We start from the raw sequence: 72,089 nt of genomic DNA, 5'->3' as shown, positions 1-72,089 counted from the left end.
GCCTTTAAATTTAAAAACCTAAATAGGGGTTTATAAACTTCAATCCCAAGTTTGAAAAACTGTATTCCTCTAGGGAATAAAATCAAACATGTATTTTATTTGCTCATGTAATTTCTCTCATGTTTTTTCTTATAGAAGAATGCAGACTTAAGGACTGTGTATCTGCACTCTAGAGAGAATGCCATCTATTGCTTTTCTAATATTTTTCTTTGTAATGTTGTTTAGTAGCATTTTGAAGGTTAGAATTAGAAACTTAGCCAGTTAGTGGCTAGCGCTGTACTGTAAGTTAAATTTATTGCAGCATTCTCTACGGGCGTCTGCTTGCACACTGCAGTCTAGTTTGGTACAAAGTTGTCTTTCTTAGAATGAAGTTTGAAATACTATTTGATAATACTATTTGAAATACTATGTGATTTGAAATAAATTTGATAGTGATGTCACAGGTAAGTGTAGCAAAGCTGTGCTACCATTGCCTATGTGCATGCATCAAAGGGAGGCTTGGGATTATGGTGAATTGTTGTTTAACAATTGAAGGAGCATCTTACTCTCCAGGAAGAACGTATTTCTTGATTTGTAATTAAACAATAAGAAAAACAGTGCTAATCCATACTGCACTGAACAAGGATCATACACATGCATTTAAATCACATAATCTAACTTTTAAAGGTATAATTCAGTATCATATTCTTTTTGTAGTTGCAATTAGAGGGTGGAACAGAAGCGGAAGGCCTGGTTTAAAATGAAATGTCCAATAAATAATCTTTGGTTTTAAGGTATTGCTTACCTGTAAAAGAGAGTTTATCCTCTGATTCAGATATTTATTCTATTTAAACATACTAAAGGTACACAGGACTATAAAGGATTTATTTTGGGAGCATGTGATTGTTCTAAAGTGATTTAATGAAATTTCCACTTGAAATTATTCTCATAAGAATGAATTTGAATTTTGTTGGTTAGTTCTAACATAGTTAATGTTCACAAATAATGGTAAAGAATTTTCATAGTTCTTACAGTTAGATCATACATGTGTTCAAGGGAAATCATGCCCATATTCTTGATAAAGTGTTTTTTCCCCAGCATACACCATAAAACTGCTTTTCCTATAATTGCATTGGTGCAGCTGAAGCCCTAAATATGCCTGAGATTTCTTAGCATTCATGGCAAGTAGGTAAAAGAGAAAAGAAGTGATACTTTTTAAGGGAATTGTTTCCGGAACTGTGAAGTAACTAGAGCTATTATTTTGGTTGTGAAGTGAGGAGAACTTATTGCTAGATATTATTCAAACTTAAAAGGAATTAGGTTGTGTTCAATGTATAAATATTTTCCATCAACTTATTTGGTGATAGAATATAAGTGCAATTTGCCTTTTTCTTAGATTATTATCAAAGGTTAAATACCAGGCCCACACATTCACTATTGCCCTATTGCTGTTTTTTTAATTGGTTCTTCATTGTTTTTCTTTCAAAAAATGTTATACTTGATCATTTGCACAAGTATTGTGTATGGATTGAACTGCAGGGAGGAATCATATATTCACCATATGTTGCGGAAATGTGCCCTTTTCTTTAAGATAAAAAGATGTTATACTTTATAATTCTTGAACACTGTCCATAGACTAAAGTCTGTAATAACTACAAATGCCAGAAAGAGAAGGCTGCAGTCTTTGCATGCAATATAAATGTAAATTTTCATCCCAAAGTTTACGCATATATATTCACATACATTTAAACAAACCTGCCCCTTTGAGGCTTTTGTCAACCTCAAATAACTGTCGTGACAAATAACAGAAGGTCACTAATCTTAACTTCAAACACTGGAGGATAACAAGTACAGTATTAGCTATGGAAAGTATTGAGCAAGAAGCAACTCTTACTGCTAATTGAGAAGTCCGGCTGTTGATGCAAGGCTATTGTGGTTAATACAGCCCCAGGCATAGTTTTATAATTGCAAGGAGTGAAAGCATCTTGCCACTGACAAAAACTGCCTTTAAAGATCCTCACTGGTATTTATAGATATTCTCTTGGATGTTGCCTCAGTTGAGCAGTAGTAAACTTATATTTAAATTGTCCTGATTTAAGGAGCAAGGAAGAAACTTGCCTAACTGAAAATTATTCTAATTTTACCTATGAAATCACACCTGCCAGGACTCGGATATGTTCACTAAGCAGTCTCTCTTTGCTTGTTAACATGTCTTTTGTTCAAACAATGTCTTCTCCCTGTTCATCAGTATTCCCCACGGCTTCTCACTGCTTAAGTGTCGTATGTGCACACAGTCCAAACGGGGGCTGGATTCTGCTGCTTTTATTCATTCTGAGCAATCCCTTGAAATAAAATAGAACTGAGGTAATCAGCTCTTACAAGGTCTCATCCTAAATCTAAGACATTTGGGTTGACTGGGATAGTAGCTGAACTTCGAGGCATTTATATGAATCCTTTGAAGTTTGCCCGGCATTATTAGCAGCATGTAAAATCCTTCAAAGCCAGATGCAGCCATTTTCCTGACATAGAGTTGGAACTTCTAGAGGGATGCTAAATTGGCATCAGTGAAAGTACTCTTACCAACACAGAAGCCTATGTGAATAACACTGTCAGAGTCCAGCCCCCTTTGAGTTTATAAATATAATGTCAAATGCATAAAGCCAGATGCAGGTCAAAATCTAGCTAAGCGAGAATGCAGGGATCAGATAAAGACAAGCTGGCACAGGAAAAGAGGGAATGCTATGCCAAATTAAGTAATTAAGAAACAATAGTGTCCTTCCCAATCAATGATATTTAGCAGCAAAAGAATGAATGAGAAATTTCTGCAGTATTAATCATGCTTTTTCCCCTCTAGGGAGCTTCTCATTCAAGGACTGACCCCTTGTCTGGCATTGTGTGAGGCGTGATTTTGTTAATTAAATACCAGCCTCTTGAATGTGCTGGGCTCTTCAAATTAGCCTATTAGCAGTTTAACACAATTAGATGACTTAAAAACAGCATCCCTGCTTAAATTAAGATGGCATTTGTTCCTTCTTTATAGCTTTTTTTTTTTTCTTCCCTGGAAATACCCATTTCCCGGCTGTTTTAAAATAATGTGTTGGCTTAACATTGCAAAGGCTGCCCTGGCTTCTCTGGCTGAATTCTGCTGTTCTCACTCAGGGTGAATAATCCTTCCCTGCCTGAACCAAGCCCTTTAACTAAAGAGAGCTGCTCATCTTGAGCCAAGTACTGCTTTATGGAGTTGAAGTGCCAGAATGGGATCCTTGCTGAAATTATGTTTTACGAATGTTCACAACATGGAGTTTTGGTGGGTGAGATTGATAAACTATTTCAGAGAGATTTTTGATTAACAAGGCTTCCTGCAGAAATCATTACCCACAGGGCCCCTAGCAGCCAGCACTCATTATTAGTGAAAGTAGTCTCCAAGAGAGAATATAGATGTTTGGAAGATTAAGGTTGAAAAAGGCAAGTTTTGTGTTCACATTTTGTCTTAAAAAACCCCAATCAAAATAAAAGCCTAAATAACCCTTCAGATATGATAGGTTAATGTTGCTCTGTCATCCTGCTATCTGAATTATTTGATTGTGTAGGCAGGATTTTGGGGGGGCGTGGGTGTTGCGTGTGATGTAACCCAAGGAAATATTCTTTGAAGAGGCTTTGAATATGCAGTAGCTAGCATTTAAAAACTGACAGATTTTGCACAGCAATTCTTGGCAGCTTGAGTGTGACAAATAAGCTGGCTAAGATTCGAAATGAGCTTTTTTTTTTTTTAAACTAAATTTTTATCAATACAGATACTGCCATTTTAGCCAATGAAAATACTCTTCTTTAAAAATGGGCAAGATTATAAAACTAAAGTCTTCTAAAATCCTGCAGTTGCTTGTATGGAAATTGATGAGAATGGCTTGCAGCTATTCTATTAACAGCCTAGAAGACAAGTAAACCATGAGTAAGGAGGGATGGTTATGAGGGAAGGAACATCCTCATGCCTTTCAACAAACACTGTACATAGGGATAACTTCGTAAAATTTTTACTGATGTTCCTCTTCACCATAGCATAGGCTTCCGCCAAAAAACGTTTAGTTTACCATACTATATCTCAGAGCTGTACCCTTTGTGTCAGTGTGAGTTCTGCCAATCATTACAGGCAAGATCAGGCTGTATTGGGATAAGTGCAGTTAAAAAACCAAGTCCAGTTAAGCTGTTTTGCAGAGACCAAGTAGAAAACCCCATTTGAATTTCTGGTGTGCAAGGTAAGACTGAGCTGCAGCACTCTTCACTGTTCATTGTGCCTTTCTCCCTCTAAACATGAAATGCTAAAATTGTCAATTACTCTAACATCTGATGATGGCATCTTCAAAGAACACATAGTTATAAGGACAAGTTATAAGGCCAAAGAAATGTACAGAAGTGCAGTCACAGAACTTTTTTCCTTAGATACTCACTCAAATTTTTTTTAATGTGTGGTGAATGCTGAGACGCACGTGGAACTACCAGAAAGACCTGAAGGCTTATGCACTATAATTTGTACATCTTTATTGTCTTCTGTCGTACTGCATCTGAGCCATGGGCATCTACAGAAAGTCTTGCAGTGACCATTTTTGGGAACTGGTGCTGCAGAAAACTGGGCTTTTTTTGTGGATTGCTGAAGTCATACGGAAATCTTACTACATTTTATCTTCAGAACTTCTGGAGTTATAACTGAACTAAGTTTAAATTCTGTAGTCAAGAGGTCTGTTATCTACTATGAAGTTATACCACAGGTAAATATATTGTATAATTTTAATTTTGTTTAATATTGTGTATTCTACTTGTGAGTTAACTCATTATAAAAATGCCTTCCCTGAATTTCGAAATATTGAAAATAAATGTTCTCCCTCCCTTCCTCTCCCTCCCCCCCATATATAGGTATATATTTATATAGCTATATTTATGTGAAAAAATACTTATTTTTTTAGTTTTATGATAGGAAATAATTATACTTTAGGGTTTATTTTGTTAATTTTTAGTTGCTCTATAAACAAATATCAGGGAACTGGTCAGCAGTAAGGACTGTATAATCTAACAGATAAAGTGAAAGAAATAACTGATTCTATCTGGGCTAATGTTCTCTTGGTTAGAAAAAGCTGACTTAATCATAAATTACACTATATTTAGTATTCTTAGTTAGGACAGTTGAGAAGTGGCCTACTCTTAGATAATTTTTATTTTCTTTAGAAGACTTTTTTAATTTATATGACTCAGCTACAAATCCTCATTCTTCAGCTCATGTGTCTCACTTTTATTCCTACAGGCCACAGTCTTCCATCAATTATCCTGATGGAATTATCCTAATACTTATATGAATTGAAAATGCATTGTAATACCTCAAAACTCAAGGTCAGAGGTAGTTCAAATTCTAGCCCACTCCTCCTTCTCCCCACAGAATATGGTCATGATATGCTCAAACTGTAATCCTATATATATTCTAGATATATTTCAGAAATTAAGATTACAAATTTTGCCTGAAAACTGATTCTCAGAAATTTTTAATTAAAAGAGGGAAGATTTTTGTTGAAACCTCAATTCTAATTCCATAGGCTTTCATAAAATGGTATCTTTGTATTAAGTCTTTTATTCCTTTGATTAACTGAGAGTTACTTCATAATTAGTCAAGTTTTATTATTATAGTGTATACTCCAAAGCCCTTTAAATCTAAGGCAAGTAAGCTAGGTTCTGTTATGCTGTCTTTGAACCATAGAAAAGATTTTGATGCTGTCCTGTGAGTAAAGGCTGAAGGTTGTTTCTTATCCTCAGGTTTATGCATAGATTTATTTATTTTCAGAGAGGGCTTCCAGAACATTGTCTGAAATTTGGCTTCACTTTGTAGTCCACTTTTTTACTTCCTTTCAAGTCATCTGCAATTTGATTTTCCTGTAGGACCCTCTACATACAATGTAATTCACTAGAGCTACAGCTGATCTTTTCTCAGAATATCTGATTCAGTCATGCTGGCAGTGCTTTTATTGTTAAATATTTTTGTCATCACCTGTAGAAATATCCTAATGGAAAATGCCATACCAAATATTGACAATAACAGGCGAGCAATATGTACAGACAAATGTATAATAACAATAGCTTCCCATACTGCAAACATTAAAAGCAAACACCTAGTTAGAAAACAAATATTAAAAATGTGGTAGGGCAGTAAAAATTGAATATGAGGATCACAAAGTCTGAGAAGGTGTGGGATGGGGGCTGAAAGGCTAGATTATTATTTAACATGCTAACAATTACTTTTTTTCTGTAGTAAACTAGTGAACATTTTCCATGCTTAAGGGAAGGTTAGGCATGAGCTGACAAAATGCTCAGTATTTGCATATGCTTTAACTGACTACAGATATGATACATGGTGGAATGTCATGCCCAGTAACTAAATTGGTCATGGTGCCAAAGCATAAGCACTCAATAGCAGCTCTCTGAGACAACAGCTCATTACATTGTTCTAAAACACTAAACTTTGGTCACTAAGCATGAGGTAAATGGGTAAGAACCAAAATACAGTAAAGCTGCTAAAGGCATATGGTTGTACATTAAACAATTTCCTTAGATCATAATTGAATGGTAAGTATCCATCCCCTATTGATATATTATAGAATCATAAAATCATAGAATGGTTTGGGTTGGAAGGGACCTTAAAGATCATTTAGTTCCAACCCCCTGCCATGGGCAGGGACACATCCCACTAGACCAGGCTGCTCAAAGCCTCATCCAGCCTGGGCATGAACACTTTCAGGGATGGGGCATCCACAAGCTCCCTTGACAACCTGTTCCAGTGTCTCACCACCCTCACAGTAAAGAATTTCTTCCTAATATTTAATCTAAATCTCCCCTCTTTCAGTTTGAGGCCGTTACCCCTCGTCCTATCATTACACTCCCTGATAAAGAGTCCCTCCCCATCTCTCCTGTAGGCCCCTTTAGGTACTGGAAGACTGCTGTAAGGTCCTCCCGGAGCTTTCTCTTCTCCAGGCTGAACAGCCCCAACTCTCTCAGCCTGTCTTCATAGGAGAGGTGCTCCAGCCCTCTGATCATCTTCATGGCCCTCTGCTGGAGCTGTTCCAACAGGTCCATGTCCTTCTTGTGCTGAGGGCTCCAGAGCTGGACACAGTACTCCATGTGGGGTCTCACCAGAGCAGAGTAGACTGGTAGAATCACCTCCTTCGACCTGCTGGCCATGCTTCTTTTAATGCAGCCCAGGATGCAGTTGGCTTTCTGGGCTGCAAGCACGCATTGCCGGCTCATGTTGAGCTTCTTGTCCACCAGCACACACAAGCGTTTCTCCTCTTATTGTGCTTTTATTATTTTTTATGCTATTTATTTATAATGCTATTATTATGCGATTATAAAAATTGTTAGCTTTAGATACCATAAGCAGGAAAGACCTGTTCCCAAAATGAAAGCTCTAATCTATATATTCTGTCCTACAGAAACAAGAAACAGGACCTCTCCCGTTTAGAAAGGCATTCTTAGTTGTCAAAAGCATCTTAAATACTAATTACGCAACTTGCTATATTTTGGCAAAATTGACAATCTCTATTGTGACACAATCGGCATGACAGGTTGAAGTAATCCTAGATTCTAGCAATGCTCTAAGATATTGACATAAATCAGGTTCAAAATTTAATAAGCATAATCAGTTACCTCACATGATAATGTCAGATCATCACCACAGACTCCATCAGCAGTACAAAGAAGAATCAAAGTCATTGCTTTAGCCCCTGTTATCAGGGTGATACCTTGCAGGGGGACATAGCTTGATTTACCACTTACAGCGTTTCTCGCCAAATCTTTTACGATGAATGTACAGTGCTTGTACTATACTGTCCAACAAGTACTGAATGCTTACATTTTTCTACAACCAACAATTGTGAACAGAGTATTGATGATGTTGGAAGTGAAAAATAATTCCTGAGTGAAAAACTATTAGTAAACAGCAAAAAGTAAAATTTTAAATATAATTTTCCCAAAATTGAAATGAGGCAGAGGATGTATGTCCCAAAGTTTTGTATGAAGGACAGGAAAATAATAACTCTTCATTCTTGCTTCTAATCTTAAAATAATAAAAATTGGTAGTGCTTTGCTATTCTGTCTGATTTATACCAGTTTGTGGCTCTGTTTCAAGGAAATTGTAAGTGTATATAGAGAAGTTAAGTCCATATTAAAATAACTTTATGCTTTGCTGTACACAATGACCTTACAGCTACTTCAGCAGAATTAAATCAACAATGTTAAAAGCATTTTGCAAATATTAAATTTGGTTTCAAATTCAAGTCAATTAAACATGGTTAAAAGATTGTTGTGTTCTTTTTTTCATGAACCTGTGCTGTGTACTTGTTTCAGAAATGAGAAACAAAAAAATTAGTTTGGAATAAATATTTCAGATATCGTTCTTGAAAACTACATGTTATTTACTAGTTACAAAAGTCTTGAAGTCAGTGAACAAAGACACTTAAAAAAATTGGACAAACATTCAGACGTGTTTCAAAAAGTCCCACAACCCTATTTAATTTGCCAATCTATAAAATAACCAGTATAAAACAAGTTAAGGTGAATAAATAATGACAACAATTTCACCATTTTGGAGGTCAGCTCTGAAGAAATTAATGAGACAAACAATTAGAATACACAATAATATTGAGAATGTTATGATTTTTTGCAAATGTTTAATGAACAGAAATAAAAAAAAATTAATATAATACACACAATGAGTATTATAAATACAAAATGTGAATTCTGTATTTGTCTCAAGGGTTTTCCAATACCTTGATGTGAATTCTAAACATGCGATAAGACTAATAAATATCAAAGGCTGTACGTATATAGAAATCTTTTCTGAAATGATCTTGCTATGTTTTGAAGCAAATATATTTTGTTCTGTGAATTATCTCTGATGTCCTCTTACCAGGACAGCATCACTGAGAGATATAATAATTTATGTCAGACCACTAAATACAAAAGATGAAGGTGTAGAAGGAAATCTGTATCTATTTTTTTTCCTTCCCCTTTTCTAAACACTTGATACATTTATGCTTGTTCAGGACTGGCCACAACTTGGAAGCACTTTTAATATTAAAATGAGCAGCTGTGATAACTTGCTAAGAAGTACTAGGAGCTGCCCTGTTCAGACCAGGACAGTTTTGTTTTGTTTTAAATTGAATAATCTGGTAGAGTTGGTATTACAATATAAAGAAATAAACCCCCAAACATTTAGAAAACCAATGCCTTGGTGACTCTGTGGTGTGCCTAGTCTACCTTGTTGCCAGAGAAGACATGATCCATATAGGATAACAGAGACAAGGGCAAGGGAAAATCACATTGAGATATGATGGACAGAAGTGTTTTGTTCATAAATAATGAGTAATTTTAACATAGTTATATTGCCACCGCCATACTTGTTCGACTCATGCTTGGTACATGCTGCTTTCTTTTTAAATGGGTTACAACTAGCAGTAAATCTTCAAATAACATACTCTAATGGTGAATAATGGCTTCTTAGTGATTCAGCTGTTGAAAACACATAAGCTAGTTTAAAAATCTATATCTAATGTGTATTATGCACGTTTTTGGTCCCTTCTTAGTATGGCCCAAAGTTCTAATACCGGAAGTATTTTTAAGGGCAACTATTGTGGATATTTTTAGAAATGCTCTGCTACCCATACGGCCTTCCATTTGGTCTTGTTTTGTTTCTTTGTGTTTGTGGGAGGAAAACGTCTGCTGGTGTAGTATATTCCTGAGAACTGTACTACCTGTTGGAATGGTTTCTTTTCATCATATATTAGACTTTTGTTAAGAGTTTAGAATTTTGGTAATATATAAAAAAAACCAACAACAAAACATGCTGTAGTAACTAAGATAAGCATTTCCCAGGAATGAGACTTACGGATTCAACAAATTAGTTATCCACAATAAATAGTATTAGTAGAAATATACTCATTTCATGACTGTTACCTGTTACATTTGTGTATCAGTATCAGTAACAGAAAGCCTACAACAGCTGAATGGTACTTTTCCTTTGCAATTCCTTGGGAAAGCATTAGGTTAGTCATCCTCATGACAGCACGCGTGAAGTAACCGTGAATTATTGTGCTATCTTGTTTTGCTTGTAGTAAAACTAAGATAGAAAGTCAAAAAGACATGCTTTTTAACTGCCAGCAAAACTGTGAGGATTGAAAGTAGAAATCCTGTCTTCCTGGCGGCATAGCTGATTGACTGCGTATACACCATCACTGAAGAAAAACAGAAGACAGGTCAGTGACATGGAAGAAAGTAAATTCAAACGAATTTCCATTTGAATCATGTGTGTCCAGACAGGTGTTCTGTTAGTTTTTCTCATTGTTGAGTAATGTTTTAAATGTTCAGACACCTAGCACACATGGGACTTGCCTTGTCTTTTGGATGACAAATGAGACTATCCTGAGTGTTGAGGATAATACCTGGTAAAACTACAACTCCCTATTTTCCCTCTGAGTCTCTAGGCAAGGAACGGTGTAGCACATTTCTGTAACCTGCAACACCAAACTGCTTGTGAAAGGTCATCCTTCCTGTTTCAGTCACAATTAAAGTGGACTGAGGGAAGACAACACAAGATTTCAGAGGTACAATGGCTCTGGTAGCTTCCTTGCCTTTCTGCTTCCCAATTTTGTTTATTATAGCCCTATCTCTCCTAGTTCACCATCTCCTAGAATTGTGTTGTTCACCTTGCTACAGATAGGATTTTAGCGAAGTGCTATCTACTGACTTTGTATATAGAAGCAAAGCCTTATGCTCGTTACATTAAAAAAAAGAAAGGTAAAAACTAAAGAAAATACTCAAAATAATGAAATTCAGAAGCTCAAAAGGTAGCTATCTCAAAAAATAAAAAAAAAGAAAATGTTCTTTACATTTTTAATGTCCGATTATTTTGAATGCAATTTCCTAATTCTAAAAAGCCCGGTTCCTCATTCTGAAGTGTTCAGGACTGACAGTCCACCATACCAATATTATCATTAAACCGTCTTTCTGGGTCATCTCATCCGTGGCAGTTACTTGTATGTTTCTACAATAAGATTAAAGATCTTATGTTTTTTCTGTTCTCTTTCATTTGCTTTCTTATTTTACCTACGCTTCTCATCCAGGCACACAGGAATGCTCATCCATTTGTTTTGGAATAATCAGGAAACTCAGAAAGTTTGCATTTAAGTGGCTTTCTTCACCCTGCCCCCCTCTCCCCCCCGCAATGCCTCTTTAAATGTAGAAAATAACTTTCCTACACTGATCTTTAATTTTTTTTTTATAGCATGGATTTCAAAAGCTGAGAAAATAAGATCAAAACAAATGAAAATCCTCATATATATTAGAACAATCAAAACACACTGTTATTCAGTCATTCTAGTAATCAAATCTTGCCTTACTAATATAGGTAAATACCTACAGTACATCTGACATTGTTTCCTTTCCTTTCTTCCTGAAAAATTCCTTTATTTTTATGCTCCCCCCTGTTCCCCTGCCCACCCTCACTTTTTTGGGAACTTTTCTACCATGGTTTGGTTCCATTACCTGCTTTATGATTGTCTAATTCTCTTCACCTCTTTTTTGTCCCTTTAGCAGATGTTTCTTTCCTATGCTCAAATTCTAGTTGCTTCTCCTTTCCATTTTTCATTTGTTTTCTCTCTCTCCTGCTGGTAGACAGATGGGGGACGGGCTGCTTGGCACTGAAAATGTTATGGAGAGGTTTAGTTCCCATCCCACTATGAGAACAGGCTGTTCCTGTGATATTTCTTTGCAAATAGAAGGAGAATGCTCTGGAGTACCAAATGGCACCTTCCTAGGACTGCTCTATTTTCATGACATTCTGAAGAGTCCTCGAAGATGTTTGTGGAAAAATTTGATACAGGGCTGACAGCCTGGATTTGAGTCCTTTTGTCTTCCACACATTTACTGGTGTCACGTACCAAGTACTTCATCTGTTCAACATTTTTCATTTTGGGTTATGCATTGAAAGACAAATGTGAAAGAATAGCTGGCTTGTACTCTTCTAGAGTTCTCAAAACACAAAATGTTCTTTCTAGTGAGAAAGAATACTTACTGTATATGTTGAACTGGAACACTAAGCATACATCAGAGGCTCATCTCATATGTTGCTTTTATCTGAGCAGCCTGGTGCTACAGCCATAGTATTAACGTGCATCATTGCACTCAGAAACATACTATGGAAAACTTCTGCCACTATTTAGATGGTAGATAAAACAAGTTGTGGGTTTGAATTTTTATGGGTTTTTTTGGGTTTGTTTGTTCGGGGTTTTTTTAAGTTTGTATGAGCTTGATTTGAGAAGTAAAATAACACTCTGTTCCAAAATATTTGTTCACAGTTACAATTGATTTCTCCATCTGAAAAGATACTGGTAGAATAGCCTTCACCTAGGAGGATTGCGCTACCTGCAGCTACTTGTTTTTGAGCGCTTACCCTATTCTAACCTTCTGTGTTTTGGAAATAAGGTTTTAGCTCCCTCATTAAAATCTAGGTTGAGAAATTTTGCCAAAAATATCCTTCCCTGAAGGAAAAAAAGCGGAAGAAGGAATCTACAAACAGTATTACATTGACTCTGTTTTTTTATGAGCAGTTTAAACCTTCTTGCTGAGATTGAAACACTGCCTTCGTATGACTTCCAAAAAGTTGAAGTTCAATAAGTTAAAAGCCTTTATAGTTCTAATGGGCTAGAGTACTCTTAAGCAAAGGATCACTTTATTATTTGTATTTCCTTTAATCATTTAGTGGTACTTTTCTGTTCAGAATGGGGTTTGAAATGCTGAGGTCTGAATTTACTTTGTCAAAATAATTGGTTGAATTAGGAAGTAAGGAAGGCAAATTTGTCATCTTGTGTCTTATGACTCATTTAACTTGTCCTATTTGCAATTTTCATATGTGTAATTGTAATCATTTTGAAAGCAGCATTGTAAGATGGCACTTTGAGGCAGATCTGTAGTTAGCTAAGAAGGTCAAAACAGACTCCTTGCTTCTGTCTTCTGCAGCAAATGAGTTTGGACAGGCCTTATAGATGTAAGATACAGAGAGCTGGCATCCAGAGTCTGAAACATCTTTTGTTCTCTTTGCAAACACTGCCAATCATCTTAAATTTCTCTGTAATTTTGGACACAAAAAGTTGACTGGAAAACAGGGTCCTAAATCACTTAGGAAATCTGTTTGTTCTCCTGAGGAAATTTAAGTTTGAAGTTTGTGTCTCTATTTGATAAAGAGTAAATATATTTTGTCACAGTCTTTCAGGGGCTTAGTGTTTATGCTTGGTTTTTTTTTTTTTGGAGGGGGTGGGTGAAGAGGTGGAAAGGTTGTTTTTGCAAAGAAAAGTTCCTTTGAAATTCTAAGCCTTCAGAATCTAAGCATGTGTAGGGCTAATTACTATGTGCTATGCAAAAAACTCATGCCTGTATTTTTCTTCTCTAGTCAATATGAATCTATTCTATTTTTTGGTAAGGTGGATGCCAGGACTACGAAATCTTGTACATGATGTTGTAACTTATGTAGAGCGTCTTACCTAATTGCATTTTAGTATAGAGAGTACTAGAGGGTGGGACATCATGTTTATTTTGGTAGAGTATCCTACAGAGGATGCTGTATGATGTTTCTCTATTTGTGATATGTCCTTTTAAACAGTTCAACCAATCAGTGAAAAGCATGAAAGACGCAATCTGCTATGGGAACAGTCCAAGATGAGGAAAGAAAGAATATTTGTGTTGAATGGATGAGACAAAGATAGAGCAAAAGTAATGTTTTATTAAATTTTTAGTTAGTTATGCAAATATAACACATACCCTAAAAATTGTATGTGCTGTTTCAATAGTTGACTTTCTGCATTGATTTAAAGTACGGTGATACAAAGAGATAAAAAGTGTTTGCAGTATCAAGGACCTCTTTTTTCCTCTTTGTGTTTGAAAAGAGTTTGAGACTGGTCTCAAACTGGTTTGAACCAGTATTCAATTACCGAAACAATTTTTTAAGGTTGTTAACCATGTCAGAGTTCTAAATGACTACCGTATTGAGTAATTTTAAATATCAAGATGACTGCTAATGTTTTCATGTCTAGGGTATTGATACCCTAGATTTCAACTTTACAGGGAATAGAAATGAATATAGCTGAAAAAAGGTTTGCATAAAATTTCTACTCTTGACTGTTCTAGTCTAAGTCTCCCCCAAAACAACAACCACTCTCCCTCCTATTGGCTGATATATCTAAACTAACAGTTCCTTGTTTGAAAATAGAAAGGGCTTATACTATCTCATTTTTCATTATATGTTTCTTAATACTAGTATGTGTCTTAAGGAATTTGCATTGTTTAGTATTTATGGCCTTTGCATTTTTCAGGGCTTGTGAATAAATCAAAGAGGGGAGATAGATTATTCATTTTGCTGGTCTATAAGAGAGGCTGAAATTTTTCCTGGCTATTAATTTTACTATAATTTCAATGCATTTTCTGTTAAAAGTAATATGTTACAGTCAGCTAAAGCCAAAATAAAAACATATATTTAAGTACCCTTTGGCATAATTTTGAGAACTAAAGATGTCATTTGCAAATTGAAGTCCTTTACTGTGAACCTTATGAACTGTGGCATTATGTTGAGTCTAGTGGCCTTTGTACAAGTGTTTAAACAGATTGTTACTTTAAAAAATTGTAATAGAAAGCAATAGTTAAGTGCTGGTTATTCATTCTTTTGTATATATTGCCTCTGAATGAGATAAGGCATCAAAATTCTGCAGTTTAATTTATTGCTTTGACTACCTGATAATGCAGATTGCAGTCTTTAGTTGGAAGGCTTTAGTCTTGAAACACGGGGGTCATACGTGCTGACTGATATAACTTTCTATGGGACATCGGTGCTGCCTGTGAGAACATACCATAATTCACTTTGCAGAATTGTATGCTGAAGAATACATAATATGAGGTGCTCCGCAGTCAGTACAAATAGCTGCTCCCAAAGTCAATGTGAAGTTAATGTTAAAACAGAAGCTGCTTAGGTGTATGATTTGTATTCTTTGCTGTGCAATGATAGCCAAGGACATTGCTGTTATTTAAGCTCAAACAACGAGGTCAAGTCATATCTTCCTTTCCTACTTCTGCTCTAAACTCCCTGTAGAGACCCTTGTGTTCACTTGGTTTGCATTTAGAAGGCTATTATTTTCAATTCTGCTAGCTAAACATCAAACTTGCACGTAAGTGTGTCATAAAAAACCAAACCTAGTGGCTCCCACCCCCCGCCCTGCCGAACACTGAATAGGCACTGTGCCACACAAGTAGACCCAATGACTTTATATTCCCAAGCTAACTCCTGATTTATTTTTTTTTCTTCTGCCTACCGTCTCTGAACTTTCCTAATTTAGATCCATCACCATTAAAACAAGAGCTGTAGCTCCCCCTTTAACTTGTTCAGGAACAAGAGTTGTTTCTTCACAGAGATCCTTGCAGATGGAATCTAATCCGATCTACAGGATCAATCCAGAACTAATAAAACCTGTCCATATAGCTTATAGGTCAGACTTTATCAAATCTGAGGCTTGCCTGCCCTGACAAGAATATACTGTGCAGACATATTAAAACACAGTTACTGCTTCCCTAAGTAATGTCTTCTTCCATGGAAAAAAGTAAGAAACAATGTATCACCTCCTGAGGGGCATTATTTCTGACTAGCAAACTATAACACAAGCACATATAAAACATTATCACTCAAAATCCCTGAAACACCTAAAAATTTCAACAGTGTTTCACTGGACAGAAGGTCAAAAAGACCTCAGGGCCCAATTCTAACCAATCCTTCAGCCTTTACACTCCTAGAATCCTAGGGATTTAGGGAATAAAAGAAATTAGACCCCGAAGGGTAAGGAGATGATAGACTTAACCAGCTAGCTTGGAGCTGGTGAACAATATTATACAGAATTTAAAATCAAGAAATCTTTCAGACCTAAGCAACTTCCTCTTGATGTGGTTGAATTTAATACAGCGTGCATCTATGTTACACAGGAATAATTTCTGTGCTTTTAAATATTTCTAGACTACATTTAGAAAAACAACATAGTTCCCAATTGCTTATCCTTTATTATTGTTTTATTGTTGTAATGCACTAGACAGACAATAAACGAGTAAGTTTCTGACATCATAGGGCCTTAGGATAGATAGTTTTTCACCTCAGTCTGCAAGGTCTGGGGTATGATCATCACTAGAAGTTTGCTGTTCTGTTTTATATTTTGTGGGGATTAAAGGGAAATTATCTCTGTTTTTATTTTATTATAGCTGCTTGAAAAGCAAGTACTGCTTGTGCTGGGTCATCTCTGGTACTTCAAAATGATCCAGTTCCATATCCTTCTGAAGTCTATGAAATGCATGTTCAAGCAATTATGCATGTACTTTCCAAAAAAGAAAACTTATTCCGGAGCAGTGTACCAGTAAGCATAATGAAATTACTATAGAACAATTAGAATCTTAGCAATGCTTTTTGATGCTCAGGGCAATCCTTTTACCTCTTCAACAGCCTCTCACCACCCTTTGTCAGCTTGGCTGTAAGCTTCCAGGCTACCAACATCCTGAGATGGAGATATTTAGGGAACAGTCACCAGACTGTTGGGCAGCTGTGTTGATGGGCAGCTACCCACCTCTGTCAGGGGGACTGCCTGCCCGATTACTACTTTTGCCACTTCTGCACTGCCAGAAGTCTGACAGGCACAAAGCTATCCTCCTACCTTTCTCTATTACCTGTGCTATCAATGTCTTAGGCACTTTCCCTAATTGCACTGATTTTAACTTAGAAGCGGCTTGGCTGTTGCTCAGCCATGTCATTTAACTGAGGAGAAGTGGCCGGAGTGCTCTCCTCTTCATGAGGTGTCTTTCATGCGGACATGCACACTGTCTTCTGAGGATCTCTCTCTCTCTCTCATCGTTTCAGGCTATGGTGTGGAGGAAAATTAATTAAATAAATAATTCCATGCAAGACAATAGGCTCATGCTGTCTGGAGTACAGCCACGTAAGAACAAAGCCTCGATTCTAGTACAGGAGACTAAGTTTCCCTTCTCAGCTGGAAAAGCACACGTTTGCCATTTCCAGCATGTGGACAGTTTACATCTTTTACCATAACTCCATTCCAATTTGTTCCATAAGCAAGAATGCATTCATAGAATCATTTAGGTTGGAAAAGACCTCTAAGGTCATCGAGTTCAACTGTTAACCTAACACTACCAAGTCTACCACTAAACCATGTCCCTAACCACCACATTCACTGCCACCAGGCAAGCCAGATCTGACCAAGTGCCAAATAACTAGCAGGGAACCCCTGGCACCATCCAATGTGGTCTGCTAAGACAAGAGATTAAACTCCTGCCACCCTTTCTCCTCTAGGACCTGACATAAAGAGATAGAGCTGTACTCTGCTACATAGGCTTTCCACTGGTTTGCCGTTCAGCTTTCATGTCACCATGATATTTAACGGACAGACTCAAGCCTGCCTTGCCTGTGCTCTAGCAGACACTGCCTGCCTCTGCCCATGCCCTGTGCTGCCCAGGAGCACATGACCTCATTACTGTGGTGCCATAACCTATCTAATGTATTCTGCTACTGAACAGGGCTTATTAACTTGGCCTCAGTCAAAACTAGCAGAAGCCACGCAGTTTCCAGCTGGCTTGGAGTACGGAGTAAGTACACAATCGTCTGTGAAACAGCTTAAGTCCATAGCCCAACTTAATGATGCTTTTAGAAGTCATTTTAAGGTGCATATAACATAAGTTGGGGATGTCTTGTGGAGACAAAAACTATCTTTCATCTCCCCCTCTCATTAAGCACTCAGCGGTTTTGAATATAGATTTATAAAAGGCTATTTAAGAAGTTTGTATTCATCGACTATTTTACGACAAAAAACAGGTTATGCTCCTGAGTAGCACTGTTAGAAATAGGAGATAACTGTGATTCTAATACATACTAATTATTAAATGGTCCCTTTTTACATACCATTCAGTCTTCAGTATGATTTTGCAGTAACGCCTTTAAAAGCAAAAGTGTTATCCTTTTCACTTCAAATTGTTATACATTATTAGAAATACTTCCTATTATTTTCTGAAGACATACCAACAAAACAGTTATAGAATCCAAGCCAAAGTGCAAGTTTTCTGGAGTCACTGCTCAAAAACCTCCCGGAGTGCATTATCCTAAACAATTCATCATACATTTCTAAATTATTAATTAACTGAAGTATCAGTCCAGTATTAATTACTGAAGTATCAAAAGAAACGTATCTCATGCCTATTCTGGTAGTAGTCATCTCTTACATTAAGAGTAGAATAAAAGCTTACTTTTTTCCAAATAACCATACTGCCATTTAACAAATCATTAAATGTAATAGATCAGCTTCCTCTATTTTCTGCAGTGGTCCTGAAAAGTGGAAACTATGTCCTATTCTTATATACTATTCTTATACAGGGATGTTCAAACATAAATTGATGCATAAGTTTAAGTGGCAGTTAATAGTGAAAAAGCTTATAAAAAACATACATAAAAAGGCTTCTGGAAGTTGTGTACTCGTTCTTGAGATAATAGTACTTGAGATGATGCAATTCAAGTAGAATAATATTTTAAAAAGAATTATGTAACAGCTTTTCAATTAGTTTTTTCATTAACCCGGACTCATTTTTCAAAAATCATTTCAGTACTCAGGTGTCTAAATCACAAAATCTTTTGAGATCCAAGGCGAATTTGGGTGAATTTGTCTCCATATTTTAAGCATTTCTTACATTTCCTTAGTTTTCAAATACAAAATTAAAAGTTACTTTTAACCCACGACCTAGTTGATTTCTAGAAGACATATCTAAGTTTTTTACAGATTATAGGAATATTTCTGAAAAAAACGTAAGAGTAGGCTTGGGTACTGAAAGATGTTCAGGGAACAAAAGTGTATGATTTCCTCATTAATTAAATGTAAAGCTACAATAAGTTCTTGTTAGGTTGCCCGTGCAGAAGAAAGAATTGCATCAGAAGTAAAATGGCAAGTATTGATTTAGATACATTAAAAATGCTATTTACTCCATTTCAAGCCGGGGACAAGAATTTTTCAGTTAAATTTAAAGCGAAATATCAATGGAATTATAGCCTGTGGAATAGCTCTGCATATCTTTCTACAATAGGAAATTTTGATATACAGCAGTCTTGAAATAGCTAAAACCCAGAAATTCCCCATAAATATTACTATTGATTAATAACTGAAGGAAACATAGAAATAGGAACTACTCTTATAATACTCTTATCTGGTGCTTATGACAGAGCGTTGATCCCAAAAGCACTTCTCCTATCTACGCTTAACTATCACAAAAAGGCATATTGATGTGTTAGTAGAATAACCAGTAACAGTAATGATAAACAAATGGAGAACTGATCACTAAATTGGGACATAAAGTCCCATATTAATTAAATGGGGTTTGGGGTTTTTTTCTCTCCTTTTCCTTATTTTAAGTTTCTCAACTAACAGTCTTTTGCCATGTGTTATACATAGGAGAGGGATATTGAAGAAGTTTTCACCTTGTTATTTCCTTAGGAAACATAGCTTGCCTTATAACGCCTAGTATGACTGAGAAAGGCCTCAACTAGAAACAGTTAGTCTCTATTACAGCGTGAAAAACCCCCAAACTTCATAACAATAAAGAATCTCACCAAAGTGGATACTAAAAAAAAGCTTTCCCAGAAAAAGCAACATAACTAGACACCACAAGGCAGTAGCAATAACTAGAGAGAAACTTGCTTGCAACAGGAATTCACTCCCTTTATCCAGAGAAAGGTTTTTGCAATTGCAGATCTCTCTCCTTCCTCCCTCCCTCCACTCCATATGGGGCAATCAGGATAACTGCTCAAACAAGATAATTAACTGAGACTGCTGACACATGGAATCATACTGACAAAAACCCCACCACCTCAGGTGACTGCTATCTCAAGTTTTTGACTTCTCAGGTGGATTTGATCTCTGTGATGAAACAAAACTGGCCTCCAAGTAAGCTGCAGAAAGAACTCTAAGTTTGGTTGTGAAGGTGTACATAAGCTATTGTTTTAAATGAAGAATTTTCAGAAAATATAAGTACCCAGAAAAAGGAAGCTAGGAGTGACATTGAGGGCATAAAAAGGAAGATGAATTTTTGTGTGACACAGTAAGCATTCAATAACTATGGATATTTCAGTGGTTTTATTAAATGGAAGTTCAGAATTTATTTTTGAGAATTGAAAATAACAGTCTTTTAAACGCGTACCAAGTGAATACAGGGTTCTCTACGTTGAGAGCATAAGCAGTGAAGGAAGATGTGATTTGATCTTATCGTTTAAGGGTAATAATAGTAATGATGGAAAGAGTTTCCAAGATATTTGTTTTGTATGTGTTACCTCTGCCTTCTGGAAAGCTAAGCATGCTAAAACTTGGGAGCATAGATGTGTGTACTACAAATAATTTAAGTGATGCTTCAAAAAAAGTATTAACTCCTGCTGATTTTGTAGGACTGGGCTAGATAGGGACAGAATGCTGATAACTAGTTTGGCAACAAGAGTAGAACTATATTCTCTTAATGTTCAGATCTCTTGCCAATGTAACACAGAGAAGATAGTTCTGGTAAGATCTTGATAAGGAGCAGAAGCAGGCTTAAATGTGTGAGCAAATTACTTCAGGGTTTTTTTGCTTCCAAAAAATTTTACATAAGGTGCTAAAAAAGTAACTTCCAATGTTGGCTGTCTAAGGTTAAGTTCCTTAAACTTTTTATGGTATGCTAGTACTTTGTTCTTAGCAAATAACTATGCAACTATTGATCTCAGTAAGCTATCAAGTTGCTTGTGTTGCTTAAGTAACCTTTTCAACCTAGTCAAGTACTAATTCTGGCAAATTTGTATCTTTCTTCATGTAGAATATTTTTTAAAGAAAGGAGGGAAATTTCACTTGTTTGAAGGTCCTTTGTACGGATACTATCTTAGTGCTTCTGTTTATTTAACTTTTCAGATTACAGTTCCGTTGTCTTGATTCTTGAAACAGAGGGTGACAAGTAAGGGAATAGAAAAAATGAAAAGCAGAAATAGGAAACCGCAGCTTCTGTTCTTTGTACTTTCCTTTTGGCTTTGAAAGGATAACAGAAGCAATAAATGGCTCACTTCAAAATTCCTTTTCTCTTTCAGCTCTGGGGTATTTGGAGAGCTTTTACTTTCTTCTAACCAATCTGTTGGATCTAAGACTTTCACTAGGATCAGGCTGTGCAAATAATCACTCTTAGACTGGCAGATTGCACCCAACAAAGCATTAGGGTGCATCTGAAGAGAGAAACAGAAAAATATAGAGGGAGAGGGAAACTGAGTGAACATAGACACCCCTAAGAAAGATAATGTGAAATTGATCCATATTTTGAGGTTGGCTCACTAGCTTAAAAACAGAAATAATGATGCTATTTCTCTTTGCCTTTCAAGACCCTAGATTTGGAAGTGAAGTAATGAAATGTGGTGAGTAGGTTGAGGTGGTGATACCACCTGCAGCACTGTGATATGTAAATGATTGCCTTGGTTACATCATCTTGCTTCCTTCCAGTCACTTGTGACAAAACAAGATTTCTTCCAATGCTAACTTTATTTTGCTGGAGAAAGGAGTTAACTTTTTCTTCTGAAAACATACCCTTTATATACACCGTAAGGGTTGGAGGACAGTTTGTTTCACTTGGCAGTCTGTATCAATTAACTTCATGTGATCTAGTTCTGTGTGCAGTATCTTTCTAAAATTTGCTGGACTTATTAATGTTATTTATTGCTGCTCTGTATTGATTTTTCTAATGGGATAACAAAAATATGAAAATTCAAGCTGCATGTTTCTTAATTTATCCCAACCCATTTTTGTCTCTTTCTACAGTTTAAGCATATAAAATGTTCTCTATTCTTATGCCAGTGAGTTCCTGTGTGGTCACAGGAAGGAATGTTTATTCATCAGTGTGCTTAATTTTTATTATGAGCAAGGTGGTCTAGTGGGAGGTGTATCTGCCCATGGCAGGGGGTTGGAACTAGATGATCTTTAAGGTCCCTTCCAACCCAATCCTTTCTGTTATTCTATATTAATATGTCAGAGACATAAGCATGAACTGCTATGGTGTCTTACATGAAACGTAAACCAGGGCCTAATCAAATAATGATCTGAAGATGCCTAGGAGTTCTCCTATTCTTTTGAAATGATCTCTTCCACATATTTTTTTTCATTATTGTCAGAAGCCATGGCCTCTCTCATGTAGTAGATAGCTCTGAAATTAGTTGTATTGTTTAAAAAAAAAAAAAACAAAACAAAACAAACAAACAAAAAAACAACAACCCACAAAACCCAACAGTTTTCCATTTGTTAATATAATCAACATACCTGCTATTCCCTGCAGTCAGAGTTCCTCTCTGGAAGACTGGCAGAGAATAGATAAGGAATGCTGGGAAGTTGAAGGGAGGCCCCTGTGTATTGTGTCCTGGATTCATACTTGCCTCTCTTATTAGTGTATATTAGCAGATGTGAGCTTGTATGAGAACTTGAATATAGAAGAGTGGTATGACATAGCTGTATTTGATTCTTTCTGCGATCATAGAAAAAGGGAGAATGATAATGTGTGCTAGTGACATGATGGATTGGGAGGAAATGATTGTAGTACTTCTTGTTTCTGATACAGTTCTCAAGTCAGCGGTTGTTTTTATTTTTTCTTTTTCCCCTCTTTCTTTTTTTTCCGTGGTGCTCAGACTATGTGTGAGACACATGCTCAGCCTCTAGCCACCATCCTCCTGTGGCTTTCATGTCTCCAGTTTGATTGAATACGAGCACAGCAATGCTTTTTCTCCTCGAGACAGTCTGACAAACATTCTTTGTGTGAATGGTGCACTTGGTTGCTCTAGTAAACAGAGTCGTCTTTTTATCCAGATGTCAGGAGAAGCGATGACTTCCTCACAGTGCACCTGCATTGTACCATATCTCATTCCTCCAGGGAATTAGAGGCTACAGATGCCATCTGATATTTCTTTTAGCTGATTTAGAAATGTTTTCAATCAAGCTAAGGCCAAACGCTTCCTTGTTGTGGAAAAGCTGTAGATAGCCGCCCTTATTCAGAGAACTTTATAGCATTCACTTTGTGGAGTTCTCAGGAAATGATCCCACCTGAGGGGAGGCATTTTCAGATTTCACACAGCTCTGTAGTAGGACAGAGAGGAATGCAAGAGCTCAAGCTTTTAAATGAGGCAGAACTGAAGAATTTATAGGCAATCAAGCAAAAGCTCTTGGATTGTCTGAGTAATCATCCCTTGTGTTTGCTGACCCTCTCTCTCATTGTCATCTCGCAGATTCATTTCCGGGGGTTCCATGCCAGGGCCTCATATTGTAACTCTCACTGGTGACAGAAAACATGTAGAAGTTATTAGCATACACACGTAGTCCGAAAATATTACCTTCTTCCCTGAGAAGGGAGAGCTGTGCTGCCTATTAAGTTTGACTTCAGCAAGCAGGTTTAATACGAGATCCCCATGCCACGGTGATTCTGCGTGGCTGCAGGAAGGTGTGCTTCCCCATCAATGCGTTCAATTTTTATATCAGTACCTTAGAAAAACACACTTCTCTGCTGGTGAGCTTGATTATTTTTTTTAAATTTATTATACTTTCCCTCTAGCTGACTCTGTAGACATCTGTGCCTCTCCATTTCTGATAAGGAAGTGAAAAGGGGCATGTCTTAATCTCCAGCCAGCACAAGATCCAGTAGCAGAAGACTGGCTATGCTATATTAAGGCCAGGCTTCTGATATCAGAAGTATTAAAACTTCCTTGATGAAGCCTTCCTGGGCCAAGCTTTGCTTGGTGGGGGAGAGATGATAGTTCATCTGCCTCCCGATTCCAAGGATGAGGTTAAAGCTCTGCTGGGAATTGTTTTTCATTATTTGTCTTGGTGGTGGCTATGGGGGTTTTGTGGTGTGTGGTTGGTTTGTTGTTGTTTTTTGGGTGGTGGTATGTGTTTGGTTTTGTATTACTTTTTTCTCAAAACCAGAGGGAAAGCTTCTTTTATTCTGAGTGCTGTTTTCAAGAAATGGGAATCAATTCAGTGTGTTATTGTTAAGGCATAAGCATATTGCTAAGAAATACATTGTTGAGAACAAAAGTCTAGCAAGCCACCCAAGTGAGATGACAACTTAAGTATAACAAAATAAGGAGTGTTGAAAGGACTTTGACAGTTTTCATTAACAACGTTGTCTGAGGGAAATGCCTACTTTGCCAGTTTTGGCAGCAAGTCAAGACAGCAGTATAAGGAGTGTAATTACCTTGGGCACTGAGCCAAGTAATTTTGTAATAGCATTTTCATGCAAAACACATTAAAGATTTGACATAAATTAGAGAATATCAGCATACCTCCTATTTTAAATGTCGTGTTCTTGACTTAAAACTATTAAAACCAACCAGGAAGATCACATGTGGAAACTTCTTAAACTAAGCAGTCTTACCATTCAAAGTCTGTTAGACTTTTTTTAAGTTGTAGCTCTAATTTAAAAGTTTGGGGTTTTCTGTAAAATGATCCTAAGCACTTTCTGCCTCATTCTGACTTTGTGCAATAACGTGGCAAAAAGCTAAGATTACCAGAGAGTTTACTGAATGAAAGGGGATGGATTGAGGAGAAAAAGCATCGAATCTACTGGTGATTTCAGGATGGACTTCGGAGGTTTCCATCATTTTCCTCAGTTATTATCCTGAACTCATAAGCAGATAATGCAGTTTAATTACTTGACTGAAGAGAGCTACTAATATTTTCATGCTAAAAATTGTTATAAATTGAATAGTTTCATGCTATAATTCTCCCTCCTCTCAAGTATAATTCTTGTCCAGCAGAACTTCAAAACTGTGGAAGTGTATGATGAGTAATTGTGTTCATTCTGGAATACCACTGTAGTGATTCAGTGATGATTGTTTCCCTGAAATGGAAGTGTGGAAAACCACATTTCAACTTAACACGACTTTCATTTTCAGATAGCTATTTTGGAAAGGAACGCATGAATGGTATGCAACTGATTTGGTTGCTAAACTCTGTTAGGATGTTTCTGATTTTTAGTGGAAATTGGGTGCTTTTTTTTCCCTGACATTCTGATTACAGTCCCTGGTTATGTAATGTGCATATGCCTTCCTACAAACAAATTTTTCTGTTGAAAATGAAAGCCTTAATATAGGCAGACCTGTCTTGGCTGATATCTGTCAGGCTTGATAAACTTGTACATGTTTTGGAACACTCTTTATGTGGCCATTTAGTTCACGCTATGAATGTTTGACTTCTTTATTTTTTCTTTCTGCCTTTTGGTTGTTTGAATCTCAGGCGTTAAATCCATTGGGTAGACACTTGAAAATTCTGTCTTCTACTGGAAATATGTGAATGTGAAGTACTAAGCAGTAAACTTGGTGTACTCCTCCTCTTTCCCCACTCTCGCCCTGTTGTTAATACCATACATATGTATGACAGAACTTTTTGTCCACTGTCTTGCAGCAGGAAGCAGGAACAGAATGTGCATAATTCTGCCACCAACCCACCCCTGAGATCTCAATAGGACTGTCAGCTCTTGCCTTTCAAGATGAAGGGTCAGACCATGAAATCTGTATCTTTGCAGGGAAATGCAATACAGTTAGTCTAAAGAGAAAGAAAAGGATTAGCCATTTAAATCTCTTCTTGGGTTTTTTTGTGTGGGGTTTTTTTTTTTTTGACCACAACTGGCTTTTACATACAGAATCCAGCTTGAGCCAGTCTTAGTATTGCAGTGTGCTTCCTGATAACTTTAAATTTTAAACCTGCTTTCCCTTTTTCTCAGTATTAGCAGACAGGTTGTCTTCTGTGAAATGTAACTGCGGCCTGGGGTAACCTTTCTACTTCAGGTAAAAACAAGTTCAAACAAATAAAGTAGAAACAGGTACAAACAACGTTCTAAAGTTCTTGCACCCATATGTAACTGCTGTCTATTTTTTGTGCAATGATGTACCAAGAAACTGACTGAAGATATCCAAATGACTGCGCTGCGTTTTCAGCCTGGTTTTGGTAATGCATACAAAGCTGGAAACGTTTTTCATATCCTTTCTGATGTTTGAGATGTCTGTGAATGAAAACCATTTTAATAGCTTGTTTATGACGGACCTTCAGGTACTTTGGCCAGCAGATACTCATTGGGATAAATAAAGGGGTCTCTCAGGCTGGCATTTTCTTCATAACCCCTTGGAACCTGAGGACCCTGACCAGGTATAGATAATGCTGCAGCACAAACTGTGTTTTGTAAGACATTTGGCCAAAGGTTCTGTTACGGTACTGCTGTGCTGGTATGTTGGTGCAGGCCTGATGGAATGAGGGGAGAGACTGCCCATGCCACCTTGTCCAGCCATACCATGCAATGTAAAAGTGCATAGACTGTATGGGACCCCATTAATGCAAAGACCATAGTGACATTCTTAGACATCTTCCCGTGTTTCTCATCTTCTTTATAGCCCTCATCTGACTTAAAAACTGTCTTTGCTATGTCACTGTCTATAGCAGAGAACGTATACTTTTTTTCTCACGCTGTTTGTATGGCAGTGTCAAGTGAATCTCCTTTTCAGATGAAGACATACAAATGATGTTAAATGGCAGTTGAGCCCCTCAGAAGAGCATTTGGTTACCAATGCTAGCATGAGTTTGTCATTGCAGCCTTCTTTATTTACAGATGTCACTGTAAACTTGCTTATTGAGTTTGAGCACCTATTGTGCTCAAACAAAAGACAGGCAAACAGATGCAACAGAAACTTTGTATTAGTGTGTTTATGATTTAATGCTTTTTAAGCAGCTATTTTTTTAGTTAATAACTTGTTTCCTACTCTTTGTGCCTCTTTTATTGTTTTCCTGCTGTGGTATCTTTTTATACTGGCAGTCTTAATTTTTTCTTTTTTAATTTATAAGGCTGTAGAGATTTTCTTTTTTTTTTTTCTTTCTGTGGAAATGTGTGTCCTAATATAACTCATTAAGAGCTTTCTTTAGTGCTTTTGTTTGATTCCCTGCTGTGAGGAAGTGTTTTAATAAATTATTTTTCTGAAGACGGCAGCGCTTTTTTTGTGTTGAAAATGCAAGCCTGATAAAGATGCTTAATATTTAATGTGTCTGACAACTCCAGGCAATGACAGGAGGGCTATGCTCTTGTGGTAGAGAACTAATGATGGCTTGTGAAACCTCTTCAAGGCTCATGATCAGGGCGTGGTTGACAATAAAACAATAAAAAGAGGCCTGAATCAGTAGTGTGTTAAACTTCTCTTGTAGAATAATGTGAAATAACCCCAAGTGAGGAGACTGCAAGTTTGTTTGGGACAGTGCTTAGTTTAGAGTGACCCTGCAAGGAAGATGACCTCTCTGGCATATCCAGTTAGATCTGGGATCAGGCTTCAGGCTCTACTATGGACCTAAGTCCCAGATACTTTTTTGGGTTTAGCTGAATGATTGTCTCAGACTCACCAGTGTTCTAAGGAGAGCTTTATAATGAGTTTCTGGGAATTACTATGAGTTTCTCAAGATTAACAGGTCTTCTCTTACATATTTAATGTTATCCTATCTGCAGCTATCTACTGTTGGTCACATTAGGCAGTTCTGGTCTGGTAGAAGAGATGTCTCTCACTTCTTCCAGCTGATTGTAGAAGCTGCTGCCAAGTCAAAATCAAGCCACAGGGCTGCTTTTATATCTGAAACAGTCACTTGTCCTTTTTGATAGATATTTCAGATGACTTGGGGTCTTAAAATATATGTTTAAAACCAAGCAAAAACCCCTGTTGACAATCTGTCCTTGTTCACTTTCTGTAGTTCTCCATTCTGATAAGTGTTTGGTTTTTTTCTCCACAGGCTAGCTTCTGCTTCTGGTTACAAGTCTTCCGGAGCTTGTTTCTAGAACAATAAATTCTAGGTTAACTGTATCAGTGGTGTATCATGAAACGCCGGCCACTTACATTCAATGTGTTCATGCCTGGAAGGCACCTAATATTGATTATGAGAAAGGAGTTATTCAGTCATATATGGAACAAACACTTCTATTGGACAGATCCATACCACCTGCTTTTCTATGTGCTTTTTTTTTTTCACCTACAGCAAACAAAATGACCAAGCCTTTAGCACAGCAGAGGAATAAACCAGTCTTACAAACTCTAATGTCTAAAGCAGAGTGTCCTCTTCAATTTTAGTACAGAGGTTGGCTCTATAGTTATTAGTCTGTCTCGCTTTAGAAATCTAACTGTTGCTGTATACTTGGTCTAATTCTAGAAAGCTGCTATTACATTTGTATCTTGCTACTGTATACCAGAAAATCAGCTTAGCCTATGATAGGTTATATTTGCTTTCCACAACTTGCTTTAAGCAGAGCAAGGCTACTTCCTCTTTAAAACCTGTTCTTTCAATTGTTCTATGGCTTCAACTCTTAGACATATCTGTTGTCTGGTAGAAACAGGTCCTTCTGGAACTCTTTAAAAACAAACCACCACCCTCCTCCCCCCCCACTCCATGCCATGTACAGGGACCAAACCCCAAAGCTAGAATTCCAGCTGTATTGCATAATGCCAGGAGTTGGTCTTTTTACGTCTTGTTCAAACTATTTTTTATTTCAAGGGAGCGGCTTGACTGAATACCCACTATTGTTGGACCCATGTATCATTCTACCTGACCAAACCTTTACTCTTTTCCCAAAACCCTGGTGATACCAGGTGCGGTGGTGTTTGTTTCTTTTTTTCTTTCTTTTTCTTTACTGGCTTCCTTTCCTCTACATTACTAATATTACAGTCTTGCTGCATAACATAAACAGGTTTGTGCTGGAACTTGGCCCTTGAAAGAACTTTTTTGGTTTGTGTGTGTGAGAGTTTCAGCTTCCCCTCCCCTTATTTTTTGGATGCCATAATCCAAATACTGTATTCAAAAGTCATGGAAACTTGACAAAAATTGTCATGATTAATTTTTCTATAAATGCATGACAGCTTGGGAGCTATTTTAGCATTCTTTCCTCACAGTGCACCTTTCTTGCTATAAATATGAAATGACTAGACATAACGGCACTTTCCCCAATATTCAAAGCAATAAGTATTGAGGCAACAGAGGTGTTGAGTTATGCCTGCCTTGCTTACTCTTAGTTGCTCGTAGGTATTTTGCAGACAGTTTCCTTTGTTTGTGATATACTCTGCTTGCAAGGGTAGCTGCACCAAATTAACCTCTCTTTAGGCAGCTCATGTGTAGTCTAAAGCTGTGTTTGAACTGTGCTTTGAATTTGATTCCTTTGCATACTCAAGCATAGTTTGGAACAGGCAGATGCTACTCTGGGTATCAGTGCAACTGCTTTTATATGTAGTTATGGTATCTTTGTGCATTTTGCATACTAAGACCTCAACTATGTGGGAATAGCACCCGCCTTCATATTTTAAGTTACATAAAACCGGATGTGATGCTAACAGAAGTGTATAGTTAACTTTCCCTTTTTTTAATTTATGTCCTAGACCCTGAATTCCATACCATGATTCATTGCGAGCATATGTAGTTATTGTGTTAATATCTCTGGTCTTAAAATATTATGAAAGGAAATAGCCTATGAAAAGTACAAAATCTGATTTTTCTCCAAAATGTCAGTGTGCCAGGTAATTCTTCATGATCAAATGCAGTAAGAACAGAGAGCCTGAAATCTTTTAATCTGAAGTGGAATTCATTTGTTATGTAAATTAAGCAGGAAAATTGTGCAGATGTGAGAATAGGATGTTTCACATTCTAAATCAAACTCTTAATGTCTCTGCACCAGTTCATCTTTTATTGAAAATTTCATTAATTTTCTGTTAACCTTAATAAAGAGGTATGTAGGAGAACTTCATAATGTAATTGACCAAAGGTTTTGCATTGAAAAACTACATATGTAATGTCATACATACATATATCCGTATGTGTATATAGATAATCACGCATTTTTGCCTGTTCCTTTGAGTGGTTAACTCTTTTACATATTCAAAGCTGTGCAAGACTGTAGCTTTTCAACTTACTCATATTTTCAACCTCTCCTCTTGCAATTTGCTTTTCAAAATCCTTTATGCACTTCCCTGAAAGAAGGAGATAGAAGAAGAATGTAGGCAGATGCCATGGCTATGAAGGCAGATGCACTAGGTAAGAATAGTTAGATGATTAATGTCTGTTTTTCCCTGAATGCAGGCCTTAATGAGCATGTGAAGTAGAGGATATCACCGTTTGCTTTTCTTGGTGCTGCTTTGAAGTCTGGAGGAACTTGGGAATTCAGGAAGTCTTGCAGAAAATAACTCTCATAATTCTAGACTGAAAAAGCTAAAGCAGTCTAAATTTTGAACGTTCAAAAGTGCAGTGATTTCCTGTCTTCCATAACTTCCTTGCTTACCATCTGACATGCTTTTTCCTGTTGGAATAGCTTTGCTTACAGTGGGAATAGTTTCTCTGTGTTACAATTGCAGCCCCACAGGCTTCAATATCAGTACAACTTAGATTTATTTTTTTTTTTTCTTCGGTCAAGGACTTAGGGTAGCAGCCTCATGAAGAAAGCTAGAATAATTTGGATGTCATGCACTGTAGGCATAGGTGAAAGAATTACTCCTTGAAGTGACTTGTTCAATAGCAACACAGTGTTTAAGAAACAATTCCAGGCTTTATCTGATCCAGCAGGAGACAACACTTTTAACTATCTTTCATATAAGGAGCATGCTTTGACTATTGCATCCTGGTATCAATTGTTAGATTTTCAGCTATGTGAGTTCATTCTGTGCTTTGCATGAAGTATATTGCAACTGTACATCTCTTACTAACTGAAAGGAGATTGTGATCCAAAAATCAATTGCTCTCTTCTTGAACAACAGATGACAAGTATGATTAAATCATCCTTCTGACTGAATGTAAAGTGGAAATGTGGTAGACCAACAGTTCTCTTGAGGGCTCTTGATGTGTTTCTCTTCATGTGTCACTGCAAATCAAGTCTCAATTTGAGGGAAGTGTTAACTTTCAATTGAGACTACATTTGTAAGCTATGCATAGTCTGTTTTGGTCATTCTAATGTTTAAAAAAAAAAAAGGTATTTTTATATAGTAAGGTCCTGTTTATTTAAAACGAACTATTCTTTCATAGATCCCAAACTATGAAAGCTTTGTAAGCTTTGTTTTAAGATGATACACTTGGCTGTCAAAGCATAGCAATTTTCAGAAAGTTGTGTAAATGTGTCTTCCCATGATCTTTCTACTCCTCTTGCTGAGTCTAAGCTGCATGTGCAATACTCTGTTTTGCATTCCTAATGTGTAGAATTTTACAGACTATATAGAATAAACTATTTCAAATATAGGATTTATAATAATAACTTCACCTGAGCTCCTACTCTAACTCTATACTGCTGAAAAGTCTGAAGTGATCAGTTAGTAAAAGTTACTTTCTCACTAAACCGGTGAAAATATACAACTAGAACCCAAGAAACAGCTGCATAAGATATGTGGTTTTCTTTGGACTCTTCATATGCCCTTTTCTAGGGCTTACGAACAGTTATTTCAACTGTTTTAGTTGTTCAGTTAGTCCACAAATAGATTAGTTAGCCATAGCAGATTCAACAGTTTGCCAAGCTTTCTATCTTTTCCCTCCTTTACTTATATGTTTTTTCTCTTCTCTTTTTTTTTTTTTTAAGTTATGGGAAGTATTTATCTCTGTTTGAATACAGATGATAAATCTCTAGATGTGCTTTTGGGAGATGAAGCTTCAGGGGTTTGAAAGACAGACATTTACATTTAAAGTGCAAATTATTTGGGCTAGTGGGTTATTATGTCTTCAGGGCCATTTCTGCCAGTGTTTCTCTAAATGTGACACATGGGACTGACTTCTTCAGCCTTAATAAAGATGAAAGTTACTAGAGCATGAAACTTTACAAACAAGTTCTATTGATATATGTTGAAGATTTTACTCATTTCCATTTTAAGTGGAAACCAGTTTATAGCCTTGTAAAATGAAGCACCCTAATCATTGTTTTTAGCACTAAAAATAACTGATACGTCTGTAAAGTTACATGGCACTTCAGGATAACTCCTACATTATATTTGTGAAACAGCTCTGGAGCTTAAGTACAAAACACTGGCATAGTTTTTGGAATAGAAAACAATATAGTAAAAGAGAGCAAGAAATGGTGAGGAAGAAGAAAGATTTTTTTTTTTTTTTTTGAGGTGAGAGAACAGCTAGGGAGAAGGAGTAATCATCAAGAACAGAATATGTAAAATAAAAATGAAATAATTATCAGATCCTCCAGATTACAGCTATGGGTTTCTACCCATAGTTTATGAAGGTGGAATTTTATTTGAAACAACACTGTATGTGAAGGCAAGGAGATTGAACCTGACATTAAAACATCATGGAAGGGAGGGAAAGGAAGCCAAAAGGCTTGATGAAGGCAGATATGCTTGCAACAGTGAGAAGGAAAACTAAGTGGTATTGAAACTGTACTAACAAATCAGCTTGAACAGTTTGAGCAGGCAGTCTACAGGCTTTGACTTGTGTATTTGTTACTTTGTGCTTTTTTCTTCAATGTCAGTGGTATCTCCGTCTTCCCTGTTAAAGGTAGATGTGAAGTTAGAATCAGATTCTTGATGCCTGCTTTGACAGTTAACACTTGGCACTATTAGCTTAGAACAAAATGTCCTTTAGTGGAGCAAGGGAAAAGTTAACAGAGACTGGAGGGGTGCATTTATGTTCAAAGAACTTCTGATGCACCCCTAAAATGTGGTCCCAATAATGTATATCCAAAAGAGTAAATATAGTCCTTGGAGACTAGGAAACACATTTGATCCTACGCCTTCAAATACCCAGTGTATCTTCTTCTACACTTCTCTGCACGAGAGTTCTGGGATAGAGAAAAGAGCAGACGTGTTTCTACTTTCTTCAGTCTGAATCTTGCCCAGAAGTATCAGAGGAAAAGTACAGACCTAGGGTTTTCCAGTGCAGACCAGTAATCAATCACTAATCATGATGTGTGTAAAAGTTTATAGGTATTTGACATGCATATATATTAGTGTTACCAGCTACTTTACATTGGACCCTCCTAAGCCCTAGAGTATTCTGGCCTTCTAAAGGTCCTCTTGGATACAGAAGTGGCCTCAACTCATATATATGGCCATTTGTAACTGTCACTTTGTAAGACAGAAATGAAATGCTAAAGCCTTGAGGCACTAAGCCTTGGGTGTTTGATGCAGGTTGGGTCACTGAAGGAAAAAAGGTGAGCAAAACCTCTTTCCCTTTGTAAGACTACAAGGAGCAGATTCCTCTGCTACTGTAAAGCTCCAAAGAAAGACTAGTAAGAATATCTCTGATGTTGATATGTGACTTGAAAGAATATATGAGATTTCATTGATGCTCTCAGCTGGGTGTGACTGGGCCTCAAGGGGTCTATATCAGTACAACAATCACTCAAATGCCTAAGAGGAATATTCTAGATATGGGTTGTTTTTTGTTTGGGGTTTGGTGGGGTTTTTAGTTTTGTTAGGTTTGGTTTTTTTCTGGTGGAATTTATCTACTCCAGATTACTGCTTATGCCACTTTGCTCGGTGATTTCTGAATGGCAGTGGGAAGTACAGAGCTGCTACAGATGGTTATGCACGTGCCTTCCTGTGTTTAGTCCTGTCCAACCTTTCTCCTGAGCTTTTGTTGGGTGGGGGGGAAAAATCATACTGATGAGATTTCTGTATTGCTCCCATCAATAATTCATAATGTTCATTCTCTTGCTCTGAAGAAAGACAAGGAAAGAAGGAAGATTTCAGTAGAGGGAGGCGGAGAAGCAGGTTATTTCAGGAAAAAGGACTAAGAGGTAATATAATCTAAAAATGGATTGTAACTGCTCTCAAACTTGTCTTTATTACCCTGAAGCCTCTAAATTTTCTTTTTTATAAAAGCCTGCTTCTGTAAGAGGTATTTTCTATTCCCTTTCTGGTCAAGAGGTCTCAGATTTCTGTGCCTCAGAACTACTATCTTGACAATCAATAAGCTTAGACTAATCCATCTGAGATTTCCCATTTGAAATTATTTACTTACTGGAAGTGTCATGTAGGTGACAAAATTAAGCTGAAACTGGAAGAGTTAAAGATGCATTTATTTCCATTAGCTCTTTCTGAGAATTTTGAAACATGAGCCTGTTACGAAAGAGTTGTGTGGTGTGCTGCTCCAAGTAACTGCTTGGAGTGGGAAGGTGCACTTGAAGCTGACAAGTAGGAGGGAAACTTCTCCCTCACTTATAAGGGAGAACTGTTTGACTACTGATGTACCAACAGATCCTTGTTCTGTGGAGGCTTTGATCAGCTGATGCTTGCATCACCCTCTCAAACCCATTTTCCCATGACAGGCATGAGAGACATCTGTGTGGTTCCATTTTCATAGCAGTGATATTCATCCCAAGTGTGCTCACAATCCCGGCTCTCTTCATCGCTGTCTTCCCCTCAGCTGCCCCTGCTGTAGGCAGCTCTTTCCACAAACACTTCGTGTAAGTTTGAACAGACTGTCCACCTGAGACTTAGAAGTGAAACTGGGACACAAAACAGTAGTGATGTGGCATTGGTTTAGATTTTCCAAGCATTTTGGCTACATCCAGGGATGAATGCCAGGTAAGAGAAGATTAATCAAATATCTGTTTCTTGAGAAAGTGTTATTAGTTGGATTTTATTCTATAATATCTCAGAGTGAAGCGCTGAGCAGAGGGAAACCCTTAGCAAATACTGTCTATGTGCTAAATATTTCCATAATGTGGTTTCTCGGGCTTAGCTCTTACATTCCAATGCTGGGATTTTGTGACATTCTTCCTATGTGTCACAAATGCCATAAAAGCCCTTGGTTAAGGGCCTGATTTCCACTAAAAATGACTGGAATCAGGTATGAACTGGTACCAAGCATCAGTACCAATTTTCTTTGGACCCTCTGAAAATCACAATGTGAATAAACTGAATGTTCTTGCACAGCTCTTTGACAGGAACCATAAGATGACAAAACCTTATGTTAAGTTTCTCTGGTTTCTGAGGCTTATGAATAACCTTTAGAAAGTTTAAGTACTTCAAATAAGCAAACAGCATTTCCCTCCCACCCAGCCTTTTGTGTTCTTGCTTCAAGTTTTTCCGTTCCTATTTACTGAATACTCGCTGCCTCTGTCTTCCTTTCGCCACAACTTGTTTCATGAGAGAGGTACTATGACAAGCAAGAGACTTGGGTGAGGTAATTTTTCACACTCTCGCTGGTTTATTCTGACTGCCCTGTGTGGTGGTAAAATTATTAATATCTGAGAGGTCTGGCTAAGAATTTTATCCTAACTAAAGGAATATTCATTTTGACTAAAAGCTAACGGTCTGTGTTAACTACCCACTTTGGTGCTAGGACCATACTGGGTGTGCCATTCCTATAGGTTCAACTGAGTGCTGTCTCTCCATGTTGTCACACAAATTACTGTTTGACTCTGTAGAAGTGTGGCAGTTAGCAAGCTCCTTTAAGGAGTCCATCCCTCCTAGGGATGGATACCTGACTTTGTTAACATTGAAATAATTGGTTTTCTTCACCTTTTTTCTTTTCCCTCTTCCATCCCTCCCCCATCTGAAACAGTAGATTGGCTGGGTATCTACAGTCACTTGGCAGAGAACAGGGGAGCAGAGCAGAAAATGCTGTCCAAACGTCCTGTCACTATGATCATAGCTAACAAAGCTTCTGTCTGACCTGTCCTGAATTGTACTTGCATTGTTACACACTTGGAGTCTTAAGATTTCCGGCATTTGAAGGCTCAATTTCTCCATTGATGAGGAGGCACTAATAGTCTGCCATTCTAGAGAATACTTTGAGAAGCTTGGATGAAAAATGTTATCAAAGTGGTAGTAAGACACTCTTTACCCACTCTACAGAAAAATAGAGGCAAGAACTTGGTTTTCTCCTGGAACCGAGTATTTGCATTTGTATGCATGTGTGATGGATAAAGAATGGAAAATAGCTGGGAAGATTTTTGTATACATAGCTTTCTGAAGCTGTTATTTTAGACTTCTTTTACTGTGACTGATTTGTAAATCAAGGCTTATAAATCAAATCTCTGTGTGTATAAGACAAATCTTAAATCATAAGAATTTTATCGACTACTGAAACAGTGGGGAAATACCCTTGTGTTGCCTGTGAGCCTAAGTGGGTCCATAAACAGGTTTCCTCTGTCTATAGCTTGATGTAAATGATAATGCTGCTCTGAGCTGGGATCGATTCAGGATAAAGCAAGGCTTGCTCTAGGCACATCAGTACAGATTAAAATATGACTTGTTTCAGCCAGTTTAAATGCCAGGCAAGATATATCTGACTTCTAGAATGCAAATAGCTTCACTTCTGCACATGTCCACTCTGCACTCCCTTCTATGCAATTTTATGTCCCTGGCACCTCCCTAGACTCACGTATTTGCTAGCAATGAGGCTCATTAACATTGCTACATGGATCACCCATAATCCACCCATCCTTGTTAGTTAATTGCAGGAACATCTGGCTGTTTAGAGGATAGTTTTAACACTGTTTTTGCTGGTTCAGCTTGGATATAACTTTCTGCTATCTCAATTAAAAACAAATGTGAATAGTTTTGCACATAAGTCAATGTCAAATTTATTTTTTTATCTGTTCTAGCACTGCTAGTCCTAAATGTTGAGCTTAAAAGTAATAAGACTGTAAAATTTGAATCTGTACCTATAACTGTGTATGGATTTTTTTTTATATGTAATTGTCTTTTATTATTTTAGTCCTTCAAGTTTTTGAAGGAAAGCATAAAGGAAAAGATATTCCGACTCTTCTTTTTCTTACATCCTACTTTTAAATTTCTTGGCTCTGAGTGATGCTTTAACAGAGAACGCTAACATACAATGCTTAGTGAAGTTGCAAGATATGGTACCTTTGGTGAAGAACTGGTACAATGCATATTTGGAGGCTGAGACCTAACAACTATTTGGCTTTTTAAAAATATTATGTAAATTCTTCCTTCTGTATACTTATTCTCCCAAAGGGAAGACTGGTTCCCTCCCTCTCTCCATGACCTTATGTTTGCTGTACTGCCTGAACCGAGGTCACTGTAGGTGCTTAAGGCAAAATTCTGGAAGTATAAAAATAGAAGAGGAATAGGGGAGGAAAACAAAGGGCTAATGTTTGTTATATGCTATGGTTATTATTTAGCTCTTGCTGAAAAGGATGTAGGATGTGATTGTGGGGTTGAGTTCTGATAAGTGACCTTGCTCTGGGAAGTTCTGTGGGCTATGGGGTGACTTGTAGAGATCAGTGGTAATGCATCAAAGACACAAAGGAGAACTGAAGAGTTACTTTGGAGATATGCTACCATGTGATACTGTGCAGGCTTGTATACCTTGGCAGTAGGACTACGGAGCACAAGAGAACTCAACCCCTACTCAACTCATGTCCTTCTCCATGAAGGATGGATTTCTTAATGGAAGAAGCACTGGACTGAGTATCTGCCATTTATCTGTTTGCTAGTTTCAGTCAAATTATTTTGTCTCGTTATCTGCATCTTCCCATCTGTAGAATGGAGATACTATGTGCTTTCTTTGTGGTGTGATCTGATCACCACAATTGAAATACAAGTCTTTACTGACATATATCTCTACTGCTTAAAGGTGATGTATAGGAGTTTTCGGATCTTCTCCTAATTAGTTGTACTCCTGCACCCCAAACCTACATAGGTACATATTTCTTTGCCTTTGCAGAATTCCATTAACTTCAGGTCAGATTGCAGTCTGCTTTCCTGCATAACAATGGAGGACCAGGGATTTGTCCTGTCCGTAGTACCTTGGATTTGAGGGAAATGCTTTAAAAAACAAACCATAAATCAGAAAAAATGTTTAAAAATAATTGTTAAAATTAGATCTTATTGAATGTAAGTCAATCAATAGTGTAGAAAGAAAAATTCAGAGTAGAAAAAGATTTTTTAAATATTTTTTTCTTTGGGCTTCCCTAAAACTTTTGTTGCAGGAGTTGTATACAACAAAACAATGGAATGTTTCTCCTAAATACTTTTAATGTATTATGAACCACTTTTTCTGCGTTACTATTATCGGGAAGTAAATGACCTCAGTATTAGGGGGTGAGTTTCAAAATTGTGCATGTGGAATTACACATTAAAAATGAAAAGAGAGTGAGTGAGCCATGTGCATACTTCCTCTTGAATCTTTAAAAAATATATTCCTGCAGGGAAAGAACTTTTGAAGATACAACAAAAACTAAGGGCATTTCTCTCTCTCATTCTGTCTTTTAGTGCTACTTGCTGAAAGATGTTTGGGGGGAAAGCCAACAAGAAGAGTTCAAATAAATATACCAATATTCGGTGAAAGTCACCATTTCATCATTTCATTAATCATATGCTGGAGAGCACAAAAGCAGTTATAAGACTATTCCTGGTTCTTAAGAAACTGCTGAGTATGCTGAAAAGAGGCCTAATTTGTAGACTGAAAGCAGAATTTTTCAGTTCTGGGAATATTGTATAATTACTTACAATTTTGACAGGGTTAGCCTGGGGCAGAATGAAAATAAGTATGGAATTAATTTCTTGTATAATTTCTCTGAAATAATCAAGTATTTTCTATATGAAGCTAATGGGGGATGGGAGGGATAAAAAACACCAACTTGTCCTTAAGCGGAATTTCTTTGGTACTGCCTACGTCTTTCCCTACTGTAGTGCGGACAAGTCATTGCTAGAAAGACTTCCTTTTAAGTAATCTTTTCTCAGAGATTTGACTGAAGAAGGGAGTTAACAAAATAAAAAAAAAAAAAGTAAATCAAGAATTGTTTAAAATTTGAGATATGACAGTTGGGCTGTCAGAACACTAGTAAGCTGTTGTGATTTTTCTTGGACATGTTGTTGGTCTTCTACCTTCCTTCCTGGGATGTCAAGACCAAAAATGTGTTTTACCATTTGTGGTTAAAAGTAGTTATAACCTGTGAAAAAAGAACTCTTATTCTGAAGGAGATAGTAACATTGCTACACTTGGTTTTTTATCAGGTATTGCAGACCTGTCGCACACCTAATGTCAATCAAGACCGGAGATGTGGCTGATGAAAGTGTGCATCTTGATATAGTAGAGCTGATACTGCAAAGCTGAATTTTTATAAATGAATTATGTTTAATAAAAAAAATATTGAAAAAAGAATTGTTATATGGAATAAGCAAACTACACACTACCTGAAAGCTGCATCACTGACAAATGTCAAAATTAGTTGTGAATTATGTGGTGTTAACAGCCAGGGGCTTGAGTCCCCTCCAGAAAAATTTCTGAGCCAATAGCACTATCGTCAACAAAACCTGACAGGTCAGATTACTATTACAGCATGATCTAATTCTTGGGCTAATTGGCCATAATTCAGCACATGTTTTCATACAGCCTCATGTAGGCTTATACATTTGAGAATATAGGATGTGGGCTATCCACATGAGACGACTGAGTCAGAAAGACTTAAGGGTCATCACTGACGAATTTCCAAAAAATAAGTGAGAAAAAATTATGACCACTATTAAAAAAAATCTGAGTTGAGACTACTCTATCTAGTTCCTGAAGGGGTGGAGGAAAAAAAAGGCTGGGGAGGGGAATACTGGACAGTATAAAAAGCGAAGCCACTAAAATGATCTAACAAAATATTTAAAGAGCTAGAGCATGATCTTTCCATTATGAATCTCCAGAAACTCGTAATGTTCGATTTATTGTAGAACATCCTATCTTGAAAAGAAATCCAGTGTTTTGTTAGATTTAGGGATTTCAGACAGAGTTACAAGAAAGCTCAGTGCCTAATGGTTGAGTTTACATTATCAAACCTTGAAACTAAAATGAAGTATACTACATATGGTGTTAATTAAGCATCAAAAACTCTTATTGGCATAGACTATAAAAATATCTCCACTGGAGTGTTTAAAGTATCAATAACAGAAAAATCATCCATAAGCATAACCTGGTTTTTTATATTTTAAAATAGCTCATGGGGGGGAAAAGCCAAATCATCAGATTATATGATCATAGTGTTTCTTTGACTAGCAAATTATGGTCCTGTGAGACGGATTACTATGGCCATCAGACCTTTCAGAACATCCAGGGTAAAAAGAATACTGACTCATTTCTTTTTATATTTACATTTACATTTTTTTATAATGTCCTCAGGGCTTTTTTTGTAAGATATTTTAGAAAAAAATTTTTTGTGGGTCGTGCCATATTAGACAGCTTGCAGACATCAATCTGATGTTTCAAGATCCTATAGCTCTTCATTCTAGTCAATAAATCTGTTGAAAGCCTAACTAAGCTCATAGCACAGACTCCACCTTACCCTAAATGTGAAGCACACACTTGCAACTGAACTCAATCATGTATTCTAAATTTGCTACATGCAATGTCATATTTAAAAACAGGAAGAAAGGAGAAAGTAAGTTACCTTAAATATCTTCCTGAAAATAAATATCTCTGCTGTTTAGGTTTTTTAATTTTTTTTTAAACCTATCCATGTGTCATAGGAAAGTCTAATGAACACAAATCTCTGCTGCAAATATGTAAATTTGTATGATTATATACATTATGATATACATATACTTCTTAGTATCCACCATTCTCTTTTTCTTTCCTCTATACCTTTAGGTGAAGTCTTGACTCTGCAGGAGTTGTGAATTAATAAACCTTATTAGCAAAATAACTTTTCTAATAGTTAAGATGTTTTTCTAGTTTTCAAACTCTGAAAAACAGTGGTAATAAAAGTTGCTGCTATGTGTAATTAACTTTTTTTTTCCTTGGATCTTTATTACCTTTGAACAGGTTAAACCAGGAAGGCCTTAAAATGAACCTTCTTTCAAAGTAGGCGAGTATCATAAAGTGTTTCTAGGGTATAAGACAATATTGTTCTCTAGATCATGTTTACTGAGGCACCATTATGCCACACACTGGAAAAAGATAGAATGTATGTTTGCTTCTCAAACAGACTGTATTACACAGTGACCAAACAAAAAAAAAAATCCCTTATATAATAGGTAGAGGCAGCAATATGCAAAGGAAAATGATCAGAGGGAGAAATATGCAGGGTCTGTTTTTCATTTGGTGGTGGTGACTTATTTAGAACAAGTTTAATAAAAATGGATTAACTTAATTTACAATGAAGAACGCTTCCTGGAGAATGGGAAACTATATACAGGAAGCTAATGAGGAGTAACTGCCTAAGATTTAAACTCACTCTCTACCTTCATCCACATTAACTTTATTTTCCTGGCAAGCACTAGGTGACAAATCTTGGCAAAGCTGTTTCCCCAACTGAAAAATGTTTTTAAAATGAAACACTTTCAAAATAGTGGTACATTAAGTGTCCAGCCATAAGATTCTTATCAGGTGCTGTATTTGCAAGCTTACTTCTACCTCTATGGTATTGAAGATCACAGTACAATTAGAATACACAGACATGAGGGGGGAAAAAAATAATTTCATTACTGCTTTGAGGGCAGAATGTAGTATCTGAATCTTTTTCTTTTTTGCCTCTTCTTCCACATTTGATATAAAGTATTTTCATTATTAAGATGAATCTGTGTGTATAATCAAACCTCACTTGATATATACCATTTTGTTGTAGCATATATTTTGGTAGGTGTACTCTTTGTTAGGCGTTAAAGGTGGCTTTTTAGTTCTACTAGCAATATAGCTCCTCAATTTTTTTATCTTCAGTTCAGGGGATGAAGTTTACAACTATGAAGTTAATTTAGTTGTGCACACATGTACCACAGAGTGTTCCTGAAGTGCAGTTCAGGATGTAAGATTGCAGTTATATTAGTTCTGTAGCTAACAAACTCTAAATGGTTTCTGCATGTCAGAAAAAAAATTATTAATCTATGGTGATGTGTTTAATAAGCTGCTTGTTGAGTTTATATTTGTACTGTGTATTCACCTTGTATTTGCTTGTCATGAACAATCAACAAAATTTTCTCCAACGTTGCAAGGTGATGTCAGTTAAAGATGTTAAAGAAAGCGACATATGGTGGTAATCATTAAATGACTCTCACCGATACCTTTATTTTTTTCTCACTGCTCTGAACTGATACCTTTATCTTTGTTTTTTATCTTGAAGAGACAAAAATTCCACAAAACTCTGAGTAAAAGCATAAAATTAGGAAATAAATCAATGTGCAACTTTACAATCATCTGTGCTCCTGCTTTGAAAATGCTACCGAGATAAAATTTTCCCCCAGGTCATGTATTGGCATATGGAATTATACTGGCCTTGGTAGCAAGGAGAATGTAGTTTGTGGTACCTTTCCATCTTCCTATGTGACGTTATTGGTAGTAATTGGTGGTGTTTTCCATCATCATTTACTCCTTCTTATTATAGTATGCTATTTCTTTGCCAGTTTCTTTGAGATTTCTAGGTGGTACTGTGATAAAGACCCTGTTAAAATCCAGATGAATCATACTTACACTATCTTCCTTTATCTGACCAATCTACCACTGTGCTGTGAAAACCTTTCAGGTTAGATTGTGCCAATATCTGTTCCTCAGACTCTTTTTTTTTTTTTTTTTTTTCTTTTTTTTTTCCCCTGTGACTCAGTAAGTTCTATTAAGGATGTCTAGAAATATATTCACAGGTATCTATTATTTTGCTTACACTAGTATTGTACCTGTATTCCAAAGCAAGGTCAGAGGTTGAAATGCATTTCTGAAGCATGCTAGACATGAGTGCTAAGACAGAGACTTTTGAAGGTGCCCAAGGGATCCAGATGCCAATGTCCCATTAAACTGAGAAGGAATAAAGTGTCTTGATTCCTTAGCGTCATTAGTTTGTACAGAACTTAATATTCAGCCTAATAGCAAAACCATCTAACCTCTCATTAAATTACATTTGTGTCAGCATTTGTGTCTGACTTAGTTTTCTGCACTTAAAATGCCGTATGCTGAAAAATACAAAGTTCGCCTTAAAGGTCTTTTTTGTATTTTGCCTTCAGATAAACTGGAATTCTAGTTTACAAATGTTAGCACATTGAAAGTAATTTCCCTGTTTGTTTTTTCCTCTCCTTTGTTTCTGAGATTCCTGTCCCCTCTTCCAAAAGTGCCAGGCATCACCTTACAGTAGCAGCAGCTGCTGTGGTGGGGGCAGTGTCTAGGGGGAGAAGGTTGAACGCACAGAGATGTGTGTTCAGTAACTTCTGTAAATGTCAGATTTTAATTTGTTTCTGCACGTCAGTCAGAATCTTCAAACCTAAAAGACAGCTGTTGCTCCAAGGGGACTGGGGAGACGCTATGCCTTGGGATACAATGGAGAACTGGAGCAAAATCTAGTTTTTGGTATAGAGGTTTGTTCAAACTCTGCCTCAGGAAGGGGCTGTTCAAGACGGCAAACCTACTTACTGACTTCTTTAACTTAGCTTTTCTTGCATGAATTGGGTGTGGGGCTGTAATCACCCATTACTGCATTTTGAATTGATCTGAGAATACTTTTTTAATGAGAAAAGATTAGTCAAATCATTTAAAATGTAGTGGGGTGCTTTTGAGATGCACAGACGAATGTCAGCAGTAACCCTGCATGCTGTAAGATTTTTTTTTTTTTATTTTTTTTTCTTTCTGTAAAAGTCGTGCTCAGGAACAAATGTTAGGGATTGAAAACCATTGCTTTCCTCCATGTCAAGAGGAGAATATGGAAACAAGTAGCTATTTTATTTTTATAAACCATCTTAAGGTAGAGTTTTATTTGCCAACACATCTAACAAATTGGTATTGATGTGGCAAACCCCAACACTTACAAGGGTTTATGCTGAGGGGGTAAGAATTTTAAATAAGGGACAAAATGAACGTTTTCCCTGAGTGGGGTTATTGGCTGTGTCACAAACTGGATATTTCTCATCCTGGTCTTCAATCCCATCTTCAGAGGGGAAAAAAAAAATCATAACATCTTGAATGCTCCTATAGAAAACATCACCTCGATTAACAGTTGTTCTTTTAAGATAATACGAACCACCCTGGCGAGCTGATGATGATAGTCTTCTCAAAGTGTTTTCTTTGTGTGTGTGTTGACATATTGTTTTTGCTACAGCTATGGATGAATGAGCTACTACATTATACTGTAGTGTCTAGAAGGACAGAAACCACAAATGACACAATCACCACAGCCTTTCCACTGGAGGACAAATATTTTCTTCTGTATGAAAGTAATACAAAGCATCCTAAGCAAAATTACAGGCTTTTAAACATTGGTAAGTCTAGAAACCTTGAATATGTACTAAATATGCAATAATTTATTACGTGGAGTAAGGAAAAAAGTAGTTGTCCAGTCTTACTGTGTTTCAGTACTTCATGGATGTTTCTGTGTAGTATTGTGCAAACAAATAGTCTTCCTATTTTAAAGCTCCATAGGTTTTTCCTGTCTGTGAACAGGCCTTTGATTGTACATTATAAATTGTTTTTACAAGTAGCAATTAATTTTAACAAGTGTTTATAAATGTTTATATTTACAGAAAACTTTCAATACATCAAACTATCATTCCTGTAAAATGTTCTGTAAACTAAGTGAGGCTTAACAGATCACAAACAAATCTTCTGAGTCCTGATCTGCCATCAAAACATGATAAATACTCTCAGTCATTAAGAGTGTCTTCCCATACTTCCAAGCATTTTTAGGTGAGTTGAGACCTTTCACATGGGTCTCAGGCAGCTCTCGGGAATTCTTAACAAGTCCAAAGCAGCATTGGTAAAATACAGTGAGCTTTTCATGAGTCATAAGAGATTTCTGTGCTTCTTTGCTGTTTACTGTTTATAAAGAGAAGAAGAGTGGAATAGTAGAAGATATTTATTCTGCCTCTTTTTGCACAGTAATTTTTAACATGTACTATTTAAAAAAGAATATGCATCTTTACTGCTAACAAATCTTTTATTCATTTCTTTTTCTAAAATAGTATGTCCAAAATAGCTCAGTTTTGTCTGTTCTAATGCCATTGGCAAGTACTCTGCATTACAAAAATGTATTAGGTGATGAAAGCATAAGAAAAATATGGATGACTGGTCTTTTTTGCAGCTTTTAAAGTACCAGCAAACATGTCTGCCATGTTTTGGTTTTTTTTTTTTTTCAGGGAAGTATGTGTCGAAGTGCTTTTATTTTTTTTTTTTTCTTTTAAGTCTAGTTAAGCCTTCCTATAGGGATAGGAGGAATCAAAAAATTCAAATTCCATGTAGCTTTCAATTTGAAAACATGGAGTTTTCTAAGGGTTTGCTATAGTCCTTCCCCAGTAACTGGGTAAATATTCCTCAGATGAAGTATCATTCCATATCTAACTATAAGCAGATTTATTGTTTTATAGCCTATGAAAATATTGGAAATACTTCTTACTTCAGAATAACTTAATTGTTTCTTCCCACTTCAGAAACCTAATTACATGAAACTAAATACTGAACAAATCTTTTAAAGGCACAAGGCCTCTATTTAGTCATGCAACACTTTGGCAACTCTAATCCAGACTTGCATACTTCCTACCTCATACTATACAGCAGAAGAATCCTCAGTATACCTACGTCGGTGAAGTATCTCAAGACATCTTATCACTTTATCACTGGCTAATTAAAAAGTATTTATCGGCATGCCTTTTTGCATCTAACTTCAGTGATGCTGCTCTTGATGTTCTTCAGTTATCTGTGGTTTTCTCAAAACCCTGTGGCCGCCTTAACGTAAAACACTGCTTACTTGTGGATGTGGTTAGTAAACATTTGCTTATGAAGCCTTCTTGCAATCAGAAAATATTGGCTCCACCAGCTGTCTCCATTTTAACCAGACATCATGACTTACCATGCCTGCAGAACTGGAGAAAATAAAGCATTTTATGTCCCATGCAGCTACTGGTCACACTTGGCAGCTCACCTGCTGTCCTTCCTATTCCCCAAGCTTCTCAGTGGAGTTATTTAATCCAGTGGTGGCTTCTACGGTCTATTTGGCACTGTAGCGATGTGTCCCCAGTCAGCTCCTACAACATATTTCATACAGCCTGTCTTCCAATGGGGACGGTTGTATGGAGAGCAGCGGTGGTGGCATGCAGGACCGCTGGACACGGTGATGGGGAACCTGCTTGTGTAGCTGCTGAGGGTTGTGTTGTTGCAAGAAAGGCTACTCCATCTCAGGTCAGCAGTGCTGCAGGGAAAACATCAGGCAGCAGGTAGGGGTGGGTATCCCGGCTGCTCTCCATGCACTGGTGATGGGACTGCCTGAGGCAGAGCCCAGTAGAAGTGGAGGAAACATCTACCCTGGCTGACCCTGAGCCTACTTTTAGAAACAGCTGAGCTCTTCCAGGCCAACTCAGGGGGGCACCTAGATTCCTGCCCCGCCCCACCTCTCTCTTCATAGTCATCAGAGTCTCTTTGCCTTATTCTAGTTCTTTCAAGGTGGTGACTTTGCTCTGTTAATTGGGTCATTTTCTTTCAATCAAGAGGATGTACTCAGACATGTTGACCACTTTCTCAAGGATAATCCTGTCCTAGACTCCTGACGTGTTGCAGTTTTTTCTTTCGACGGTCTGCTATAATGGGACCTCAAACGGTGCATAGCTCTCCCTGTCCAGTTGTGAAGAGACAGTCTGTGAATTGTAAAGTTTTTTAATATTTTTTGAATGACCAGGAATAAATAAGGCTTTTTTTTGGTAATAGCAATTCCTGTATATTGATATCTTTCCTTCCACATTCATTTTTTTCTTTCTGTTCTTGTAGATAGTAACTTCATTTTCTTTTAAGACAGAATAAACTATGCATCCAGTTCTGTGATTTACTTTCTGATGTACCTCAAATATATCACACTGTATGGTTAAAATACCATTTTCCTCTTTTGAATTGTTGAATTGAAATTGAATCTTCTAATTGCATCTATATAAAAATACTTCTGTGCTGTTTCAGTTATCTACTGTTTTCTTTGTGAGCAACACCAGACACTTCAGAAAAGAGTGCTGTGGGCAGTACGGAGCAATCTGTTCACAGAGAAAGTTTACCTATCTTCAGGAATTAACACTGATGTTTTTAGCCCTTACTCCAATGCAATCATGAAGATTTTCATTATTTCTGTAAGTACTCGAGGATCTATGGCTTTCTGCCTGAAACTGATCTCTAAAGACTAGATGTGACAATAAGTTTCGCTAATTATTCATTTGGTTTAAAAAAAAAAAAAAGTGCAGTTGGCTTTTGTTTTTGTTTGGACTGGGTAGGAGGAGAGGTTTAAATTTCCTGTGGCTTGCTTCTATTGTTTCCCTGTTCTTGTAATGTGAGAGTAAATGGTAGTATAGGAAAAAAATAAAATAGGTAAAACTAAAAGGGAGGCTGGACACTTTTCTACGTGTCAGAGACTCTCCTTTATCTAATTCCTACCTAAGGTTGGTTTTCCTGTTAAGCAGAACACAGAAAACAAAGGCAGGCATATGCCTGTTTCGAGCAATGTGTCAGCAGCAACCACAGGTGTTGGTTTCTCAGTATCTTGCATCATCAAGCTATTCCAAACCAATTCAAAGAGGTTTTCTGTTCTTGTTTGTACTTACTGCAAAATTAGACCTGCTTATTTAACAGATTTATGATTTAATGCTTCAAGGATTTAAGGCCCTCTGGGAACTGCAAGAGCCAAGCTCCTATTCTCTCCTATTTTGATACAATAAAAAAAAACATTCCTTTCTTACAGCTTCTGATTTCATGGACTAGTAGGTTTTGCTACTAAATGGTGGAACTGTGTAAGTGTCTGCTTTTCAATTCCTCTTCTATAGGAAGGATAATGCTGACAGTAACTACCATATCCAGACTTCTTTTATTCTTTTCAAAAGCACGTGTTCACTGGCAGTTTTTCTACAGCAATTTATTTCCGGCGTTTTTTGCATTTATTTTTACACTGCAACTACACACTATTTTCTGAGAAACTTGCTTCAAACAAAAAGTTGTGCTTTCAGAAAGCTAACTAGAACATTCAGACAGGATGGCACAACAATGTGTGATTGGCAGCTAGACCACTAATGACAGCATGGTGATTCAAAGCCGTAATGGTTTTAAATGGTCTGAAAACAGAAAGCTTGGATTTGGAGGGCTTGATATGAGATTGAAGAAAGAAGAATATAGAAAAACCTATGGTAATCTGTTTTAATTAAAAGCTTAAACTGTGGTGGTGGTTGTGATCAGGTCATGGATGTTTTGCTGCAGCTAAATAACTTGCTAAAAGGATTGTACCTTCCTTTTTTTTTTTTTTTTTTTAAAAAAAAAAAGGCAACAAGGGTATAAAAAAAGACAACCCAAAACAAGTATATTAAGCATTCAAACAAAAGACTTTGGTAAACTCCCCCCCAGAAACAGGCTCCTTTGTTATTGTAGATACGCATAGTCTCACAGACTTAAGCATTTTCAATTTTCTTTTAAAATGACAATCAAGAACGCTTAAAAGCAGTTTGAATCTGGATGTTGTGAAAGAAGCATTAGGCTATCACTTCTCACCTGAATGGTCTTAAGTCACACCAAAATTTAGGGATTGGATGTAGATTTGCCTTGCTTGACTTAAAAGCCTGTCTCTGTCTGTGGTGAGTGGGAATCTGTTAGTATGTAGCTGGTAATGTAATGGATGAGGGAGCAAACAATAAAGGGCACTGGTGTTGTAGCGCATGGTCCCTACCTGAATAGTTTTTCATTTTCTTTGAAAGTCTCTAAGACACAGATAGCTTTTAGGCTATGGCTAGGTGGGAAAAGAAATCCACTCACTGATTTAATGTTGGGGGGTTCACTTTTTTTTTAATAATTCTTGAGGAGATAGTATTAAGTCAGAGAGTGGGAGGAGGAGAGCTGGACCCTGGGGTTTTATTATATCTGTGTGTGCTTGTAAGCGGAAATAGTCTTATGGTGTAATATCTTGGCTTTTGGGATTTTTCTGCTTTATTTAGCATTCTGGCGGATCATTGTATTTTCATGAACTTGATAGGGATAGCTCGTATTCCCCTGCTTTAATTTTTATCTTTTTGTATTTTCAACTTTTATCTTTAGGCACAATAAGAGAAGAGAAGAAATGCAGCTGAGGCATACCACTGACAGCAAGACCCCATTTACACTTACCGATGACCAACACAGATATAGCATTATTGAATCTTCTTTTACAAATGAAACTGTCAACAAATAGAACATGCTACACTTCTTTTTATAGTGTCCCCCAAGATTCAGGTGTGATAGAAAAAGAAACAGGAAGATATAGATAACAGATAACGCAATGTGTTGTAAAGGGTAAGCATTTGTCACTAAGGCTACACTCAGATACGTGTGTGCAAGTCCCATAGGATTTGAACAAATGTATCTGAAGCCACAATCTAGCCTGCAGGAAAAAAACCAAAACTTATTTTATTTTGATTTGGAAGGTAGTCAGATTTTTGGAGATTCTAGCCCACAGAAAGCCCTAAGGCTATACATAGCATTTTTATGCTATATATCATAAAATAACAATAAACACAATAAAGACAAATTTGTGTTGTCACATTACCACTTCCTCCCTAGCAGATGGAGAGGGTAAAAAGTGAAATTGAAAATGTATTTATGATGACCAGAATCCCTAAGATTACCCCTGCTAGCTATCTGGGAGTATCAAACAAAAACGGTGATGTCACAGGTCCTTCAGGCTCATCTTAGTAAAAAATACAGTAAAGTTTGCTGCATAACTACTTTAGAAGCTTTACCGCTCTGAGGTGGGCAGAAAACATCTACTCTAGGAATGTCTTATCTTGGTATGAGAGCTTTGATAGCAGCGTAAGCGTATCTAAGCAAGAGGCTGTATCAATATGGTGGATATATTTAGGTATAGATAGTGTTCACCCATTAGGGGTATGCATGGATTTCAGTCCTTCTGAATGTAGCATTCAGACTTTGGTGTGGATGTGTGCATGAGTTACAAGACCTTTAATTTAACTGCAGAATTACGTGAGACTTGAAGTTGTAGTATGAAGCATTTACTGGCATGTGTTTGACATAATTGTACTACTTATTACTTAGAAATAATTACAACCAAGAAACTGCCCTCAGTCTTTCTGCTTTGCCACACCATAGTGTGTGTGTGGAGAAAGAGAGAACTAAAGATTAGAGGAACTCTATTTTATAGCCACCTCAGAACGAGTTTTGTTTTATTCTACCTGTAAAGTGTGTGATTTTCAATTTCCATAAGTCTTGCTGCTTGGGTCACAGAAATGACCTATTCTGTGGCTCTGGACAAGCTGAATTCTGTCTTTCTTCTGTAAAAAAAAATGCAAATGATGATATTTAACTTAAGTGCTTTGAAGTCTTCAGATGGGAAGAGCGATAGTGAGATGAATATACTTACTATTTCTGAGCCCTTAGACTGCTTTCGATGGTTTCAAATAGTTTAAATATAAAATTTAAAGCTCTGTCTGATTTTAAGCCCGGTGTCTAAGTGGCTTCTAGGGGTAAAACATGCATTATGCAATTCAGGAACGCTGGGCATCATACCTTTCCAATGGTCTATGGGTCTTGTTTCTTGCTCTGCTGGGCTAGGAGAAAAAAGATTTTTAACACTTCTATGGAAGGGAAAAAAACATGTTACCTGACTCAAAACTGAATTATGTCTCTTCTAGGCTTAAAACAGGTGTAACTTTGAGAATGGCTTCTACCATTTGAAGAAGGAGATGATGCTATTGATGGTTGATTATTTTAAAACCAAACCAACCAAACAAAAAACCCTAAGTAAAATGGCAAAGATCAAAATCTCTAAGTTTCTTAGAATGCTAGAAATCCTGATCAACATGTGAACACAGGCAGAAGACTAAGGTGGATAAAAGATCTCAAGTTGAATCAGTTCCTTGCAGTTAGAAGTCTTGAAGTCTTCATAGTCTTGAAATTAGGGATGTGTGCATCAGCCTGCCTTTTCTGTGTGTGGTCTGTAAGACCTCCTGATAGCACATATTCAAACACATGCTAAACATCTCTAACGATGTCTTATTCTGACTATCCAATCTGATCTAGATCCTTGTTGAGTAGACTGACGCGTGCTCTGTTTTAGAAAGGCTTTATCTTCAGAAGCTTCAAGTTAAATCAGAGTACTGCTTCCCAGGGTGCCCTCTAATGCTCTGTGGATCAAGGGCATGTCGGGCCAGGAGGAATCCATAAGCTTTTATGGTGGATTTGTCTTCTATGAACTTGTCCACTGATCTTTTGAACTCGCATAAATTTCTAGTATTCACTGCAGGTTCTGGCAAGGAGTTAGCTTAAAAAAAAATCAAGCTGGTTAGACCTCAAAGAATAAGTTCAGAATTTTTAAACTTTTATGCAATTTTAATTATGCATTTTACTTTGAACCTGTCAAAGTTCTTCAGCAAATTGACCTCTTGTCAGTGGAATGAGGTGGTCCTTTCTTTAAGGAGGTGGTGTTAGTGCAGTGTCAGGAAATTGTTACATGGCAGGGGGGGAATCCCTTCTAGAGGTACTAAGGACAGAAAGGGGAATAAGTGCTACTGGCTTGCATGAGCCTTTTGGAATAAGTGTAGTAGGGAATTTTAGTGTTGCTATGATGGTAGCAGAGTTTCAGTGCCGTTGCTGCATCAGAATCTCACATCTGGCCTTTGGAGGAGACAAGCTGTGCTGAAAAATGAGGGATGGAAAAGGAGAGAGGGAATAGTGCTGCATTTTTTCCCTTCAGGATAAATGGCCAATGACTATTCCTAGTTTCTTAATCTGGGATTTATACCATTCTTAAATTTGCTTAGTACAGCACTGATGAAAAGATGGGCTGTATATTACTGGCACATCATAAAGAAATACTGTGAATGCCATTCACAGCTGATGTGATATTCTTTAACTAGGGTAAATCATCTTAACTGTGATGTCAGTATTTTTATCCTTTAGGATATGTACTGTACTTGCATAAAATCTTTGGCTTGTTAAAATTTATAATCTTTTGAAGCTAAAAATACCATGTAAACAATATACACTTTCTTCACTGCTTTGTAGGCATGGGTAACTGATTTGGCTTGAGTAAAGACTATATTTACTGAGATCCACCAACATTTTTTGGGTTTTTTTTTCTTTTCAACAAATATTTTACCTGCTTTTTAACATACTCTTTTTTTTTTTTCTTTTTCACTTGGTCACTCCCCTCTGTGTCATGTGTCATCTGTCATCCTACGGAGAAAGGAGAAGATGGGGTGGAAGACTGAATGTTATCTATTTATTGAGTTCTGCATTGAAAGATAATACTCCTGAGCTAACTTGTTTTTCTGTTTTCAAAAGTTGCAGAACTGATGTACTAAATTTGACATTGATTTAGAGCTTACTTTGATTTAAGGAAAATATTTTATAAGACTAGCCAAAGCAATAAATTGGAATACTTCAGCACCGTTTAAAGGAATACTGGACAAATACACTGTCTAGGTTATTTGATTTAATAAAACACCACATAGAATCAGAGCAACAAGAAATGAGCCTCAGTTGTATGTGTTTGTAAATATATCCATATATACTTATATTGAAAGCATGTACAGCAAAACAAACCTGTGATTCAACTTGATCTGTAGTGTCTTATTAAAGTACTTGATTTTTTTTGTTAAAATAGGAAGCAAACCATTTAATTGGAAAGATGTGAGGATGTGTATGCCTTTATTATAGGTTGTGCAGCAAAGCAAACTTTTTTTACCAAAGCAGACTGAAAAGGTGTTTGTTTTTTTTTTTTAAAAGAAAAAAATCTGAGTAATACAGTTCTGTCTTTAAATATGAAATTTAAAGATATGCAAGCTTCCAATGGATTTATTTGGTTTAAAAGGTGATACAGGCAGAAAAAGCTGTGGTAATTTCATACAGTAGCACCCAACAACGATTTGTTACTGCATCCACTCCTACATATTCCTAAAATATGACAAAAGATTTGAGGGGGGAGGGGGGGAAATACTTACCACCCTCTATAATAAAGATTTTTTTTATTTTTAAAAGTTGTTTGGTGGTGGGTTTTCTTTTTTTTTTTTTTTTCCAAGTGACTGAGGATCTCTTTAATAGGCATTCAGCAGCTATTTAAATTGCATTGGTCAAGTCAACAGTGAGGTACATGAGAATTGTTCCTCTCATGTTTTGCAAAGATCTATGTATGTGGGTGAACTGCATGAACTACCACAGCTTGCTCTCATTGTGTAGCTAATTCTTAGTACTTGTTGCTTATTTAGATTAAGGCAAATATTGAACCGCTATAAGAATATCTCCATGGGACTTTACACTGGTGTAGTTAAATGCACTTAGGAAATAGCTTTAAGTTTAAAAATAGCCTTAAGTTAGTCAGTTAAAGTTGTGTTGGTAGTCCTAAAATAGTATATTTGGAAGAAGCGGAGGTTGGTTAAAAAATGCTTTTTTTGTGATCGTTTGCCACACAACGTCTGACATCTGGTAATTTCTGAAGAGGATGACAAAATACAAATGAGTGAGCGCTTGCTGCCAGCACTGGTAAGGAGGTACCATTAGGTCCCAGGGACCTGACGTGTGGCTAAGCAGATGTGCCCTTAGCATCAAAAATTTGTCTCTGAACAATGTTGGTAACCCTGAAGCAGGACATCTGTCCACCAGCATGACTCCCTGCATTGGGCTACAGCAGCTCTCAAGCAGCACATGTGTGTGGCCCTCACCCATGTCACATCCTCAGCCTCTGGGTTTGCTGGAGCAGTAAGGACAGGTCACTGAAGGGGGGGTAGGGCCTTTTGTTGCATGGTAAAATGAGCAGCTGGCAAGCCCCTCTACTGAGGGAAAGGGGGGATCATGGGCTGTGGAGTTACTACTTGCTACAGACATCACAAAAAAGAACTGAAAGGTCTCCACTAAACAAAGAATAAATCTGTCTTCCTCACTGGGAGAACAGAGCTATTTTTAAATCTGGCATATATGTATGAAATCAAACATAATTTCTTTCCTTGTAAGAGATAGCAAGAACAGATTGAAAACATTTCAGGACATCTGTCTTCTTAAAGTGCTCCCACAAGGAAGGTCATCTTTCTAAAACCCTCAGATCCACACCTACCTCAGTTTCTCTTTTCCCATATGGTGGTGTACCAAATGCAGTACTGCAGCTGCTTTGTAAGTTTCCCAGCCATTTCAGCCTTTCATAGCTCTCGACCCTAGTGAAGTCCCTGCATCTCAGAGTCCCAGCAGTAAGTTCCTCTCTCTGAATAAATAAATGGTGCTTTCAGTCTGTCATTCTGCCTGCTAACTAGCTTTTGTTCCAGCCTTTTTTGGACTTCCATGTTTTTCTTGCCTCTGTCTGTCCTTTCCCTGGGTGACATTTCAGTCTTTATTTTTGATCCAGTTCAGCTACTCCCATGTTTCTTGCCTGGATTCTAGCATCAGAATTTTTAGTTTTCATGTTTTCTTATGAAAAAAGCTCATTAGGAGCTTTGCTTCTGCACAGGCCTCTCTCTGATTAACAGAACCTGCCTTTCAATTATTGCATCTAGATTCCCGTGGCTGATTTTGTAACACCAAGGTCCCATGCTTCACCAGATCCTTACTTCTGTGTTTCCAAAATTCTGGATTGTTTTAAAATTAAGGTTTTTTTCAATGGGCTACATCTGTATCACAGTTACCAGGACCTCGTCTTCATTCACCTTTTCCTGGGGAGGTTGCTCACATCCCCCAGTAACTTCTCCAGTCACTGCTCCTGATTATAAACTGGTGTTTCATCCAGTTTGGGTAGTCGTCAATTTGGCTGGGTGACAACCACCTATACAGTTTGAATGGTGAAATCCAACTGTAATACAGAAGTCTTCCTAAATCTACTAGTTCAATTTATTGCCAGAACAATATGCAAATAACATGAGCAAATAAATAATCATGGTAGTGCCATGATTCACATAGATGAAAAGAGGGCAAAATTAGACAAATAAGTCCATGCAAAGCAACTTAATTCAGCTGGATTTAATCTATTACAGTGTAAAAGAAACAAAATACCATGAAATGACTAAAGTATTTTAAGTAGCCTCTGCAAGACATGATTTAAAACTTGTTTTTCAACACAAGTAAAGATGTCTTCTGTGGGATAGACTGTCAATACAATTCTTAACACTCTGTATCCAGCAAAAAAGAAAAGTCACTAAATCTAGCGTGAAACTATATGATGGTAGTAATGATGGTTTTGCCTCTGTGCAGTTCCTTTTATATTGAAGGCAAACTTTAAAGGTATTCAAATCATGTGCAGAGATTATTTCATGCACTGCTGAAAAGCTGTGAAACAAAGGGGCTGCTCAGCTGCACAGCAGCCCAGTCTGATCCGCACAGGAAGTTTGGGTTAACAAACTGTAATTACCTGAAGTTGAATCCAGCCAAGATACTGATATTAACAATCTTGCGCTTATAGAGAGAGCCGGGGGATCTTCAGCAATAATCGTAACTGGCTGGGATCTTGGTTTTGCATCTCGTGTCTCATTCAGAGGGAGGCATCGTTATATCCCCACTGACACAAGAGCAATTGAATGCGCGCTGCCTAGAGTCCTGCATTTAGCTCCCGATTGTAGGACACAGGAGTGGTTTTCTGTGCTGCCTGGAAATTAGACTGTGCAGGCAGAGCCTGAATCTTGACTTGCATAGCTGTGCTGATAAAAAGAAAAGTTTTTTCACTGGACAGCATTGCCAGTGAAAGTGGACTCTTGTCACTATAGCTTGCTTTCATCTGAAAGGGGGTGAGGTGAGGCTCATACGGTGATGCAGAATTCAGCCTTGCTGGCAGGGCTGTGTCTGCACTAAACATGTAAGGAGGTGTACCAGTACAGAGCTCACCTACTGCTTTCTCTGCAGGGCATTGTAATTCCCTCAGACCTGCTTGTGTGAATGCAGCTTAATTGGTTTTGGTCAGCATGAGCCTCATTTAGCAAAAACAAACTTTTTGAGCTGTTTAAGTACTCTGGTGCACACTGGCTGGTATGACATTGGGGTGATCTCACAGGCAGCTTGGCCTGCAGGTCAGGAGGGAGGGAGCAAGACAGCGATGAGCAGCCAGGAGCACTTGCCGCATCTGTGTGGGAACCTCTGTCCCTGGGGTCCGTTGAGCACTGCCAGGTCCCATCCCCATCACTCCTTTAAAGGCGATGCATTTCTGGTGTGAATGCAGCTTCTTCACCTTTCAGGATACTACTTACATATTGTTTCAAAATGTATTTTGGCTGACTTGCCTATTAATAGTCAGTTTGGTTCGGTAGGAGGTGCTGGGTAGACTTTTTGAGCTGAATCTAATGCTCAGCCATCCTAATTCAGCAGCTAATCAGCTGAGTCAGTGATGATACAAAATAAATACACTGTGAAAACAAAATGGTTTTGGCATATTGGGCGTTAACTGCCTTTAGGGTTTTGCATGCTTTGCTAAATTGAAATTTCATACACAGAGAATATCTTCTTCTTAATCCCATGCTTTTGTGACAACTTCCTTCCTAGAGTAGAAAATAAAATGTAAACTTAATTGCTTAAACTCTGAAAAATGCTTTTCTTTGAACTCAATGAAGCACAAAGATGAATAGTTTATTACTAAAGGGAATTTAGCTCTATTTACGTCTGCTTGTACTGTGAAATTGGATGTTTGTGATCTCTAAAGACTTGCTTTCTTTTCAGGGATATTATGCTGTAGGTCAGACTACAGTGGAAAGCCAGGCTATAAGAAAATTATAGTCTCTAAGACAACCTGTTTCTGCGTTTATGGAAAATAAATATGGAGCTTTACTAACTTTAAGATTCAAGGCAGTGAACTTCTTAAAAATCACTGAAATGTAAACTAACCAACACTGATGGTCTTAAAAGCAATTATTCTGTAATACTAGATAAATGCTGTTCTATTGGTGCCTGCTACCTCATTTATGTCTCCAACGCTGTTAGACCAGCTTTGAAAAATGGTCCAGAACATAGATATAATGAAGTCAATTCAGTGTGATGGACAAATGCATCCCATGCAAATTACTTCATGTAAGATTTAGCCAAAGATTTAGCATGCGTGCATGAATTTCCCAGTTATTTTGACAGTTTCCATCTGCATATACGGTCAACTAAAATAGTAATTCTTCCTCATGCAGCAGGATAAACCAAGATTTTTTAAGTATACCAGTGTTTTCTAGGCCATCTTACCATATAGAAGCAAGCTCTGAAAAATTCTCTTTCAGAATATCTAAGGAGGCCAGGAAAGAAATGCGTGTAATCAGGAGGGACGCGAGATGTATTTGAACTAGAAGAACTGCTGCCATTCTTCTAGACACTGGTAAGACGTCACGTAGAGCATTGTGTCCAGCTTGGGTCAGCTTTGCTCAAGACCAGCTTTCAAACTGGCCTGCATTCAGGGAAGAGGCAATGGACCGATCAGTGAAGCAGTGAGCTTCTCTTACCCAAAGAGATGTAAAAAGCCTGATCTGTTCTGCCCTGACAAGAATGAAGGGGTAATCTATGCAACATCTTTCCAATAGAACTGGGTGGGTGTGTGGATATTGGAGGAGGTAAGAAAGCTGACGCTGCTTGAGATAGTGTTTGATAACTTGATAAGTGGGATTATATGAAAAGGGTAAAACCACTAAAATAGCAGAGCAAGGAACCTGCTGATGCAGGAGGCACATTCCAGGTCTCTGTTCTTGTGAACAGATTGTCTTCAACAAATAACTCAACTTTCTAGGAAAAATATTGAAGGGCTATATAAAAAAAACGTTTAAGGTAATATATTTCTAATTGGGTTTGGTTTTTTTTGCTTGCCTTGCAAAAAGCCCGTCTCAATAACATGTATGTAAAAGAAGTGGAAATTTGGTGTATACTTGTTGTTCCCAGAGCAAAGGCTAGAATGAAAGTTAAAAAGGGAGAAAAAAAAATATTTAAGAAGGTATGGTTCAATTCAGCCTTAGCAATAAAGCAATTAGTTGCCAGTACCAGAATCTTGGCTTTGCTTAGTTTTAATTTATACCATCAGAAGTTTTTCCTGTTTTGAAACACAGCTCTGAATTTACAGCAGGTGCGATGAGGATTCCTGGCTAGAATTCAAAACATAGGTAGAACTAACTGTGGTCTGCATGGCAATGAAAATGAGCATTGCTTTCACCAATTACTTATGCAAAATAGGTCAAACTAAATGCACAGTTTCTAGTGTACCTACCACGCTAGTTACTATTCTCAATAATGTGTGACACCAAATTAAGTGAAAACATCCATGCTCTAGATCCACAGATACACTCTGTGTGTCACACACACTGTTTAAAGGGCCTTTAATGTCTTGTTTTTTCTGTAAAAAACAGCGTGTAACCAGCTGTGATGCTGCATAGTCATGTTTCTGTGGAAGACTGATACAGTAGGTTTCATGCAAGATCGGCAGCTACTTAGATCATGCTAATAATACCATTTTAGTACAAACCTATTAAAAAAAAAATTAATACATTAACCCAACTGCCTAATGTTTGTCACCGGTTGTCACTACATTGCCAATTTATTACCTTTAAATTAAACAATAACCTTTTTAGTACATGACCTAGAGGACCACATGTTGCTTGGTGTATTTATGCTTGTTGGGTGTATTTTCATGCAGTGTCTTGGTCTCGGCCAGCAACTATCTTGGTTCAGTTCTGGAAAGATGGATCATACCACCAGCACTATTGTCACCGGTTTGGACTGGCTTGGTCTTTTAACCCTGTGCTATTGTAAGCACGTACGTGGTGTTTTGGCTCAGAGATTGTGCAAAGCATGCTCACATCTGTGCGGTATAGAGTATTATAAGTATACTCATTATCAGGACATCTGTAGTACTTGGCACTTATGATCCTCTTGCTGCTAGGCATGGAGTTGTAATTTTAAGGCAATAAAAAACAGGGCTTTAGTGAAGTCACATACAACATTTACAGGGAAGGGTGGAGCAATTTGAGTTACTTTGGTATCTGAGGCACTGTTTGGTGAAGGGGTAAAATGGCATAGACTGCCATATACTTCCTTTGCTTAGACTTCTGATAAGGATGTTTTTGCCAAGCTGTCTCACTTGCAATACAAGTTGTGCCCTAGAAAAGTGGTTCCCTTGTCTAATGGAAATCAGAGCATTTAGAAAGGAATATCAGCCTGTTTGCCAAATGAAAATGCCTAAGAAATTCTAAGTTTGCAACTGGTATTTCAACAGTCACACTTCTGTAAGTTCACAACTTAAGTTTTACTCTTATTTTTCTGCTGTGAAATTGCCAAAAACAGTACAAGAAAAATCTAATCACAGAATTTACATGAACCTTTTGTTTTCATTCACACAGCTCCAGTTCTTGTGAAGGATATTGCATGACAGGATAGCAGTCCAGTATGAGATAAAACAGGAACTGAGAACAAAATAATAAATCAAGAGTGTGAATGACCTCTCATTCATGCACATGTGAAACTGAAAGAATGTATTGAATGCAGCTGCATGTATGTTTCTCTTGGATCTAGGAATATTCAATATATTCTGTTAATTTTAGGTGAAAATTTGTGTACCAAAAGTTTCTTATGCCATCAGTTGGATGAGAGAGTAAGCCAATTAGCAGATGGGATTAGAATTTCAGGTGATCTGGACATATAGGAGATATGGACTTAAAAACCTGGGTTTTGATTAGCGACAAGTGCTAATGCACAAATACAGGTCAAGAAACAGACAGTACCAGTTCTTCATGCTATATCATGAAATGAATGCAAATCACCACTGCACTAATGTGGCAAGGAAAACAAATGCCAGAGTAGGATGTAGAAAGCAGGACCACTGTGTGCTCCTCCCAACATAGAACATGGAAGCTAGTGTGGGAAACGCATTTCCAAATAGATGAAGGTTAGTCAATAGAAAGCAATGACAAACCCAGAAAACCTAGAAAACAATGCTGCAAGGAAAACTTGAGTCAGCTTCAGAACTGAAAAGAGAAATTCAGTCTTTTGAAATAAGTTTTTCCATGAAGGGCAAGAAAACAACCTGTTCTCCCTACACATGGTGAAAAGGACAAGAGCAGGTGGTCATAACTTGCACCAAGAAAGATGAAGGTGAGATATTAAGAAAAGCTTTCTAAATTTTATGATGCTAGAATCTCCCTTGGCTCTCCTGTTTCCAAGCTGTTCTCATGTCACAAATGATTTGCAATGATGTGCTAGATTTGTTTTACCGAAGGCTTTCTGTTGTATTCTGAATAGCTTATAAAACAGTAGAAATGGAGGACAGATTTTGCATTTTTTGGTAAATCTAATAGTCTATGTAAACAAAATATTTTCAAATCATTGAGTGAATTAAAAAAAAAAAAAAAAGAAACTCCCAAGCAGAAAATTAGTGCAAATTAATTGGGTAAATTATTTGCTGTGAATCATTCATTTAGCTTAATTTCTAAGTTTTGCTTATTATTGATCCTTAATTAGAATAAATGTGCTATATGCGAAGTTAATTGTTTTTATTATCACTCTGAATATAGGTATTCTCTCATTGCTTTAAAAGTGTGCATCTTTAGATGTACTTTTTAACAGTCAGTTTGCATATTGATAGCTGTTAATGTTGTGTTAAGCCCCATGCAGCGTCATTCTGTGAATAGTGGAAAAGTAAGGGTAAGTAAACATGATTAACTGCAGGCTGTGATGCTAAACATATTCAATTATTCAAGCGAATGTTTCTCTCTCTTTCGGCTAATGAGAAATTTATGGATTAGCCTTTTCTTCCTTCCCTGGTGGTTATTCCCTCCTATTGTTAAGAAACTAGGGGATAATATAATGAGATGCTCACTTGATTACTATCAATAAGACTTCAAATGGTATTTTTAGGAAGAAGCAGCCAAATTCATCCCAAGTGCAACATCAACAAAATCAATAACATAACAGTAATGAATATTGCTGAAGAAAACTGTTGCAGATCACTGTATCATCTGTATGATGGTTTTGATTTAAAGCATTTTTTTTTTTTAATTTACCAAATACCTTTTTAAATGACATTAAATCTTGCAATATTTATCCAAAAGCTCAGCCTGGGAAAAGGACGGGTCCATGGAAAACGTGTGTCAGCATATTTGTACAACATACAACCTTGCTGACATCAGTAAGTGCTGCCTTGGCAGGGTCAGGGCCTGGTCCAGGGGTGTATATTGTTAAGGGCTGAAGAGCAAGCCATGGCCACGCTCTTCATGTCCAGGTAGTTTCCACATGCAAGCTTCTCCAGTAGGAGAGTTTCACATGGTTCCCTGGGAGACATGGGCAAGCTGGGAAAAGGGCTGTAGTAGCTCTTGCTGACTACAGCCTCCATCAGTGAACTGAAAGGGAAAGGGCCCCCTGTGGCTCTAGGAGCAACTACCGTCCCTGGTTTGTGTTCATAGGACTAAAACCTGGCCACCAAACCAGGCTGGCCTCTTACATATGCCCTCTGGCCCATACTTCACCCACAGACCGACTGTTCCTGGGCCTTGCCTGGGCACTGTGCCAGGAGCACGCTGGCAATTATCACAGTGCACAATCACAGGGCAGTGCTTGAGCCTGCACCAAGCCTTCAGGGAGAGATGTACCCACAGTTCTCCAGTAGACTGCAAATACTGAACCCTTCTGCCTCCTGGTGTTGCTCCTGCCACTTCCTTTGTTTGAGCTTTCAGATGGACCTTAGGCTGAGGTCTCCTGCTGTCCTCAGCAGACTTAATACACCCGTTTAGGATGCACTCCGCAGACCTAATGTAGCCGTAGGACAGAAACTCATGTCAGAAGTTCCCACTGAGACATCCAATAACCAGACGAACTTCTCAAAGCAAAGCAGCTCTTTGGAAACAAAGCATCTCAATAGACAGCCTTATTTCATAAGAAAGGTTTATTTTAAAGCCTTTTCCTCATTTTCTTTCTTGGAATTTCATTTTAACACGTGGCTTATCTTAAAAAACCCTAGAAGTGTTCTCTCTCTCTATTGATATGAAACAAATCTGTCATGAACTTATTGCTCATTTTTTAATTAAAATTTTCTATTATGTAAAGCATGAGTCTTAGGCTGACTGGCAATCATTCAAGCTCTTGGAACAGAAGATCTTAGCACAGCCTCATAGAAAATTCAGTGAGAGCCTCCTGCAGGAGTTCCCTTTCCCACAATGAGATTTCAGTAAATTATATCATCCCTTTCAAGAGTAATTGCAATAAATTTAATATGACCAGCAAACATGAAATATGTCAGTGTATCACAGTTCATTACAATAGGATCTCCATTGCAGACTAATAATAAATAGTAATGCTCAGATAACAGCCAAGAAAATGTAACGTCTGGGCATTGAAAGAACATAAATAAGGATCTGAACTCATTGGATCCTGTTCTGAATAGAATAAATGGATGCCCTGCGGACTTCTATCAAAGTGATGGATGAGGGGTTTTCTTTTTTGACTACTGAAAATGCAAAGAAATAAAAAATGTATCCAACCCCAGACTTTCAATCCTCTCCCTGCATTTGTAGCAGCTCTCCCCTCCAATGAATGATGGAGGACTGCAAACACAGAACGTGAAGGACAGCCGCTCTGGCAGGAATATTTGAGATCATAATCCAACTTGTAGCACTACCTTGGGCACTTAAAGGGATATGGTCAAATAATTCTGCCATGGGTTTGTTTTGCTTTACTTCTCAGTGTTTTTAAAAATTCATGTTTTCTGGAGAACGTGAGCATATTTTCTTTTGTTCTCAGTTTGTCCTCTTGCTTGGGAAGTGTTGATTTCTTCCCTTCATTTCTTTTTAGAGCACAATCCAATTTAGTATGTTTTTTCTGCAATACTGATTCTGTCAATCAATAGTAAGCAGTTATATTCATTTTTAATACTATTTTGTGCTCTTTCAAGCAACTCTGTCTAAGCACACTGAAGCATATTTCAGCTGCAGCACAACTCGCTTTATTTTACACTTTCACTGATACTAGCGGAGGGACAAAAAATGCTACTTACTTGCAAATTATAACTGAATAATTTAAAGCATGGCCAGATTATTATTGTGAGCTCATGAAGGAGAAAATTAAAGGTTTAAGGGACAAACTCCATTCTGATCTAAAACTACCATAACACGTGGAGATAATAAACATACGTCAGTAGTGAAATTGGTCCAAATATCATCCCTGAATTGACAGTGTGCATGGATAATCTTGCGATAACATTTTATTGTTATTCAGGTTGAAGCAGAAGTAATCAAATCTCATTTGTCAAAGCTGGTTTGTTATTTTAACCCTCTGAGGGGAATTTTTCTTTCCAAAGTTACAAAGGAAAAAATAATCTACAATAAATCAGGTGTATTGAAGGACTTTTATCTTGTGAGGTATATGATATAGGACAGAGACAGCACAGCAGACTTGACTGATGACTGTTACGACCTATCATGGAAAACCCCCTTTTTCTTTATTCTGTATTTCCAGCAGTTTATTGTTGCTTACAACTTCAGAAGCCTTTAATCATTTGCGGTGGTATTTTCTTTGCAGAAATATTCCTCTGCAGCACTTGAGTGTGTAATAAATATTATTTACAATGGGTGTACTGGTTTAACATTAAAATTTCAAATATTTCAGTTATGTATATTATACATAACAGATAAAGCACATGCATCTATTTCAAATTTCTGTTAAAATGGCTCAACTTTAGTGGCTCAACAGAAGTTTGAAAGATGCAATGGCTTTATGCTAGAATAAATTTTCTTTTTTAGACAGCTGAATCCATGAGGGTTGCTTTGCTTTTGCAGTAGTTGTAAAAATTAATTATCTTGTCTCCTTTTCTCTTGTCTGAAATAATAACAGCTTTGTTACTTTTAGAAAATCAGAAGTGATTGCGACATGGGGCTGAATGAAAAACCCTCTTGTCTGGGATCCCAGTGCTACAGCTGATTGTTGGACAGCAGGCCTGATGATTTTAGAGCTGACATGCATAATGTTTCAGCGACTTCCTGCTCTAGGGTTGCCCAGGTGTTATAATTATCTTGTCCTGTGGGTACAAAGATTTTGAAATCCCAAAATGGGCTACTAAGATTGCCTGCTCTGATCCCCTGGATGGCACAAGACGTAAAATAGAAGTTGCTCATTTCAATAACAAGAACGTAATTTTGGTTGGAACTTAAGCATGTTTTCCTGAATTTTATTTTTATTTGCTTTTCAGAAAGATGGTAATCCATGGAAAATTCACCTCTTCTTTTTTAAGGCTGTTTCCCTCCTGCCATTGTCATTCCAACGCTTATAGACTTAGCATTGGGTAAAATTGTTCATAATTCTTTGTCTAGACCAAGCTCTGACCTCGTCATTGAATCTTATTGTGTCACTCATGACTAGTTTCTGCTACTAGAAAACTTCTTCCTGAGTGAACAGTTGCAGGCTGTGAGGAAGTTTCCTGCTTACTCATCTCTTAGATAAAATACAATGTGTGAGGCTGGGCTTCCAGGCTTGTAATTGCTCATACAAGTCCTATGGTATTAAGACCATCCTCCCCAATTTCTGAATACTCAATGCCAGAATTTACACAAACTCAATCCATACTTTATGGTTATGACTTGATAATTTGTTCTTTAAAACTGGCAATAAGACAAAGAATTGTGAATAATGCGACCATTGTTTTGGCTTTGGAAGCCCTTCTGCTCGTGCCTGGACTTTAGCCAGGATATCGTATAAGGCTTCCAGGAAGAATAGAAGTCAGCTGTAGAAGATAGGGAGGGATACCCCTCTTCAGCCTGACTCACAGCTCATCTCTGCCCTCTTCCTAGAAATTATTGCCTCATTGAGTCCGCTACCATCACTAACCACTCAGTCCTTAATTAGTCAGACTAGCAAAGACCTTATTACCGAAATAATTTAATTTGAATTTGGTCCCCACCAGCAGGATAGAGAGAGTATGATGGAGAAGATCAGCTGGTGGATCAGCAGCTCTTCAGTGGGGGGATGAAGAATGGCTGCAGGGAAAAGCGATGAGAACTGGAATCTTAAAGATTCCCAGTTTCAGAGCATGTTGGACATAAAACAACAACTGTATATTGAACAGAACACAGCCTATGTTCTAGAAGTATTTTTCTAGCAATTTAAAATGAGACAGGAACATCTTGAATTCTTCAAAGATGGGAACATCAAGCCTGCAAGGAAATTCAGGCTAGCCCTTGAGACCACTAGGCTGGTGTCAGGCTGAAGAGGCTGGGGGTCTTGCTGTGCTTGTGCTATGCAGACCTAGGTCAGCTCTGCTAGGGTTTACCTCATTTGCCGCAGTGCCACACAAATGTCGCTGAATTGCTTTAGATTCTGGCTGGGAGAAACTGTTACCGTAGTGTCCAGAAGTAGGCCATTTGCAATTATTCATTTTAGCTCTTTCTGTTTAGGAGGCTGTGCATCCAATTTTCCTTTTTTTTTTTTTTTTTTACCCTTTTCATCCCTTTTCCATCTTCTCTTCCTCAAGTACATTAATATCCAACCCAAATGACTTCACTTGATGCTGATATTTTTTAGAAATGGAGTATTTCAGATTACAACATTCTTACAACCTAGGAGCACTTCTCATATGTGCTTTCTCCATTTTATTCTCTGAAGGAAGGGCAGTCACATCTACTACTTCAGATTTTTATAAAATTTAATTTTTAAACACTGTCATAGTTCTCAGCAGAGAGATCAAACCTGAGCTGCATCAAATTGCATTCTGACCTCAAGGTATTATACTGAGACTGCAATTCAAGGTGCTTCCCCTCATTAGTTTAATGAATGCTGCAGCAGTTTGTCTCGGTTGACTTTTTTCATAAATAATTGGAAGCCCTTTGTTGCCATGGCTTAATATCATTTCATGCCCTATCCCTTAATGATTCACAGACAATTTGTTAATCCAGAACTCTATTTTCTCTGAAACACTCCTGTCCATAGTGATTATTCCCATAACTGAACCAAACTGATTGAGAACTCTGGCTACTGCCCGTGAACCATTACTCCATCTCTATCTGAACAGATGCTAAGAAAATTTGCTGCTTTACTCTCCTGACTCCTTTTGACTAGAAATTTTGATCAGGTGCTTATTATGTGAACAGAGAATTTGGTAGTAACTAATTTAAATTAATATACAGGTACTTCTGTATTTCTTTCTGACCTAGTAAAGATGCTGGCAGCTGACTCAAGACGAGCAGCTGCCAATGCCATTGTTCATGCTGACTCTTGTTGATACCACTGTGAGATTTAAGTTGTTGGGTGAGCTGCAGAACAGGAAAAACAGACCCTACTCGTAGAAAAATCTGCCTTTCCTCTCCAAAGAGGTCTCCGAGGATTCTGGTTTTTTCAATGACATCTCTAACATGAAGTTCCAGAAATTTCCAAACTTTGTGTCCCAAGAGCTGTCAGAGGGTACTGGGGATTCAGATGTTAAATAACAAGTTGAGATTTAGTTGGTTCAAGTGTTATTCGGGTACATATTTGCAAACATACATTAGCATTGTAGTTCAGATCAGAAGTGGGCTACGGAAGGAAGTCTTCCAATTATCCACACTCACTACGCTTTGCACCGTGGAGTGCACAAATTAGATTTTATTTGGACCAAAATAAAATCCATTAGGCATCATGGGCTTACCTCTACCGGTGACAAACTGTTAATGGACTGGTAGGCATTCAGTCCACGAGATCAGGTTAGGCCCCATCCAAAGTAACCATCCTCATCTCAAAATGCTCATTGTGTGGACAGAAGCTCCTCAGCACCTCTGTGGGGCACCATGCTTAGCTCTGCACATCGGTTGCTGTTGTGCTGCACTCCTGCCTATTGTAGGCATTTAGATACAACCAGGGATTCTGAAAATCAGAGAAGGGTGAACCCTTTTTTATTTATTTCTTTTTAAATATTTCTCTGGAATGCCAAGATGATGTAGCTATTAGTACCAATGCCGGAATAGTCTGAAGATTTTTAAACCTCTTGTAAGCATGCATGTTCATACCCTTGTGGTAGTGACGGTGGATGAGGTCAGTGAAGATCCAGATGGACCTCAGTGCTTTTGTTTGTGTGCCTAAAAATATCGGTAATGTATTTTACAGTATATTGTGTTCGAAACAGTCTACAAGAAAGGAACTGTGGTTGGGAGACTAAGCAACACTGAAGAATGTGTGTTTACAGGTAAACAACAAGTAAACAATATATCCCCAAATGAGCAAATTACCAATAGTACTCAGTTTTACCTCTGCACAAGTATGCAGACTTCAGTGACTAAGGGTGTAGCTGAAGACTGATTTAGTGCCAACTACATAGCACAAATGGAAGGAAAAGAGAGGCACACACTTCTACCCCTTGTTTGCAGAAATAAATTCCTGAACTGAAATGCTTTTTTGTCCCTGTGCTCACAGTATTTCAGTTTCCCTTGATGATGGGGTGGAGAGGAAAATCATAAACTGAAGGCACTAGCCTATTTATGGAACATACTGATCATGTGCAAGGCGTGTTGATGCCCTGTTCTTGTGCACTGCCAGAAAAACAGATTGGTTTGGTTCTGTGGAACCCATGGGCTGTATGCTGGCATCAGCTTTAGTGTGAACTGAGTGGTTTAATTTTTAGGAGAACATTTTTCCATGTGTTTTTAAGTTTAAAGTGGTGCCTTTTGATAATATAAATCATGTTGTTTATTTTTTGTGACCTGCTGTGATTTAAATTCAAAGTACTCTGGCTAATGTTCTGGATGTATATTTTTAATTTAAAAAACAAATCAAAAAACTTTTTGTTCACCTGTTCAGGTTACATCCTTATCAAACTTTTCCCAATATACGTGATATTTTATTTAATTCTGTTGGTTTACATAGGCTTTTTCTGTCTCCACTGTATTGGCAGCAGTGGTGAATCTGGCATGGCCTTTTTTATTGCTGAGCTGAAGAGGTATTTCTCTGTTAGATGATGTTTCACATACAGTTTTATTTGTTGTGATGGATTTTTTTGTTTGTTTGTTTAATTCTTATTGATGGCAGCTTGGAGAATTATACCTTCTGTGAAATGGCCAACACCTAAAAAATTAAGCAAGTACAAATCCAAGCACTAATACAAACATAGTAATTTAAAAGATGTGTACACCCATGCACTCTACATTCAAGCAAAATGAAAATTGACATTTTTTCCAGAAAAGCCCACGTATTTTACAGATCAAAGCATTGTTATTCCTATGCAAAATATTTATAAACAAGCCAGTGAGTTTTAAATCCAGTTCAATATGGATTACAGAAAAACTAAAGAGGTTTGAATAAATCAATGAGATTCTCATTAATACTACCCTCAGTGTGAAAATGTTTATTATTAATACAAAACAGTATTTTTTATCTACAAATGAATCTGTCATATCATTTTGTCTTTTATACCACTTTCTAGCCAGCAATTATTGATCTATCAACATGAAAATTCTATAGATTTTCCATATAATACCAGCCATTTTCTAATGTAGGAGTAGTTGGTTATTTTAAATCAAGCTAGTGTTGTAAAACACGATATAAATTCATACAAATTGTGAAAATATGGATAGATTTCACTCGCCTATGGGTTTGATAAATATGTGGTTACATGCCTTTTTGTGCTTGGACACGAGGCGTTGTGTGTGATGTGAGATTTTATTGGAATTGTACAAGTGAGTGTTACTTTAACTTTGGGCTTCAAAGCCCAGACAGGTAGCTTCACAAGAATTACCAGTTTCAGGGGAAAAGAAAAAGTGCTGTTCAACTACGATCTGTCTGAGTTACAAGGAAAACCATTCCAAATTTGCAGCTCTGCTGTCCTGCTGGGCCCAGGCTAAATGCAAGCTGCAACCTCAGTCAAGTCAAGGGGAGCTCTGCTTTTTGTAAGTGCTTAGAACAGACCAAAGCTGCTGGATACGGTGATTTAAGCAAACAACTGGGGGACCTCACAGGTACGTGAGATTAATGGGGGATTAATTTATATTCCTGTCTCTTAAATTAGAACGCCTGAATATGGCTACTTACGTTTGGTTCAGGAAAGAGCATGAGCTACTCTCAGTAACACATTAAATTATTTTCATCCTGTTCTTCACAGAGTAGATGATTTTAAAACCAGATGTTAAACTGTGGGGTCAGATTATGTACCTCTGTGAGGGAGTGAAAGCCGTGCCCACAAGGGGAAGCTTGTCATAATTAGCCTACATAGACTCACACTGGAACTGGGGTACGGCTCAAATTTGATACAAAGAAAAGCATTGCTGACCCAGCTGCAGTTTACTGAGGACTGCAAAACCCACCATTGGCTGCAGATAAATACTTCAAGAGATTGACTGTTAGTGCGGTCTTTGCTGCTGCAACACACTTCTGCCATTTCTTATTTCACTTGCTAAATGAAGAGGAGCCTTGTGTTCTGGCTAAAATTAGGATACAGAAAAAGAAAATCACCAGTCTAATGCTGTAAAGATCTTCATCTCGTGTGCCTACATGAAAGGACTTTAATGTTCGTAGGGCTGAGCGGTTTGGCATCTAGTTCACATCTAAACCCTACTTGCTATATCAGGGAGACATTTCTTGTCCTTGATCTCTTTTAAGGGCATAAAATGCAGTGATGCCTGCCTCTTTCTTTTGCAGCACTTCCACTTTAGTATTTGTTCTTGGTGACTACCAAGGAAGTAGGAGAGGTGTTTGGCCTTGTGAATCCTGCATGTTGGCCCATGCTCTTGTATGGTGATCACTTGTTGTGGCGTTCATCAAAACACACAGCAAACACCTTTGACATCTAAAATAACAGAAATAGGTCAAATGCATGTCACTCTGGAAGAAACTCTATATCAATTATAAAACTTACATGTGAATACATTCAACTACCGACGTGTAAAAACAGCTGAGCTGAACGTCATGCTCTGCATCCAAGTCAAGACTATGAATTCTCCGGCAAGGTCTATAACCTAAGAGGCAAGTGGTGTTAAGGCTTAGGGACTTGTTCATTTCTTCAGAAAAGTTTTCTAGAGGGCCCAAAAAGTAAAGTTATGTGCAGTCATCTTCCTTGCATGTGTAGGTACACTACAGTGGGAAATAGGCCTGGAAAAACAGGGAGTGCTTGAATATCCCTGAGAGAGAAATTTTCCAGTGGGGCTGATGGGTTTGTGACAGTCCTACGTCCTGTACCCACGCACCTGCAGCAATGCTGTGTGAATTCCCAGCCAACTGTCTCAGAAATATCTACTGACCTGTGCAAACGTCTCTACCCACAACACAGTTGCTGCCAGCCCTGCACCCCTCCCAAGCCCTGCCCATTGACGTACATGTTTGATTCCGTATGAGATTGCTTTTCGTGAAGGCCGAAGAAAAAAAAATTACTCCTCAGGAGAACAACAATCAGGAGGGGAAGAAGAGGTACATCTCAGTCATGGAATCTCTGGGCATGTTGCTGGTTATCTACAATCTCTGGTTAAGGCTGTTCCAGGAGTCAAATGTAGCCTCAGGAATGTATGGATCCTACTACAAATGACTGTGGGAATCACAGAATCACAGAAACTTCAGAGTTGGAAGGGACCTCTAGAGATCATCTAGTCCAACTCCCCTGCTAAAGCAGGATTGCCTAGAGCACATCACTCAGGACTGCATCCAGGCGAGTCTTGAAAGTCTCCAGAGAAGGGGACTCCACAACCTCCCTGGGCAGCCTGTTCCAGTGCTCTGTCACCCTCACCATAAAGAAGTTTTTCCATGTATTTGAACAGAACTTCCTATGTTCCAGCTTGTGCCTGTTACCCCTCGTCCCGCCACTGGGAACCAATGAAAAGAGTCTGGCTCCATCCTCCTTCATCCCACCCTTTAGATACTTGTATGCCATAATAAGGTCCCCCCTCAGCCTTCTCTTCTCCAGGCTAAAGAATCCCAGCTCTCTCAGCCTTTCCTCATAAGGGAGATGCTCCAGTCCCTCAATCATCTTAGTTGCCCTTCGCTGGACCCGCTCCAGCAGTTTCCTGTCCCTCTTGAACTGGGGAGCCCAAAACTGGACACAGTATTCCAGTTGTGGCTTCACCAGTGCAGAGTAGAGGGGGAGAATGACCTCCTTTGCCCTACTGGCCACACTCTTCCCTATGCAGCCCAGGATTCCATTGGCCTTTTTGGCAACAAGGGCACACTGTTGACTCATGGGTAATTTACTGTCTACCAGGACCCCCAGATCCTTCTCCTCAGAACTACTTCCCAGCAGGTCCACCCCTAACCTATACTGGTGCTTAGCATTCTTCCTCCCCAGGTGGAGGACCTTGCACTTGCTTTTGTTGAACCTCATTAGGTTCTTCTCTGCCCAGCTCTCCAGCCTGTCCAGGTCATGCTGGATGGCAACAATGGTGGGAAACTTTTCATGCCTATTAATTAGATCTGTTTTTGCAGCATGCTTTTAAAAAAAAAAAGTTATAGCTATGTTCTTCCTGTCACACATACACAGCTTATTGGCAACCAGGCAGGATGGGATGCGTGTCACGTTAATGATGCTTTAACCACAGGAGTAACCACTGTGCATGTTACATCCATCGTCGTAGGCATTGGGGTTTCCTTTGGCAGCCTTGAGCGGGATACTGAGGCAGTGGGAGGGCAGAGCTGAGAGCTCTTGGCTTTCGCTATCTTTAAACAAGCTGAATATGTTTGTTTTCTTGGTCGCACATGTCTGCTATGTGCTAATGTATGCTGTGCCAGAGGTTTCAGAAGTATTTATGGAAAACAAGAACTTGAAAGTCCCTGCTTACATGTATACTTTTAGACAGTCAACCAGATTTCATATTGAAAAAATAAAATCCCTCATAATGATGTAGTGGAGGAAAACGTATGTGCTGTGTGTTGGAGTGGGAGACGGAGCTGGAGTAACAATGGAGTCTCAATATGAGTATGATCATTCTCCCTTTATTCCAGTTTTCACAGAGTAGATATAGACAGGCAATAAGAGCACGCGCTAGCGGCAGCTATAGGATTGGCTTACAGTCTCTGTTCATGCACTGTCCATGCAGTTCATTCACAGATCAGATTGGTTACAAGAATTCACATAGTAAATTGCTTAGTCATTAGCACCACATGTTTTCTACCTTCTCAGTTCCCGTTTTTTCCCATGTACTAATTCCATCTTCTACCACCTGTTTTGCCCTTAATCTAATCTCTCATAGTAGGGAGGCTGGCTCACGTGACCATCTTCTCTCAGACACATTCCTATAGCTGTGTATG

The sequence above is a fragment of the Larus michahellis genome, chromosome 1 (assembly GCF_964199755.1).
Source record: "Larus michahellis chromosome 1, bLarMic1.1, whole genome shotgun sequence".
Classification (NCBI taxonomy): Eukaryota; Metazoa; Chordata; class Aves; order Charadriiformes; family Laridae; genus Larus; species Larus michahellis.
This window is presented reverse-complemented; position numbering follows the sequence as displayed.